This window comes from Battus philenor, unplaced genomic scaffold (assembly GCF_028537555.1).
Source record: "Battus philenor isolate CCGP_79_NKW_IND1 unplaced genomic scaffold, ilBatPhil1.0.hap1 SCAF_24, whole genome shotgun sequence".
In the NCBI taxonomy this organism is placed as follows: domain Eukaryota; kingdom Metazoa; phylum Arthropoda; class Insecta; order Lepidoptera; family Papilionidae; genus Battus; species Battus philenor.
In genome coordinates, this window is record NW_027181687.1 from 4,120,100 (window position 1) to 4,192,188 (window position 72,089).

Consider the following 72,089-nt stretch of genomic DNA (forward strand, 5'->3'; position numbering starts at 1 on the left):
AGCGACGCCCTCCAGGCGACTTTTGAAAGTAATATCGAAATCGTGCGTTACATGATAGTCTCATAATAAAATCGCGTGTAAGTAAATTCGACATTAGACATTGAAGTTTTCTTATTTTATTGAATCATAAATAGATATTACGTTTTTCTTTGAAGTAACACATTGTTAATGTAAATCAGTCACTATTAACATTATAAAAAGGTTTAAAATATCTATTTCTTGTTTCAGATTTCCATCAATTGATTTAAGAAATGGTAAGTAAAGATATATACAATAATAGTTATGTATTTTTACAGTATGTACCGTTGAATTGTTGATTTTTCAAATTAATTTATGTTATTGTTTTTCACCATCATACGCTTGTACGTTTTTTTGGGTTTCGAGGAGTAAATAGTTTGGATGGATAAAACTGAATACCCCGCTCTCTTGGGGAAGGATGAAGGTTATGTGGGATTCCTACTAAAACCTCCTCGGTGACCTTCGTTTCTTGTACGGAACTCGCAGGTACCCCTCAGTAATCTGCCAAGACATATCCTAGTGGGAAGCTGTGACTCCATCAGCATTCTCGCTGAACCGCTACTACGCTAGATAACCTCGCGTTGCTGCCGTTGTAGGGTTTGCCATAAGTGGACTATAAAGGCCCATCAGCGCCTGATGACTTTTAGTAATACAGTCAATAGTAACGTATACTAAACAAATAAACGGCAGTATATTGAGTTCAAAATGTACTCGTCACGTCTATGTTTATTTTTCAAATGGTTTTATTTTTTCCGTTGCATTTTTTTTCTTAGAAATTTAAATTACTTATTATGGTTATACATGTCTTTATTCATAATAATAAGATGAAGTTTGTTATTAGTAAACTTAAAGCCTACTGAAGTTTAAATATTTGTTATTTGTTATTTATCGTTTCCGCTCCTAAAGGCACTCTGTAAGGCATCTTTCAAAGATATCTTTACGTATGCAAAGGACGCTGGTGGTCATTCTCTGGAAATATTCTGAAGCAGATTAATACACAAAGTGTGAATAACATATGCTTGTATCTCGGGAATAGAACCCGAGTCTTAATCCTCTACTTCTGCAGCCCCGAGCAGTATGCAGTATTATTATCATCAGAGTTTCTCCTAATATCTTTAATTAAAAATAAAATTAAAACCGTAGTTGACACAAACAAATATTTTGTGATCGATACGACTCATGACTTTATTACTTCTAGTAGTAAATTTCTTCATATGTGTTAATGTGATAACTGTATATATTTTATCTTTTATAACTACATTTTCTTTCAAATTTTACTCTTATTTTTCTTAATTTTGTGTCATCGTGTTCAATATTTTATTATTAATATTATTTCTATTTTTGAAAGGTGAAGAAAACCAAACCTCCTACGACCACATTAAAAAAAAAATTTATTCTAAACTAATTAGATAAATCATTGGTCTGGCGCAATTATTACGAAGGGGTAAACAAATTCATTACTGAGAAAAAATATTAATTACCATAGTTAATAAATACTCGACATCATTTTTAATTAATTTAAGACTCAAATGATTAAAAGATATTTAATTTCGGGTCTATTTTTCGATAAGACGCAAAAGAGATGTTTTTCGGATCGTAATTCAGGATACCCATCATGAGGGTCAATTATATTTTTATTGAATCATTTTTCTTTACATAATTTCCTAACTCGAGTGCCGGAGTCGAATTAATGAAAGTCACCGCCTCATTAGTTCCCCGGCGTCGTCCCCGATCTAAGCCAGACTCTGTTCACTTATTTGGAGAATCGCCAAGTGAGACGCTTTTCGTACTTAGCGAATATCATTCTATTACATTTGATGAATTTGTAAAATATACAAATTTGTGTATTATTTATTGTATTACAGCCTCCTTGCTTCGCAACAAAAAAATCTGTTCATCGAAAAAAGTAAAAAAAAAATATTCTTTACTTATTCTTTACTTATCATCACTTCATTCATGATCTGTTAAACAGACGTGTAATTACAAAGTAATAAAATGTATGAATAAGTAAACATTCTTCTTCGGGGGCTATGCCGGGGATTTCTCTACGAGATTGAATCAGCACCAATGAAATTAACCTATATAGCCCAGTAGCTTGGCAAGTTAAAGCATTTGGCAGGCTATATAGCTCGCAGAGAAGAATAGCCGCTAAAGCCTTAACGTTCTGGAGTATAGTATGATGTTACCCATAATGTAGACAGACGATGTTACTAAGGTCATCGGAAGATGCTGATTATGGATTGCTTCCAAACAGTTATTTTTTTAATCTACGGAGAAGAAATATTTACATGTTAGGCTGAAAATTATGACAACGATAATTATACAGTAAACTCTTGATTCGCGGCGTACGCGAAAAGGTTTGATTAATCAATTTAAAAAAGCGGTGTTCGCTCATCTTAAAATAATTAGTTTTTGCAATTCCATTTCAAAATCCGAAACTGTTGTGTAAAAGTATAAACACTGTGTTGTTCGGAAAGCAATTTCGTTTTTTTTTGCGTTGAAAATGAAAGACGATCTTTGTATAATGAGTAAATATTTAATTAAATTATATATTGGCCATTCTAATTTAATGACTTTTGCCGTCTTTCTGGTAGTAGCATGATTTCACGTTCTTAAAATTTTTGGTCTTCGCTGGCAAAAAACTGATCCAGGTAGTTTATGCGTGTTCATTTAAGGTAAAAATTTTACCGTCCAATTAATTTTGCATTAACTGGAACAAATAATAATCCGAAGGTCTGGAGAATATAGTAGGTGTGGCAATAAATCTTATCCAAGCTGTAAAAGCTTTTAGAGAGTGACCAAACTCTTTGTGAGGACATGAGGAAACCCTACGTCGAGCTTCGAGGTTAAACCTAAGCCTTTCTGGTGATCATAAACAGTTGAATTCGATAAATATTAACTCTCACCTATCTCTCGTGTTATTATTCGACGGTTTGTATCAACTAATTCCTTTATCGTGTCTTTATCAGCTTCAATCGGCCTTCCAGAACTTGGTGCATCTTCGACTTCAAAATTGCCGGATCTAAATTTTGCAAGCCAGTTCTGTCACTGGCGTATTGTCAACACATCTTCTCCGTACGCATTGGTTAATTTCTTTCTGGCTTGAACAGCATTTTTTTCCTTTTCTTTGGTAAAAAAGTAAAACATGTCGAAAATCCTGCGTATTGCTTTCCATATTTAAAAGGGCACCGACCAAAAACAGCATATCAGCTGTCAAAACATATAATAACAATGCGACTTAAATGTGAAGTTAGCTGCGAAAAAATACAATTAAACCTCTGTCGGGAAAAAAGTAAATTACTTTCCGAACATTCCAATAATTACACATAATAGCGTCGGATTAAAAATAAAATAAGTCTACCTTAAATCGATGTAAATATGTCATATAAAAGCCTGCTTTATGCTATGATTCATGTCGCATGAGGATCAGATACCGTAACGTATGGTACATAAGTCTTTAGTAGCAGACTTTTATAGCTATACGAGAGATAAATAATTTGAAATAACCTTGATTAATGTTACTGCGGGGCAAATAGGTTATGCAATCTCTAATATTTCGTTTTGTAGTTACTGTGACTTGTCTACAAATAACTTCGTATATATCAAGATACAAAACAGTAATTTTTATGCAAGACATTTTCTCAAATAAATTTGTTTCGCTTCAAAATGAAACGAAGTTTTTGTTGGAGAACTATTCGATAGTTATTGTTGTAAAAAGAATAATATTTAATGTTTATTATGAATGGTAATTGGTGCCGAAGAAATGCACACCGTAACTACAGCTGGCTACAGGTGTTGATTCTTGTATCAACAATTCCCAATTACCATTTCGATGTGATTCTTTCGTTTTCACGCAAGTCGCAGCATTTTAATTTTACGTTGCAGTCTAATAAAATTGTATTAGATTATTTTTATAACAAAAATATTCTAAAAATAATCCGGTCGTGTAAAATATTTATTAGTTTGACTTTATATCGATACGAAATCAGGAAAAGAAAAGAACGATAAGAAATTTGTTAAAGGTTTTATCGCAAGGCGTTGTTTTTTTGGTAGTAATTGTAAAAAAATCTTGTGAAAATTAAATAAATATTAAAATACAAAGCGCATACAACATGATAAAATTTACACAGTTAAAATATAAAATATACAAATTTACAATGATAAAGTAAAATGCTGTAATGTCTAAAGACGAAGGTCTTTGGTTAATGTTTGATAATGAGCTTATCTGCGAGATCTAATCTGAAATGTAGTAGTCTGCAGAAGCACCAAAGTCACCTGCGTAGTTCAAAGAATTGGCATTTTTGGAAGTAGCTGTGGGCGACGCACATTGCTAATGCAAACGATGGGCGCTGGGGCAGAAAGATTCTCGAGAGGCTGCGTGAGTTGGCCCCCATTAGCTGGACCATTGTCGTGACCTTTGGGGGAGGGTTTTTTTTTATGGCCCCCGCTATTGGGAGCCTCTTGTACCCCCTATCTTGTGTGGGACAGGGACTATTCAACATTATTTAATTTTTCCACATATTTTTTTTATTTTCATTATCGTCTTTCATAAATCGTATGATCTTTCGTTCTTTTCATTCTTGCCACAATTCTTCTGTCTTTCCCTTTAGCTCTGTAACGCCTTTCATACATCCCTCATTACTCTTTTACATTTTTATTATTTTATTTCTATATAGGATTATTACAATATCACTTGGTTTTACATTATTTTTTTTTTGATTTATGTTGTTTACATTTTTATTAGCTTTTATTTCTATCTATTACTATACTTATTATTTTTCTACAGAGTAGGAGGAACTCTTTTTTGTTTTTTTTTGGGGGAGGGTTACAGTAAGCTTGCTGTAAGTGTCTATCGGCTGAGAAGAAGAAGCAGAAGTTCAGATATAAAATTAGAAATAGTGAGAATGACCTAGCCTTTGGAAGTTTTTTGTTTGTGCTTTGAAATAATAAATAACGAATTTATAAAAAAAAATCTAAATTTTAATTACTACATATTTAGGTTATTAGTGTTTACTATCAATTTTTGCGGACGTTGTGCTGTAATTCTTTAGTGGCACATAAATACATACATAATGTTACATATTTCAGAGTGATCTCTTTAAACAGAATGATTGAAAATAGGTGTTAAAAATTTTACTCCTTTAAAGGTGTCAATCTTTTGTTTCACCTACAATCAATCATCCTATAAATGTTCCAAATCATTTCACCCCGGAAATATAAATAAGAGCCAACTATTACAGAAAGCTGTTCTTGTTCTACTCGTATACAGACGCTTAACTAAGTACTTTGTACAAATGCGCTACTTACAGCAGAGAATGTCTTGATTACTACTGTAGCAAATAATAAAATTTTCCTTGGCTTCGGAACTACAATAAAGAAGTCGCTTTATGTGTATGCGGTGCGGCGAAACGAGCTCAGATATTGTGTTTCCTATACTCGGTTCACGTAAATATATACATACACCAAATCTAAACTTCAAACATTGTTGGACATTTTATGTAAAATAGAGAAATATTCTTAATATGTTAGAGAAGTAAAATATAGATGGCGCCAGCATTCGTATGAATTTATGAGCATAACGTGAACAACTACGTCCGAGAATTTACGAGTATTCATTCATTCATATGAATACTTACCACGTCCTTTTTAAGATATAAATTCGGATTGAACGGAATATGATTCTTGAAATAAATTAAATTTGTAAAGAAGTTTTCTTAGATTTTATTGAGTTTTGAGTTTTGAGAGTTTTGGTTAGGACCTGTGCTTTGATAGAGTAAGAAACTGTCCCGGTCTCCTTAAGTTTAAGTTTTACGTCCTGTCCTTGTTTTTGATCTCAAATATCTTAAACGACACTTATATGATAACAATATTACTTGTTAGTGGATGCAACAGCCAGTACAATAAAACTTATCGAACAAATTATGAATTCGTAATTGTCATTATTTGTTACATATTGCAACGGCAATGGTTACAGCTGTTAAACTAAAGGATCAAAACATAAAATGAAATAGCGGATTTTTTTATTTTATTTGGAAAAGAAAGATGTGCGTACGGTTATCATAAAAGTAAGTATTTTATACTCCGCAACGTTGTCACGAAATACTATTAAAATGCATTGTGAAAATGACGATAAGAAATACAAATCCATTACGTATTTTGGTTCACTATAAAAACATTTAAAATATGTTTATTTAATTCTTTATTTCACAACGCGAATATATATGAATTCGTAAAGTTTGTATGCTTTGGCGTACGGAGGTCCGTATTTATAAGACATGTATTGTACCGAAGAGTGGATAGATGGGCGCCTCATGCTCGAATGCACTTTCGATTTATCCACGTTTGTAAAAATAGAAATATATTTTGATAAAACTTCAAAAATGTGTAAATGTTGGTATCATGATAATGAACGTCGCAAAGAATTTAAAAGAAAGAAAAGCTTACAATTCGATTTGTAAGTATTCTACTCGGACCTTTATCCGTATCTTTCTCTACTTAATATTCTGCAGGGGATTCGTCGGGTGTGCTTATAAAAGTTGTAAGTTTAGTTTCAGCTGATGCCACTTCCGATTCATACCGCTGCCTTCGATTATTGTCTTTGAATCTTTTCCTTTTGTTTTAGGGACAAAGGCGTTTAAACAAATGAACTCTATGGCTCCAAACTCTCGGGGCTGACAAGATGACTCCAGCTGGATTGCTCGTATTCTGTTCCTTGCTAACGAGAACTCTATGCGTGATAGCGCCGCAAATGCCAGGTAATGTTTTATATTATCTTATTACTGTTAGCATAATTTATCAAGGTGACCGAAAAGTAATGACGTATCTGTCCACATATTTTACAGAAAAACCGATTGTTTTGCACCTACGACATTAAAAATTCGTGTACTAGATAGCAAAAGGTTGTTAATAACATATTGTTGTTTAGAAATAAAAAAAACGTTTAAAATGTTATCCGGTGAATTTAATATAAGAAAGAGAAATTAGACTTGTTGGTCCCTGTATAGATTTTAATAAACATTAGCTGTCCATATTGATTTTGTAATCTCTAAAGTTATTGGATTTTCGCAGTCCATTCAAAGACAATAAAAAGCTTTTCAGGGTTATGATTTTATTTATAGATTTATTGACTGAATTATGAATACCAATTATTTTTAAAAAAATAATTTCACATTTCAATAATTACTTTCTTAAATAAGTTTTATATTTCGTAAAGGAAATCAAACAAGAGTTTATTAATAATGTTATTTATTATACTTCCTTTGAAGTACTTTGTGACATTTTTTTAAGTAATCATTACATGTTTTTTACCTTTTAACTAAGTTTGGATGACGTTTTGACGATATTTCTCATTTTTAATTAATTTGAACTTTCATCGTATATTGACGAATATTTTAAAAAGTACAGCTAACAAATTGGATGAGCCATTTTTGAGTTTTGGGCGTCCATTATCTTCATGTATCTATATTTGCAATGTATAGAAATTATTGTGAATGGAGGATTTTTCTTTTTGTGTATTTACCACTGGTGGAAAACCATCGACCTTTGCAGAATTTATAAGTAACCTTCATAACAAAGCCCAGAATAAATTTCTAAGGTTTTGTAAGCAACAAACAGAAAAGCCTTATGCTAATTTTCGGATTTATGTATGTAAATGGCTATAGCAGTATCTCTTATCATATAGATATCACAGCAGTAAACACTGTTGCTTAACCGTTTCAAAGATCAAGTCAAAATATTTTTAGTAATTTTTTTATCATTACAATCATTTTTAATCGTCAGCTTAAAATTAAGTTTACATTAGTTCGTAACGCACCTTACCACAATAACTAAAAACTAACTTAGGTTAGTAATTTTATTTATATCGCTTTAAAAATGTTTTCCTATAAAATTATGAAAAAATATTACCAAAGATCTTTATCGTACACTGAAATATAGTTATGTGTTTTTTGGCAGAGCCTGTACTTAACAAATTTATTGTATTTTAGAGATAAATTTTCACCGTCGTTTGGAAGCTTCTAATAAAATCGTATACATTGACCTACGAACGAGAGAGACACTTTATGGACCCTAATAGCGGGTACAGGAAGTTTATTTTTATTCAATATATAACGTTGCTGGAGATTACTTCGTCTTAAATTTATATTGATTTTATTTTTTTTAAATTGTGTTCAGATGTTAGAGTGTCATGGTTACACACTGGCAATTAATTATACTAAACAGCTATAGCGGAAAGCTACTAAACATTTTCTTGTCCGATATCAGTTAATATCGTAACATAGAATTCTTGTTTCCTATACCATTCATTCTGGACTGCTAATTTACAATATCTATTTTGTTGTCTGTATTTATTCAACATTTTACTATTCATTAATTTATTATTTAATTTTTTTTGTTTATATCTGATATCTATATCATATTTTTGGTACATAATTATTTTATCTCATTTTCCTTTCCTACTAACATTGCGTTTTATTATTTTTGATTACTTTCCCTTTATAACCTTTCGGCAGTATACAGAAAAATCTGGCGGCTTCCCTATTTGTTCACCAATGAGGCGATGTCTTTTCTTTTTTTTTCATTCAGCCGGGACTGGCATTCAACCCTTATAATGTGCCAAATACGGGACAGTCGGTGACTAGGTATGCGCTACGGTTTACTCCGCCGCAGGGTTACAGATGCACGAGGGACACACCTTGAGTTTAAACCTACGCAAGTACTCAGTGAAACCCCGCGCACTGTGCGCACGCGCAAAATTCGGGTCAGAACTGTGTCCAGCTTAATTTATCGGAGCGCGCTATAGGCTGATTCAAGGACCAGGAAAAATATCCTCGTTACTGAAGCAGTTTCACCTTCCACGTAACTTCTGTTCCATTTGTCAAGCGCCTCTCGTCTGAGGTGATGCTTAATGAATGGAACAGGATGACCAATTTATGTTACCAGTTCTGATGAGATCTATGTCTTTACCTCATTATTAATCTCACAGTCACACGTTGAGGTGTGAAAATGGTTTTGGTCATTTCTTTGTGAGATTGAATCAGGAATGAGGAGATCTGTAGACGAATGAATGTAACCGTTGTCCAGCAGTTTAGCAAGTTTAAGTGGCAGTAGGCAGGCTACGTAGCATGCAGAACTGATAGCCGCTGAGGCTTCAAGGTTCTGGAATTACAGAGAAGCGTAAGTTAGTTCACTCACGAGTTCGACAGACGACTTGTTCAAAGTCGTCGGAGACACTGGATGCATGTTACCAGACATTCCGATTGGAAGGTACCAGAAAGGACTGAATCTCAAGTCGGATAGTTAGAGAGAGGTTTGATCGGTTGTTATTATAAACATATACTGAAGTGATGTGCTGCGTAAATTTATTAATTAAAATAAACACAAAAATTATACATAAAATTTAAGTTTTTTTTTTGTTATTGTGACAGACACTGTTTACTTTAGTTGCATTTATAGCTTTATTTATTATTACATTGCTTAATTAAAATCACGTTTATAGTAACTATGTCCTACTGTACATCGGCTAAGGACGTTACGTATTTTTATTTTAAACCAACAGAGAAAATGTGACGATGTTTTTTTTATTTTATATATATTAAATACATACGTTCGTATGTATGTATGATATTCGGAACACGTTGACGATATTTACGGGAGGCCTATGTACACCAGTATAAGTTCTTCACCTGAAGTTATGATAATGCGAATATTATATACGTATTACAAAATTTTAAATTACAAATGTGACCTCGATTTTTTTTTTCGTAACATCCTTACGTTAAATATTAGACAGAGTATGTCGAAAATATTTTTGCTTCTTTTAAACACATGATTCACACGCAGTACTAAATATGTTCTGAAACAAATTGAAATTTCACTAACGGATTGTTAATATCCCAATATTATCGGGTCAAACATATCGTTCGTACATTAATGTAACAAGATGATTAAAATAGAGTTGGTTAGGCTCCAGTAACGCGTTGGTTAGAGGCCAAGCCATCCATAACGATCTGCTTCTCAGTCACTTTATAATTACCTTTCGAGGTTACATAACTGGTCATACCTGAGCTTTCATATAAGGGACGTCTGTTACATAACATTAACTTTTACCTCCGGATTTTCCATGAATTTAGTAACGACATTTGTATAATCCCATAAAACATTTTATAGTGTCTTTTTAAATCTATCTCTACCTTGAGCATGATATATTACAGAATATGTCCTATTTTGGATTTGCAAGTTGAATTGCTAGAAGGAAAGCTACATAACGCGTAAAATAGATTTCGAAGGTTTTGGAGTCAAGCCCGGCAAAGGCAGTGTAGTAATTCTACTCACAAGGTAGACTTACGATCTTGTTAAAGTTAATGGAAAACGCTATATGCAGGTCGATTTATACATACTTTTTGGAATCAAGCGCTTGTCAAGCAATAAATGCCCTACGACTAAAATAATATCGATAATAACGACAATGGCGCAAATGTTGTATTTCTTGAGACTTTATGTTTAGTTTTATTCTTAACCGTGATTTAGTCGCCGTACTGCTTTTTAAATTTCGAACATACGCGAAAGGTAATTCAAAGAAATATAAATAAAGTCCGACCGCCAATGATGCTAATGTTTTTTGTTATCAGCAGTAAACCGCCAGCTTCGGGTGACTCGCACTGATTTTTGTAGATTTCATTACATTATTATTTTATAAGATTTTTTTCTAAAATACCAGTAGCCTTAGTTACTCCGTATATCAGCTACCTGCCAGTATAATTCGCGTCGAAACCAGACCAGCTATTTCAGAGATTAACTGCAACACTGTTTGTTGATAGACAGACGAAAGTTTAAAAAAATGTAATGGTATATGTAACGTATACATATTTATATGCATGTAGAAAATAGCAGATATTTTAACATTACAAACAGATTCTCTAATTTTATTTATTTGTATAGATAATATTAAAATGTTATATAAGGTCTGTAGACATGCCATAGATATTTTCCTATTGCACATATGAAAATGAGACATTTGCTAATTTGAAGAATCCAATATCTCAAAGCAACAATGGAATCTTACGTTCCAAGAGACAGCTATTTGTATGTAACAATATATTTTGTAAGGGGACGGAGATTTTCTATTTAAATGCGAGCCTTTGTTACGAATATTTTGCCAATTTGTTTCTAGCTTTTACTGTAACAAGGATATTAAAGATTAGTGTTTCATCTTAAAACATTTTTATGGATATGTCTGAATAAAATATCAATATATGAAGTTGCTTCTGTCAGTACATTATTTTAATATCAACGTCTGGAAAACTATGTTTCAAATATGAATTAGGGTTATTTAAATATTTACACTATTTTGTAATGTATTGATCCCCAAAAGTTAAAAGACTCAATTCTATTAATAATATTATATGTTTATGTCTAGTATGCATTTAATATATAACGATCAATAAAAAATAAACAGTTGCGTCCTTATAACAGGCTTAAGTTAGAGAATATATTTATGAAATTCCGCAAACCGATTTTAAACTAGAATCTATTAATGAAAAACAGTATTAAAAGATGGTAAATTTTATTGGTAATGGTCAATAGTTTGAAACGCAAACATAAGTCTTAATTACTGTTTGAGCCTTAAGTTTAAAAATTTTATATAATATAGTTATACGACGTGATTGGTTATAAGTACAAAATCTTTAAAAAGGTGAATAAATATTACATTTCAAAGGTTTGCGAAAAAATAAATACCATATAATATTTTGATATAATATTTTGATAGGCACTTTCTAAAATTAATCATTGTTTCTTACCAATCTCTTAAGACTTTGTTTATATTCACGGAACCATCCGCTCCGTGAATTCAGCTCCGATGAAGCTGTAAAAGCCTTCGGGCTAACAGCAAGAACATCAACAGAGAATAAGCAATAATAGATAAGACTTTGTTTTACTAAAAGATATTAGCATGTCGGATTCCAATAGATAATATAAATTACAGTAACATATTTCAAAGATCGCTTTGAACAGCGTAATTGAAAATAAGTATAAAAGGTTTAAATATTTTTGCTGAAAAATATCATATATATACCCCTGAAAACTGTTTTACATGCGTCTTTCAAAATCTTAAATTACTCTCAATCGTGAAATTGTTCAATTTGTAAATAGAATAAAGCGCCAATTTATTACTAACGTTATCGGAAAGCGAACACTGCTTACGTAATTGAATAACTATTACGATTTTGAGAAATGCTTACTTCTCTTTATTGTAATATTTAATTAAAATTACAGTGTTCAAAAATTATTACTGCGTACAGTAAGATTTATATAAATACAATTTTTTTTATATTTAGAAACGAATTAAATCAGCAATTCTATCTCTATTTTGAAAACTAATTTAATAAAGTAACTTTAGAATTTTGTTCAAATGTACCCCATTTTTAACTTAATTTTAAGAAATAGTTAAAGTCGCTGGATGCACGCAGTGCAGGACTGGTAATCGTGCCGATCTTTGGGTGAGGCCTATGCCTTGCAATGGGCGTCCACCGCCTGAAAAGAAGACGATACGTCATTTTATTCAATTACTTTTATCCATTTCCAATTTTCATTATTCCGCTTTCAAACAATTCTTTTTTCTTATCGGTAAAAAACTTTATCACATTATTTTCATTACCATTCTCGTGACCATCGTCATCATTTCGGCTATAAAATGTACACTGCAGAGGATAGATCTTCACCAGAGATTTCCAAAAGGACAACCTGTTAAAAGCGGCTTTCAGTGTCTTCCCGTGACCTTATTTGGTTGGTTTCCATCTTGTGTGAGGCTATCCATTTTATATCATCAATAATGTTTTTGTTCGAAGTATTTTTTTGCGTTAGTTTAATTATTTTAGTAAATTTTTACAAGTATCCTACACAATTGTGGAAACCTCATTCAAAGTTGTGGTAATGGTTAGTATCTGAATATGGTTTGGAAACGGTAAATGTTTGAATGTCTTTCTAAATATTCACCAACGTCCGGGTCTACATTGCGAATAACCCGCGCTATGGGATTATGATCGACAGGATTAGGGTCTTGTTACAAAGCGTGAGAATTTCAGTTTGTATTAGTTCGTACATTATACAACTTCTAACAAAACCGAAATTGCCTATGTGTGAATCCTATTTGGTAACTTTACAAATTAGATAGGTTGTTACACAATTGTAATATTGAATTTGGAATGGTTACGTAAGAACGCTTTGTAATTCTGGCCACTGCGACTAAAATATTAATTGTTTTAAATCATTTTTGAGCGTTTGAATTCGGCCACTGTGTGTGATGTACTTGCTGCCATAGCATTCGGGTAGATTTCGAGGAATAAATACATGTGTGGTAGTTCTCCTCCGTCTGCTAATAGTGTATGCTGGTGATATTGTCTTTATGAAGGTTCAGACACGAGCGCGAGTGGTTATTTACCTCTCGCTAAATGTGTGAATATTTATTGTTACACGTTAAAATTAACATTAATTTATTTGGACAAAAACCAAAATAATAATTGATTTTAAAACTCTTCGTGTGTAAAGTATTTATTAATTTGGGTTTAAGAGATGATAATGTTTGAGATTCATATGATAATTTAACCTTTTATAATACGTAAACATTATAATGTAACGTTTTGTATGTACAAACATAAAAAATGAATACAAAAAACATTTAAGCTGTTTTGGTTCATGTCGACTACAGATTAGATAATTTTATTTATTTCAATATATCAACGGTTTGGCATTTAATTTTCAATTTATTTAGTAGCTTTTAATTTAATTTTTTAATAAAACATGGTGGCAATGAGCATAGCAATTGGTAAATGTGACGTGAAATAATTATTCGTAATTAATGTTACAATAACTGACTGATGTTATTTTTTAAAAATAAAACTAAATGGTTCTCAAATCGAAATTTATATCTTCACTTCGACAGTTTAAAAAATTGCTAGTAGCCAGCCCTGTAAGTGGCTGTCATTTGAAACATGCTTTTGCCGGAGATATTACAGCTCAAATAAGACTGACAGTCTTACGTCTAACGTCTCTAAGTAGAAACGCTGGATGGAAATTCATAATTCTTGTACTTCTCTCATTATTGATTTCACTCAGTACTTAATGGTTCTTTCTGGTCTTGGATTTATTAGTAAAGAAAATATATTGTAAATTATTTCTTTTACAGTTTGTATGTGATGTACATGGATTTGGTGTTCAATAGTATTAATAGTACTTTAATTTTTATATTTGTGTTAGAAATTTTGTCTTATTTTTTTATGATAATTAATTATAATAGCAACCTAAATTAATTATATCTGCGCCCTAAATAGTTAATAGCAGAGAATGCCTATAACTTTAAGACTTTCGACTAAATATTTTGTGTAAGAAGTGTTATTTATAAACTTAATATTCGAGTGTATATTCGCCTGTCGTTATTGCTACGAAATAATAGAGATAGCTTTAATAAATTATATATAAAAGTACTATTTTCGAAGTCTCTCATTTGTATACTTGGATTTTTACAATACAAAGGTGTTTTTAGTGTCAAGCCAACAAATAAAATTTAGTTAAGTATTCTACGGTGAAGGCTTTATGTTTTTATATCCACAAGAAACATCTGATGATGATGTGTTTGATGTTTGAATGATTATTTTTCAGACTTCAAAACTGGTGACAAAAAAATTATCAACGGTCCGTTTTGGCATGAAGTATTTACAGAAGTATACGACGAATCTGAAGAGGAAGCGTCTACTACTACATCCGAACCTCTTCCGTTCTTCGAAGACGACGTATCTACAAACAACGTGACAGCGCAGTTAGGTAGCCGAGTCCATCTGCATTGCAGGGTTCACGATTTAGGAGATAAGACGGTAAGATTAATTTATTTATCTGTTATGATTCCTATTGCTTTATCCTATTAATATAATAAAAGTATTTTTTACTCTGCTAATACTCTGCTAATATGAGATTGTTTCCAGAAAATATAACTAGTTTTTTTCTAAATAAATAGCGGAATAATAAAGAGCTGAACGAAGTTCATGTTTCATTTATTTGTACTTGAAAATTCTGATTTATTGTAATTTTTTATACAAAATAATTACTTTTAATGCATGTGTTAAAAATTATTTAATTAATTATTACTTTGACAACAAATAAAACATTAATGCAAATCTTCTGAGCAGTAGTGACAGTGGTAGTGGACTGAAACTTGCGATCGTGGGTTGCAGGTTCGATTCCCAGGATACAAATATATCAATGTAACTCACACATTGTGCATTAATCATTACCTATAATTTTCGAGACACTACGATCGCCAACTCGCTTGCCAAGCGTGGCGATTACGCTATATTATCCATAGATATTTTTGGGGTAAGCCTATGCCTTACAGTGTGCTTGAATGATTTGAAACAACTAAGACGTCGTGTACGATATACTTATGTAAAATAAAAAAAAAATAAAAAAAAATATCCTTATTGAATCTATTAAGCAAAACAAAATAAATACCGTAAAGGACAAGTCAAATATGTTTAAAATCTGTAATAAACAACAATTGGAACTATATGATAGCCAGGAGAGAAAAAAATATAAATGTAAAAATTTTGAAATTGGAATAAAAAAATTAAATTACTTAAGTGCATTTATTTTATTTATTTATGACATTCCACAATGGGGAGTTACAAATCTATTGAAATCGAATATAAAATATGACAGAAAATCATTATCATCAAAAAAGTAAAATCAGACAGATATTTCAATCGCTTGATATGAACAGCGTCAGATGTGTCATCGTGGTGGTGACGGGACAGTGGGCGTTTATTGGTTAAATAGAAGAAGGGAAGAAAGATATACAATGTTTGTTCATTAAAACAGTAATAAATATCTGAATATTTAAAATATTGAACATAAATTTCAGATTAACATTGACAACTAAAACCAAAAACTGAACCTTTTTATTTCTATAACAGGTTTCGATACGTACAACTTAACGTCCTAAGTTAAAGTTAAAATACGTTACTAAGCTTCTAAGAATAAAATTTTATAAAAGTGTGTCATATTTTAAATCATGCAACTGAAATGATTGTTTCGCTCGTTTCTCTTGAGGATCAACTTATCCAAAAGACTTTGATACTTTCCATACATCCTGTTAAATAACTTTACAAAAGTTATTATTAGATTCTACAGTTTCCTGGTTGTAAGTCATCAATCATTTTGAAATTATACAAAAGTATTTGATACTTCAAAAGTTCAGAAATAGAAATAAGGAACTTGAGAATTGTACTGTATTAACTTATAAATAGATTTCAATTCTGTGTGAAATTAAAATTAAAAATTATTTTTAAATATGGAAATGTAAAGTAAAATCATTACATTTATTCGATACTCTTTATTTTCACATCAGAATGAAAACGTGTGCATAAATAGATATACAGATACATGCTTAAAGTATTTTAAAACATATTACAATGTACATATATGAGCAAATTAGAAGTCCTAGTGTCTCGAGGCAAATCGGTCCGGCTAATAAAAGTTGGCTACGGATATTAACACCGAGATAATCTATCATTGGTTACATCTTCATTAGTTGAAGCATCGTTGAGCCAAGTTGAAGTTAAATAAGTTAGAGTACGTTATGTTTAGGTTTCCACAAGCTATACAGGAAACGGAAGATTATGCTAAGTCTAGTGTCTATTGAATCTACATAAAAGTTTAAGTATATAAAAAATTATAAAATTGTATAACAAATTAAATATTACGTGTCATAAACAACGAAGTATAATAATATCACTTACTTGATAAACTAAAGCTGTCGCGCGTAATCGCTGTCCCAAAGCAGTAAAGGCTATTTATTTATTTGTTTATTCGCCCATTTAAAAAAAATCTAAAAGAGGACTTAATGTCTTGAGGCATTCTCTACCAGACTACCTAAGGTGGTGCAGAGAATTAAGGGGCAGTTAAGAAATTTTATTAAAAATTTGATAGGTTATACAAAAATATGGTATCTATATAAACACTAATACTTATTGGCTGAAGTATAGAAAAAAAAATTGACTAGTACAAAAAACACTAAAAGCAGACAAATTAAAATGTTACAGTTAAGCTTCATAGATTTGTGTAACATTTACAACATTTATGATTAAAAATAGCCAACCAATAAGAAAAGTTGATTAAAAACTAATAATTAACATTTGTTATAATTTTTACGAGCCATTTAAATTTTTAATGCAGAGCCCAAAGCACAAAATCGGTACCCTTTTTGGCTAATCATTTTTTTCATATTTATATAGAGGCATAAGCAAAGATCTCATTAAAATAATTAATAGTAAAAACACTACACTTTTCACTAACAAACTTATAAATTGAAACGTCAAACCAATCCATACCAACAACACAAAATATCCGACATAAACCATTCCTATTTGTCAACGGTATGACGGCATTACAAGTAATGTAATCAATCAATCATATATATCTATTATCTCTGTTATCTAAAGTATATAATAAATGTGACCTGTTTCGTTTCAAAACATTCATAGCGATGTACTAAAGATGGCCATAGCGAATCGACATTCTATACTTAGAAGAAGAAGAAGAAACTATCCATTCAATTTTTTTTATACTTAATACGATAGGTTTGTAATATTTTCTAATAAATTTTAATGTAAAGGTATTCTTCTTATAGATATCATGGGTCCGTCGAAGAGGCGAAGAGATTCATCTTCTGTCTTTCGGTCGTCATACTTACTCAGCTGATTCAAGATACTCCCTTGCATTCGAGCAGCCGAACGACTGGCGTTTACTCATACAGTACGTGAGTGAAAGAGACGAAGGGTTTTATGAATGCCAGATATCAACACACCCGCCTCTGGTGAGAAGGGTTCATCTTTCCGTCGTTGGTGAGTGTTTTATTCCTAAAATATTACTTATATTCATTCATTTAATTTGTTTTAACGTTCTTTTGTAAAAATAATTGTAAATTTACCAACGATTGTAAATACGATTTTCACAAAAAATTCAAGATCGATTGTTTGGGAAGCGCTACGAAATAAATTATTAGGGGGACCGGAAAGTAATGTCGCTTTCTTAAGTTTAATTCACACGTCTACATTTTTAGCAAGTTTTTATTTCTAATCAACAATATATTCACTTTAGTTATCAACAACCTTTTGCCGTCTAGTATTACGTATTTGGAAGACGTTGTGTCTTCTTAATGAGCTTCTAAATGACAATTAAACATCGACTTGCGCAGAAACGGCGTTACTTTCTGGTCCCCCTAAATAAATAATATAATATTGATGTATATAACATCAATATTTTTAATAATTCTAAAAATTACATTAATCTTAAGTTTATGGACAGAAATTAATTATCCTGTAAAGTAAGTACACGATTCATTCACATATTTTTATCCGTCTTTTGAGGAGTTTTGTCCTTACAAAAGAACAATTATTAAATATTTAATAGGAGAGTAAACATGGCTTTATAATGAGTAATTATTCGGTGATAAACAATAATATTTTTTTTTTTGGATCCGGATATCGATTCGCATTTATGTTATAAAACCGGTGATTGGTGTTAAAACTATAAGTTGAAATACAGGTTGTTCCAAAGTATTTATTTATAAGAAAAATAGTTTATATTTTACATATATCTCATGGACGTAGTTGATAAACATGTTCTGTTGTTTTATTATATTTATTTGTAAAATAGCCTCACTGATTTAAAAAAAAAACTGTGATCCAAACAACTCTTGCATCATTATTATTATTTCTGTGACGACAACACACTTCCAACATAAGGTACTATAAAATTTCCTTATATTCGAGCAACAGCGTGCGTTATAACGTCCTCAGATATCAAAGAGACGACACTTTTTTGTGTCGTCATTTATACCTATCTTATCTAACAAGCAACTTGCTACCGACCATACCAGTTTAGCCAACCTCAACAATTGCTTTTTACGATAGGTTTTAAAAAAGGCTCAAAGCCATCCAGAGCAATGGAGAGGGGAATGGAGAAGTTTCACTGCGAGATCAAATCAGGAATTAAAAGATCCGCAAAAACACTACGGTCATCAACGTAAGATTAAAAATTGGTCTTCTGAAGGTCTGAAGGCAGTGATGGGGCCTTACGCTCTTGCAGTATAGGGCCGTTGCGAACACGTGACGCTGGTAGCCCCCCTATCAGGTGGATATAATCAGGGTTGCAGATAGTTGCTGTATGCAGCCATTCTGGAGATATTTAGGAGAGACTAATGCCCTTCAATGGTCGTCTATCGGCTGTCATCGGGTGATTAAAAATATGTAACTTTTTCATTTATTTACGTTATTAATAAAGCTTATTTATTTATTTCGAGAGTATTTTTAATTTTTTTTGTAATCATATGATAATATTGGACATGTAACATCGGGTCTAAGTAAGTTGTATAAGTTACCTTGAGTGTAGTCACTTCTTCGAGCGCCTGTTCAATCAGGAAGTTTTCCCGCTAATTTCCTAAACTTCCAGAACTTATCGAAGCAAAACAGTTGCTCTGTTGAGGTGATACTCGAATCATATCTTCGTGACATAACTGCATCGCATAACTTTGCATCTTTGTGACCCCATTCTACCAATAGATAAGAAGACGTACGTTAATGTTTGTTTATATGAATTTTCAATATATTTATGGCAGGCAATTCGTTTACCTTTTTTTGTAAAGACTAGTACAAAATCCTCAAAATGTTGAGTAAAGCATAAGTAGTTAATATGTAACTAAGTCAATCCATACACTTATGTTAGTAACAGACGATGTAAACAATCCTTTTTTAAAAAGTTGTACATTGGTTTAATTTCAATGATCTATCATTACTTAAAGAGAAAAATACTAAATGCGTTAACTTCACTTCGCACAATAATAAAACTTAAACCATTGTTCAACTCAATAATAAAATAATTAGCATAGTCATTACTGCAGTTTTTCTTGGGTTAGCCTTTGACACAAAACTGCATTGACTTTTGTAATTAATGAAAATATAAATTCATTGACAGATAACTAAGGCGTGGTTTAGCGGTTTCGGAAGCCCTTTTATTTTCCTTCTCAGCCTGTAGACACCCACTTCAATGCGTAAGCCTCTCCCAAAAATCGCCACGATGGTCAGTATTGCGTTGCCTTCATTCAACTAAATGTCTCTGGTCAATATGAAATAAATGTAAAACAAAAAGAATGTAAATAAGCAGAAATAAAATGATAAAATGCTAATGTGTAACGAAAGAGGAAAGAAAGGTCATAGAGCGAAAGAAAATGAAAGAAGAAATGTGCAATGAACACCGAATTAAAGATCATAAGATGCATAAATGAAGAGTAAGAAAATAAAAAAAAGATTGTGAAAAATTAAATAAATGTGAACAAAAAGTCCCTGTCTCACACCAGATAGGGGGTACGAGAGGCTCCCAATAGCGGGGGCCATAAAATAAAAAAATGTCTCTGGTCTACCTAGTGGGGTGCCTACTCCCGTCACATCTACCTACTAGCGCTTGTCACAAGACAACATTTCGGCTTCAACCGCCATCGGTTACACGAGTGATATGCCCCGCCTACTGCCACTCCAGACAAGCAATCCCTCAAGCTACTTTAGTGACCTTGATTCTTCTTCGATCTCGCAGCGAAATACGTGTTAAACTTCACTAGTTAGTTCAGTGTTCCCCAAACTTTTTTGTGTCGTAGACCCCTTGAATGTTTTACCATTTTGGGTAGACCCCCTACTTACCTGATATTGATTTCCTGTAAATTTCTAACTGTAGTGAAGTTTAGTGTTAAAAACTTAAAGTAAAAACACATGTTAATTTATACATTTATTAATTGAATTTAAATTAAAACTACTCCAAATAAAATTTTGTATCTGTAAAATATACGTAACATTATATATAATAATGTAAATGTTTTGATATTATAAGATAGTATGATGTAAGTAAATAGGTACTATCAGTGTATGTGTAGAGATCCACTATCGTGGACCCCCATTTTCATTTTATGAACTCCCAAATTTTTTTTCGCTGACGTGGACCCCTTGCAGGTTGTCATAGACCCCTAGGGGTCGATATAGACCACTTTGGGAATCACTGAGTTAGTTTGTTACTATTTTAACGTGTATAATTCGATTTATTTTTCTACCTAAAATCAACGTTTTTTTATATCACAGGACACCACTTATGTATAATGTATTGCAATTTTTTTTTCAGAATAAGCAAAGTAGTAAGTAAGTAACTTGAATACGTAAAATTTCTATCACCTATAAAGCATTTACGTACTTTATAGCTCGCACGTGCTATCATACACTGTTGAGTTATATTCAATGATTGTTATTGATGACTGTTGGCTCCGCAATTCTGCGCTGCACTAATGAATCATCTCTATCGGCAATATTTTGACCGAGTCCACAGATCTACGTGAAATGAATACATTAACATTTTAAGGGGTGAAAGTTCATATTTGCGCGCATGTGCTTTGGTGTGAATAAATTATTATGTTACTACATTAACATAAAATACAAACACGTATCTTTGCAAAAATTAATTGGTGTATTAATTAAAGCTAAAAATCCTCTAAATAAACTATTTTTAAACAATAATGTATAATTATCACGATGCTAAATCACCTGGTCAAAGGATCTTTGGTACATTGCTATGAAAGTTTCGAAAACAAGCGTTCACACACTTGCTGGATTAAATTAAATAACGATTTTATATTTCATTTGTTTCTTAATATGAAGTGTGTGCGCAAATTACACGTATAATTTGGATTTATAACTGTTTTTTTTAAACACTCACGGACTTATAAAATAATGGAAGATCAAATAATGTTTATCAGGTTAAATAAAATTATTCATTTTGAATTTTATAAATACACGAGGTTACTCAGTTCAGATGTAAAAATTTTAGAAGAGTGAATGTATTGTACAACCGAATATTATTGGCTTGAGGATTTCTAACTTTGATGACAGAGATTTCAGAGAATCATTTTCAGAAAAATGCTTGACTTAAATAACAAAATATATGTCCATTACAAACTCTTAACCGCTCTTAGGCCGCTTTTAGACGGTGTTCTAAAGAGTAACTTGACTTGTTTCAACTCTCATTCCGATTCGAGAATTGTTCTCGAAATGGCCAAGAATCGTGTCGATCGGTTGCTGTTATATGATAGATATTTCGAGGTCAATACGCTTAGGTTTCATCATCGTTATCATGACCAACAGACGCGCGCTGCAAGACACAGGCCTATCCCAGAGATTACTACAATGTCCGATATAGTTCAGTACAAGACAGTAGCTAAAACAAATATATTAACTTTTTTAGAGACTATTCTGAAAATTATTGTACAAAATACTTTATCTATGCAAAAATATACTTTATATGTATATGCATAAGTTACCTTTTGTACTGTTATTATTGCAGCTATATATTACTGTTGGTGTTTAGGTGCCGATAGTCTAGAGGTAAAGCAAACTTCAACACTCATCCAACTGGTGACATTTGCAATTCAACGTAGATTAGTTTTGAGCTTGTTGTCAAGGATTGTTACGAATGGTTCAGAATATTTTATGAGACTAGTGACTAAATGCTTTCTCGTATAACCAAAATATATGTGTGACATATATTCATACAAAAAATGTCATTATCTTGCTTTTAAGACCTTATAAATTTCATTGTCGTGTAAGGATATATTTTAATAACGTATTATTTTTATTGGTTCATTATGTTACTGCTGCAGACATTTTTAACAATATATAATAAGTGATAAATCGAAGAGTATTGGAGTCTATGATTCCGGCTTTTGGTTAGGGAGTGAAGACCTCTAGTAGTTTTTTTTTAAACCGTAACTAAAATATGTCTTAAATTACTAACATATTTTAAAATAAAAATTTAATATCAAAATTATATTACGCCATGTATTATTTCGTAAAAATATTCAAATAAAAAAAACTTTGTCATATGATGGCTTACATTACATTTCTTATTGACCCCTAGTTTGATCTATCACCAGTTCGAATAATTAATGCTTCATACCTGAGAATAAACAGACGAATTTTACTCTGGGGTGTATATCCTTTTTAATTATAAAATTACATATATTTACTAAACTTTGAATATGTCCCGAAACTAACACATCATACACAAGGTATACTATGTTCTATGAAGTTATTAACAGTGTAGTACTATCATTTACACTTAGCACTTAAACGATTTTTAATTTTTTTCCTTAAATCTGGCAGTAGAAGCTTTCTGAACATTATCTAAGATACTATTGTAAAAGCATATACATCGTTCATACAAAGATTTGCAAAACCCATGAAGTGAAGTTTTAGTTACCTAAAATTAGTTTTTGCTTCTATTATTTCAAATACAGAATCAAAATTATCTCTATTCGTGTAGACATTACGATGCTTTGATCATTTGTCTCTTTCATTATATCTCCATTGACCAGCGACTCTGGAAACCCGGTAAGGTTCCGAAACTCTTAACAACTAGACCGCCATCCCTACATGTACTTCAATGTAAATTTACTGCTGATTCTAATCCTAACCTGTCAGAGCAGAATCCAACAAGAAATTCCGTAGGTGTTATTTTTATTTTACATTTACATATTATATTAAGTCATACACAAGATGATTAGATCGTCGAAAAGATTTAAAGGAGTGAATTTATCTTTACTTTTTATTGTATTATATATTTATTTTTACTTTATTATAGGCCAAAAGCTTTAAAGCTTTTACATCTATTTCCAAACACCCTGTGTATTGTGATAATCTTTAAATATATTAAATTAACTTACTTTTCATTTTTGAATTTGTCCGGCCAATAATTATTGTTTGTACAAATCTTGTAAAATTAAGTATTGTTTACTACCTGTATAGTAAACAATACTTAATTTTGATATGAAGTAATCCATAAATTATACTATTTCTACGTTGTACGTACATCAGTGCATTAGTACTTTGTTTATTATTTTTTAAACATTGATTTTTAGATAGTGTGTACCATACATTAATTGTTAAGGTAATGAGATACACATTTCATTATTTTTAAAATTTAATCCTATACAAAATCAGTCCGTTTATGTAAAAATTTCAAATTGAAATGAAATTTTATTAAACGTGACATAAATTTTTTGATCTATCATTTTTTTAATTCCGCGAGTACTTCAAATTCACAGTACTTTATCCAAATATAATTTCACAACGGATTACAATGTGCCAGAAACTTGTACATAAACAATATGACAAGGGTCACTCTTTTGTTTTCGTAAAATGTTTGTTCAAGAAGAGGATTTAACTTAAACTCCGCGGGTTTTCGCCGGAACGAGTGTAAACAGACTAAATGAATGTAAATAATATAGTGATGTTAGTTATACTCGCAATTTATACGAAAGTTCGTCTTTACTGCCCTTTTTGTTTAACGTGGTCTTTGATAGATATCATTGTATACTATACCTAAATTCATAGAGAAGTGATTAATTATTTAATTTGAATTTGACTGGTTTATAAATGAGAGTGCTATGGTCGACATTATTTAACGAAATCAAACCAGGAATGACGAGATTCATAGACGAATGAAACTAACAGAATTATCTCAGCCGGTTGTTGATTTGAAGTGGCAGGAGGCAGTACAAATAGTGCGCAAAACAGATGCCCATTGTCCAACAGATGTGTAAACCACGGATAGGCACAAAGTAGAACGTACGCCCATGAATATTGCCATTTCCAACCGGATCTATTGGAAATCAATAAGGGTGATCTATGTCCAGTAGTGGACATGATTATGGATAAACAACGAGTGCTGCCAAGAGAATATTCCAAACTCTAAAGCACAACCAAAGCCCGTATAAGTTCAAACTGAACCTACAAGAGACGTTATGTAAATGATGGAATTTTTATTTCAAGTAATTATTATAAAGCTTTTAAATTAAAACCCGACTCAGCCCGAAACACAAAACGATTCCTATTTGGCTAGTAATTTTTTCATATTTTTTTAAGGTATAAAGAAGGTTGTTATTGAAAGAAGCAATGTGAAAAATTACTTAAAAATTAGTATGAATATTTCACTTTTCACAAACAAAGATATAAAAGCACCATCCCTAGCTTTTATGAATTTGACTACATTACAATTATTATAATCATATAATTATAGAAATCTCACACGGTTCGGTAATGAACATTTATTTTTGTAAGTAGTAATTGTTTATTGTTAACACATTTAATCACTTACTGAACGATTGCTCTAATGTTTATAAAATTTTTATACCTGGCCAGTAATTTTTAACAGTAAGACCTCCACGGAGAAAGCTTTTTCAAAATTAGGCGTAATTACATTGAGTAAATTGCGCCAAAATTCAAAACACAAAGCGTACTGCTCTTTCAAACAGTGACAACGTTTAAATAAATAATAAAGAAAAATTTATTTAATAGTAGATGTATGGTTAGGTAAGTAAATACGTCCGTATTTCGTTAGGAAAGGTATTCATTTACCGTCACTTTTGTGGTATCCCCAGTCTTATAATATAATTATAGAGATACAAAGTAAATAGCTTTAGTTTATTTTTGCCTATGTTTGCTCACCCGGAAAGGTAACTGAGCAATAAATTTAATTTCGTTTTGGTTTCGACAAATATTGTTCTACGAAAGTTATTTACGAATAATTTTAATGATATACGAGTCAAGAAGGTTTATAAGGTTTCGTGCTTTTATTTCACATAAGCTAATAATATATATTCAAGTATCTCGTAACGGTTCGAAGAGCTTTTATTAATATATATAATATTTGGTTACCTAATATTACATGGAAATATTTTTCGTGTTTTAATATTACTATTATTATGGTAGTTTTTTAAAAGATTATGCCTGACACTATCGTCCTGGCGCCTGGCTACCGCCCAGTTAAGCTAACTAACTTAACATCAAGATAAAGGTGCTTAAACTAATTAGGATGCAATTAATCTTAACTCATTGATTTTACCGAGCCAATAGTAAGTTTCATCACTGCAATGTTCATAGAAGTGTTCACTGATCAATTAAAGAGATGAGTTTAATTTGCCGGAAACGCATCAAAATGAGTAATATTTAATGACATTAGTCGATCTAAAATAACACACACTAATCTCAGATGAGCTCAATACCAATCTAATTGAATTTTTTTGTGATCATTTTAAAAAACGTCAAATATTTTATTTTACCTTTTTTTAAAATGATTACAAAAAAATTATTTTAAAAAATAATTTATTTAGATTTTATTATCGTTTAAGAAATTCTCTACACTGTAAAAAGATATATAACTAATTTTAGATTGAAAAAAGTACGGTAAAAATAATTAAAAACAACTTTTTTTTAAAAAATTTAATTTCAATGTAGACCACCGCTATAAATATCGATTATTTGTTAATTTTTTTTTGTTAACTAAGAAAAAGATAATGAAACCCGAGATAGAGTATCGCGTTTTATTGGTAGAATCAGGCACGAATCGCCCAATAAAATCCGAGTTATGTCGTAAATCTTCCCCGAGGGAAAGTAGCAGGCCTATAAAATTTCACAAGATGTTGATAAATTTTTTTCAGTTGCCGTTAAGAGACTGATAGGACGATATCTTAGGTACCGGTAAAATTTTGAACATTTTTTATACGAAGGATATTTCTTACTACTTGCCGAACCTACTCTAGGATTTGCTACGAATTCGGAACTAATACATTTTATAAACAACACTTAGGCACATTGGTTGTTAATTAACTAGTAATTATATTTATTCAGTTTTGTTTCTCATGATCCTTCCTGAATGCCAATTTAGATCAGCTTGGCGTGGCTGGACTCACCCCTTACTATGACCACACCCGCTCGCAATTGTGTGCTCAAATCCTGCGATCTCACTTATACACTTATTTTTATTACCATCAACGCCTTCATAATTTCAGCGATAGTACGCCAACTTATGGACATAGAAGAACTATGAAGCTTTCCAATAAACACCGGTAGAAATCAGTCAGCATCTAGCGACTCATCTAGCGATGACATTGACACGGTCGTCTATCGATCTTGTGGTCGGGTGTTACTCCAGAGACTTGAGGATTCAGCGGCAATATGTTTTTGTACTGTAATAGAATTTTTACTACACTGTTACACTGTAATTGTCCGTCTACAGCTGGTCGTAGACATCCGACATAGATTTCAAATAAGACCGGTAGGAAGCGGCTTGCATCCAGCGTTTTCGGACAAACATGTACACATGCACACTTATTATATTTTTAATTTGTATATATACCAACACACATATTTAATGATTTAATATTATATTCAATAATATATATATATATTCTACTATATAATCAAAAAATTTTTCATTTATGTAATATATTTAACTACCTAAAATAAGGTGGGCCAACGACATCGTTGAGCGCAAGATCGCCGTAGCGATCTGACTGCCGCCTGATTTGATGATGACGATGGTGATGAAAATAATTCTAGCAGTAATAAAAGAAAGTCGAAATATGGATGGAATAATTGATGTAATTATATTTGCTTTAATTGCAAATAATATAGCAGTCGTATTCGTATGTGTGTTTGTTAGTAATTAATTAATATTTATTTATTTAGTTTGTACGCTGTATCACTCTAGTATGACTGGTAGATGTTGTTTGTTGATTACAATGCATACATTGCCACTGCAATACAAACATATACATATTTCGTTCATATTGTAAAATTAAATAGAAAATTTATATAAATAAAATGATAAAACACACAAGTTTAATGACTATAGCCTCATACAATATTGCACGTATTCGACACAATCTAAATCAAAGCTTGTCTTATTAAAAAACAGTAAACAGAAAATAGAGACGTATATTTTAAATGAAAGAACAATTTTGAAAAAAGAAAACTTGACAATATAGTTTCACACGAAACCGTAAATCGCAGCTTGATTCGCCGAGAAAAGCGTATAAACCGCAGCAATTTATTTTACGTGCAGTTGTAAAAGGAGAAATGAGTCGAGTATTTATAGCCGAACCAGATCGAGACCAGATAGATAGGGTTTACAGTTCGAGACGTATATTGGAACGTGGACAAATTCGAAGATATCTCACATTTTGATTTCGATCGTTCGCGCAGGTTAGACGTGATTTTTTTTATATTATGGCTTTCAAGTCACTTTTAACTGCTTTTTATTTACTATATAAATTATTTAATTAATTTTTAAACATATAAGACATTATTGACATAATAAAAACATATTTACTACTAAATTACTTAAATTTTGTGATCTTCGGTGTTGTTAACTTTTGTTGATGGAAAAGTTTCACGTATTTATTTATATATTTAACATAAAATATAAAGTAAGGTAGCTTATATTTAGACTCAGGAAAAAAATACTGAATATATATTCAAAAGCCAAACGCAGCCTTATCGCAAACGGCGATTTTTCCGAGACAAAACTAATATTTATACCGTCTTATATGTTATTTTGATTTAGTAAAAACATAGGTAAATAACAAGTCGCTTCTGCCTACAGTACACTTAGAAAAGCCAATTGCTTGTTTCTACGAGTAATCTGTTTTGCGTAATTCATCATTTTAACACTATTTTATTGGAGATAAACAGTAATAAAAGGCAGTAAGGAAGTACTAACTTAGAAATCTAAAATTAGTTACAAGCTGTTATTAATAGTCTAATGTAAAGTATAGGTTTTCCACAAAGATCGCCACAATGACCGAATAGCTTTGGTATCGCCAAACCTGAACAAAGTAAGGCTTACTTTTACCTCTTTATACGGCTTCTAGTTAAGCCTTTCATTGAATTTTCCACTTCCCGACTTTCGCTAAAACTGACCTCCGTTACGATCTTCGGTAAAGGCCTCCGCCTTGTAGAGAGCAATATAATGATGATGGTGATGTTTTTGCTGACAAATCAACTACGCCCCCCCCCCCTTCATAGCTTTTGTACTCTTTTTAATCGTATTTTTTGTATCAGTCGATATCAAAAAGTTGTCTGTAAAAATTACGTAACGTGATATTATGTATTATTATATATAGATGTATAATAAATAAGATAGACGGTCTAGTAAATAAGTTAGAACGTTAAGGGATGGATGAGAGCCGAGGCGATGGTAAGTTATTTAAAAATCAATCTAGGGCCGGAGAGACGCAAGTAGAATTAGCCACAGTGAACGGAAAGTCATTAATATTCTAAATCGACGGCATGTCGCTGGTTAGTCTTAAAATATATAGTTTAAATTATTTAAATACTACCTAAAATAATTATGTGTGTGTATTAAGAAAGTTTGATTTTTTATATGCTTTTAATATGAATTAATTGCTTAAACATTTCTCTGTAGAGTTCACGTTCCATATTGCTGGCCACAATACGTTTGTGCCAAAACATTCTTGAGCGTTCGAAATTAAAACATCGATTTTAATTAGGTTTCCATTAGTGACGTGGTCACTTTCCTTGCGATAGGGTCGTGTAAATTGTAAATTATCGTTCTAAATATGTGAATACACTTTCTTACCGTTTAGCTTATAACTACAGGCTCTCATTTTCCTCGCCACCGTGTTTGGGTGGTAATAGACCTCCGCATATTGCGTATTACCTATCCTCATAGTTACGTTAGTACAAAATCGTGAAAATTTTTAATTCAATATGGATTGCGTATCTTTGCTTGTTATTATTTAAAAAGTCATTTAACACTGTTTTCTGTTTTATTCGTTTCTTAACGTTTATAAAAAAATAAATTAAATGCTAGCATAAGTATGCCGAAAGCTGTGTAGGCATTCTTTAGTTAAACATGTTTAATGTTTTATCAAATGTTTATTCTTTATGTCTCTATTTATAATAAATAATACTGTTATATTCAATTAATCTACTGAATCTAAAAATAAAAAAATTATAGAACTAAACATAATAAAATAACCTATAGGTTTCAGTGTATAGGATTTTAGTCGTCGTCGTCATTACAGTCAATCGACGCCTGCTGCAAGATATAGGCCTCCCCCAAAGATATCTATGGGGGGATATACTATAATCGCCAGGCTTCGCGTGCAGATTGGCGATCACATTGTACTATTGTAGTACACAGCGGTGTATTGTCCACGCTGCTGCCCATCCTATGAAAATTTGTTTGTAAGCAGTGACAATTCTATATAATTAATGCAATAAGCGTGAATTATAAAAGATTGTGTTTAGGGAATCGAACCCGCGAACTACGATTGCAAGTTCTAGTCTTCTAGCGATGGGCTACCACTGAGTACCCATTTTAGAACGGTTTACTTAATACGTAAAGAATTATAGAACATTGAAATGTGTAGTATTAATAGAACTTACTGTTCATCAGGAGGTAATATAAATATATTTGAAGACCATAGAAGTAAGGTGAACTACACTAGTGAAGCACTAGATATACAGATAAGTTTGTTATTGTTTGTCTTTGGGCTTTATAAATTTAGTTACGCCTTTTGGGGCTACTACTATGTACGGTATTAGAATACAATCCCATGTTTGTTAAACAATTGTTCGTAAAGATACTATTTTATTGTGAAGGATCTTTAAAGTCATGACTTAGCTTAGAAGTGAATTGCTTTACTTCTATTGTAATACGGATATTTTAAATTTTTGGTCTTCTCAAATCAAAGGATGCGTTTGGAATCCACGTGGCTTTAGATTGAAGGGTGCCATTATGGGAAAACTTAATCTGAATCTAGATTTTATTTAATTATACCATTCTGGCCATTATATAAACCATTACACATATATATACATATAACACACACATGTAAACATACAAAATTGTAAATTATTCTAATTGAATAAAAATTTACGATAAAATATATCTCGTAATGTAATCTGCGAAATAAAAGTCACGTTTTTTTACAACTTCTTGTCTGAATTTGAACAAACTCAGAACCAAACTTGATTCACGCAATATTGATTTAGTCACGCTATAACTTGGAAACAACTCAACTGATTTTATTTGATTTTATAATACTTCGCAGAATGATTTATTGAAAAAAAAAAAAATACAATCTACACTATAGCTTGCACTTGCAATGTTGATAAATAAATTGTAAACGTGTCGTCAAGATAAGGTAGCGTCAATTTTTAAAATACGTGTTATTCACACAGTCAATTATACATCACCTGTTCACCAGTAAAAATAACTATCAATGTTTTATAACAATGCATGTAAATTAATGATTTGTACAAAATCACTTATTTTTCCTTTATCCCTTTCAGGACCATAAGGTTACGGTACCTTATTTAATCAATTTAGCTAGATGTAATGAATTAATAGGCATCCTAAAAACATAATTTATACTAAAGATTCAAAAAAGTTTTACATTTTCTTTGGAAATTTATGGGACAAATATGTCCCTATGGTCGCTAAGGGTTACTTTCTACTTAAACTCTAAATTTTGGTTTACTTATTGGTAAGTCTGTTTTGTTGTAAATAATGTACATTTGTTACTTAGTGTACTTTTTTTTACTTATTTATGAATAATATAAATATAATAGGGCAAGTTATTTGTGGTACTCGGCGAAACAATTCCTGTTGTTAGATGATTGGTTAATGATTAGATGGATTGTTTTTTTGAGACATTGGAGGTTCAGGTGATTCTTGCCGTTGAAGAGTCGTCGTTTCTTCAACCTCGACATCAAATACCCCTTGGTCATCATTCTGTACTAGAAGTCTTTGGTCTTCGTCATCAAGCACTAAGTCATCTTCCTCATCGCTATTGTCACCCACAAAAATTTGAAGAATTTTATTTTTTCGAAGTTCAAAAACTCCACGTCCCTTGCGAAACATATTCTGAGAAAAATGTGAATAAGAAAATGATAGTATTTTGGTATATCACCAGGCCAAAAGTTAAAAAATTCCATATAAAAAGTATCCCTTTACGCCGACAGGGACATCCGTGTCCCATAATCTTTATAACGATTTATCACAGAATACAACATAAATACATTACTACTGAATATTTAGAATAACAATTTACTTGCCAGGTAATGATAATTTGACACTGTAAAAACTTGAAAAGCACTTTTACTATATCAATTATTTAATCCAAACAGCAGATCATTCGCGCCAAAAGAACTCTAACGTTCCGACGACGATAAACAATAAACGGTGTTAGTTATCCTATATTGCCAGTAAAAAATAATAAAAAGGTACTTTCCGAAATATTAAAACAAAAAAATAATTTACAATGGTTACGTAAATATTTAATTAATCCATGATTTTTGCTTGGGACACCGGCGTCCCCGTGGTCGTGAAAGGGTTATTGGGGTTCGAATTGATTATTCATAGCTAAAAAAAGGACAAGAGCTACCGGGTCAGTAAATAATTATTAAAATAATTGCTAAAAATCAATTAAAATCAACTTTATAGAAACGCAAACTGAGACCTTTTAAATTCATAATAATATACAGGTGATTGGATTTAGGTGTAACAACTTTAAATGAGTTAATGCATAGGTAAAATAGTTTCTCAGCAAAAAGTTCCAAAGCTTTACACTTTTTTTTTAATTACACTGTTTATAGTGATCACTCTGAAATATGCTATATTAATTTTCTATAAACAAAAAACTTTTGATATAAAGTCTGCAGCGGCAGATTTTTAACAATTTTTTTTTTTAGGTATACGTTTTAATGCTTATACGTTATTTATTATTTCAGAAACCATACGTAAGCTGACAACAAATGAGTTGTATATTCATTCCTTACAAACTTTTACACCTATAATCATTCTGTATATATTATGAATTAAAAAAGACTTAGTAATGTCGCAAGTTTTATGAAGTCATCAGTTATTAACAGCTTACAAAAGAACGTCGCTTATGTTTCAAACATAAGCCATATTCCACTGGCATCACATTTGTTATTCTCGCTCTATGATTATATTTATGGTTTTATTTATTCCGTCAGTACTTTTTGTTTAGACACAATTCAATGTACCGACTATTAAAATTATTGTACACGACACAAATGTAAATGTTATAAACTTTGTTTTGAATACATACTACACTGTATGGTTATTTAAATCATAAAATATAATACGAGTACATACGAGTAGAATGAGAAACGCACTGCTGTTTTTAATCCTTTTTACTTTGAAAGCTCGCCAGTAACACAGAAGATAATTGTTATAATTTTAAAGATATACAAGTGAATTGCTTATAGATGTACAAGCTTTAAAGTAGTGAATGTATAGAGCTCTTTGGCGGACAATTATTGTATGGTATATTCTCTACAAAAATCAATATTATCGTTTTAGTAACGTAACAGTAATAAATTACTTTCCCAAAATTTGTATCACTACATATTAAAATCAATTTTTCTTGCAGACTTTGTACTCACAAAGGAGTTTCATAGTGATCATTTTGTATATGATTATTCTAAATAAGTTTAAATCTTTGAAGCTTTTTAGATAAATGAGCTGTATATTATATTTTAAGGCTTGTACACGTGTAACCAATGATGCTGTATATTATATCAAAGTTGTAATTTATAATAAAGGAATAACTGTTACGTGAGTCGAAAACTCATGTTGTACCATTCGAATCGTTTCTACTTGAGATATTAAATTCTTGGGAGGATGAAACAAAACACTATTTCCCCGTTTGTAATCTTGACGGTAATTGTGTAAAATTAGAATAGAAAAGGGAGCCCATGTGGTACTGCCTTTCAATAGTTCAATATATTCATAGAACCAGGAGTTCTACTTTTATTTTAGTGTAATTTATGTAGTGTATATGTTAATATAAACAAACGCGAGATTTGACTGCTAATTTTAAACTTTTACGTGCATATGTTAAAGTTATTTGATAAACTCTTCCAGAAATATAGCAAACAGAAAATTTAAAAATTTACATTGAAATAAGTTAGTCTATAACCAGTCCGGTAATTTTATGAAAAACCTCTACAAATCTAGAAGGTCCAAATTATTAACACTGTTATTTATTCAGAAGATCGGTAGACGAAGGAAAGTAGCCCAGTGGATCGGCAAGAGACAATGCGCTGGTCACATAGCGCGCAGAACACGCCTCTGGGGCCTTAAGTTTCTGGAGTAGAAACCACGGATTGTCGAGCCTAGTTTAGTATGTCCACTAATAAGGTGGACAGATAACCTTGTTAAAATAATCGGAATACGCTGGATGCGGGTTGGACAAAACCAGTATGGGAAATTTATGGGGCAGACCTATGTCCACCTGTGGGCGTTCAACGACTGAAACGACGATGATGGTTATTTAAGAAAATATGATCATAGCTATTCTATCAATTTATTTAAGACGAAGTTTATAACTCTATACACCTACATCAATACTTCTTCTAGTACTATTAAAAGAGTGAAAGATATATCAGCAAAAGACATGTTGAAATTCACATTACTCTCATGACTAAAGAAGGGCATTTTATTTCTTAAATGTGGAGTGGTTTTATGGTATTATTATTTAAGAGTTCGCATTATATTACTTGAAAATCGGGACTAAATATTCGCGTAGCCTGTTTATGGTGTCCTCTGTGAAATGAATTTGCGAATATTACATAATAACTCTTCTCCCTACCTAAACAAATTTGAAATTATTCTTCTAAAACTGCTTTGAAAATCCATACAAAAAATAAGCTGATGTTTGTTCTAGATACATCTAAATCCTTCAGTAGAATATAAAGATATTTAGCTGTCTTACCTGTCTGTCGCCCATACCTCCGAAGCATACAAATACGATTTCTTTATTTTTTATTTAATATTATTTATTGTACAAAATGGGATACATTTAAATAGTTTCATACTGATAAACAAAAAAGTACAATGGGCGCTCTTATCACACGAGGCAATCTCTTACAGACATTCACAGTACAGAAACAGTAGAAGCATAAATAATGGGTAGTAAACGTGTACTAAACATACATATATACAAATATACATTAATTATACATATAATAATTAAGGTATAATACATATTATAAATATAATTCAATAATAAATAAAAACATCATAATGATTTTATCACACTTACCTCAGAAAGAATAAAGAAACAGAGAAAGAAAATCATAGATCTAGTGAGTAGTTCTTAACCATTTTCTTAAAAGTAGGTACTGACTTAGCACGTCTTGTATTCAGCGGTAACTCATTCCACAATCGAACGGCCTGTGTGGTGAAAGATTTGCCATAAACAAAAAAGAATACGCGAGCCTTTTTAATTTCTGATTCTTTGATAATCTCAAACACCTTTCATGTGTACCATGAAGAAATTGAAACCTTGATTTGAGATAAGAGGAAGTGAATGGATTTAAAATAATATTATAAAGTAGATATAATTCTCACTATATGTAATAACACTGCATATTTCACTTAAAAGATTACTCCCCAAGAAGGTGGTAAATAAAAATGATATTCTTAATTCCTTTTTAATGCTAATTTCTAAAGGCAATCATTATTACCCACAGCACTGCTCTAAGTAGGAGAGTATTCAATTTGAATTTCAAACTGTTCAATTTTAAATGAGCTTTTTCTCTTTTATACTGACGTACAAACCTAATGAACTTAAGAATTATTTGTATTGTAAAACAATATCAACGATATTCATTTTCTGTACTAAATATAAAAATTTAGCATAGAGATACAAAAACTGGTGGTAATGGTTTAGGATTGCTACAAATATTTTAGGTATTGAGTTCGATTTTCAAGTGGAATTACATATAAAGAGTAATTTAACCAAAGAGGTCTTCTGACTGCTGATGACACAACTTATTGCATTATTTTAATGTTTACACATACTATTAACTTGTCATATGTCTTTAAGTAATATAAAAAAATTAAGTATTTATAAGATTCTTAACTTGACTATATTTTAGTCGTATAATTATTACATTGACGTTCAAAGCTACATAACTATTTCTTGAAATACCTCTAAGTTATTTTAGTTATGAGATGCATCCTGTTTGGTTGTGGCTGGTTTTCGGCCCTCTTTGAACTGTGCGTTATTGTCTGCAAAAGAATTTGTTTTGAAAAACAATTAAACATGCTTGTTTGAGTGTGAAAAAAATATTTAAATTCATTGAATTTAGTTTCTCTATCGTTCTCAGCTGAATTCATTGCTTAACCGACCGCGCAATTGTTTCTACGTGTTTCTTATAGATATAGTGTCCGGTTGCGGAATTTAGCAATAAATTAATTCTTTTTTATAAATACCACGTCGCAGAGCAAACATTGGACAGTGTTATTTTTATTATTTGTGTGGGTTTCACAATAATTATGTCGCAACGAATAAAAGAATAACACGCATCCGCATTTAAAGATAGTTTAAAAGCCAATGATTTGTGTACAATTGCATGTCGACTTTTTTATTTCTCGGTATCCTTACTTATCTTTTTAATTTCATTATTTTCGGTACTTATCAAACACTTTTTCAATACAATCAATTGTTGTGTGAAATATGCTCCACCTTTACATTAGGATGAACAATCTCTGCGCATTCAAAGCGAAGGTGTGAATGTCTGTTACATAACAAATTGACGGAATTATCACAATAATTGGGCATTATTATGTTTCATGTATTTTCTCATTCTCTTTTATCGTTTTTGTTTAGTATTGCTTAAGCACGAATATTATGCTTAGTATAAATAGAATACTATGTTATTTATTTTAAGGATAGATAAGTTATTTTTTATTGTAAAATAAAATCTATTATTTGTTTAACCGTCCAATTGTATAACAGCGGTAGAGTACTGAGACTTACGAACGGAGATGGGCGGTTCGATTCTGAACATACAATCTAATATAATTAATGCTTCTTGCAATAATTTTATAGGATTGCCATTGCTCACAAAGAAGTTTTCAGAGGATAGGCAGCAGCGTTCTCTGTGTAACATAATACCACACTGCGATCGCTAACCCGCCTGCCAAGCGTGGTGATTATGTAATACATAGCAAGCATAGCCTTCCCCAAAGTTATCTTTGGGGGAGGCCTAACCTTTGCATAGTTACCACCTTGTTTAGTAGCACCTTGTTTAATAGCACCTTGTTTAATAGATGAAAATACTATTTATTATTGTTTCTTTTAACACCTCATTAAAGATAAACCAGTAGGGTGGTTAAGGCATCGAATACGCCTCAGTACGTATTAAAATAAGTCTAAAAATAAAATAAATAATCAATTATAAATAGAGAGAAAAATACGTAAGTAAAAACGAATTTAAAATTATGTATTATAAATTTTATTTCTAGGTAATAAATATTTTCGAGTATCGCATAACTTGATTTCAACCCAAAATATTTTCGCCATTTCGTTGTTACAGGCCTACATACTGAGGTCCCTGTGAGAGGTAGCGTAGGTAGTTAAAGTTTTAATGCCGCTGGCATTGTTTCGGAGATATTTCCTTATATTAATTCGATTACACTTACACGTTTATATAAGTTAAGATTCTTATAAGTAATTCTATTTCCTCTCGCGAAAACAATACTTCTTTTCTCTTTCGAAAAGTATTCATTTCGGAAACATATCGAATCCGAACAGATGCGGTAGATGAGTTTTACGATTTATTGAACTTCCGTTGAATATTTCACAGACGTCATCTAGACTTACATGACATGTATTATATGTTATATGAAAAGCGAGGATTTTTGTATTAGATTTGAGTTTTGTATGATATGTTTATATATTGTTACCAATCAAAGTTTTTTCATTTAGTTAGAAACAGTTGTAGTTATTAGAAATATCAAACAACCCTTTTCTCCCAACAGAGATTGCTCTTGTGAAGATTTTCCACGAAAATAAGAAAAAAAATATTACAAATAATTGTTAGAAAGTATATTATAAAAAGAATGGTGTTTATAAGACTTTCAATTATTTATTTTAATTTAATACTATTTACTGTACATTTAATAGCAGAAAGAAAAACAATGATTTATAAAAACATTAAAAAGTCAATGAGCAGTCTCATCACTCGAGGCAATTTCTTATTAGTATGAGAGCACACGAATAACAAATAGCATATTACGAGAGAAAGTTATAATATGATAAATACATTTTATATTAAAAAATATAAATTTCGTTTCATTCATATGTATACGTAAATGCATTTATATGCAGTAATGATAAATACATCAATATATATGATTGTAAAAACAACTATAAGAAGAAAAAACGCCGCTTATCAATTTGTATGAAGTTCACACTTGCATGACAGATAAAAGAAGATAAAAATACATAATAAATAAGTTAATTAAAATTCTGAATATCTCTATTCAAGTAGGAATTTACAAGTGCCTTGAGAAAGAGAGATAGTTTACTTGGTTGGTTAGATAGTTGTAAATGAATTGTAACTATTTATAATGTACACAACATTATAATAACAATCATGTAAATGAGTCAACGAACCAAGCTACAATCGTTTTAATGAACTAAAAACTCTTGAACTCTGTTTAAAATAAAAAAGGAAGGTCTAAAATAACTTGTGGTACATTATTGTGTACACTTGTGGTACACTCAGACCTTTTAAAGATTTGTTATCGGTTTGAAAACCAAATTTAGGCGTTACGAGTTTATTTTTATTTCTTGTATTTATCACGTGCGTGAGGCTATTTTTAGTGTAAAATTATAAACTTTGGCGTAGAAATAATGTGTTATTAAAAATGTAGTGCGAAGCAACCGTTATTTATTTATTTAATATTCTTTTTTGTACACGATACCGTTAGAATATCAATTTCATTAATTAATTATCTAAAAAATACTCCTTAACAATTGGCGTAATATTTGGTAGCGATTTAACATTCCATAACAGAACGGCTTGTGTGGAAAAAGATTTGGCCAAGGACGATTTAGAATGTTCCAGAATTTTTAATCGTTATTAAAATAAGATATTTACTAAAAGATATCAAACGCTATACTTTTTATTCTAGATCGTAATTAATTCAGTGCCTCGTTGAGATAGAATCAAACAAGAACTAACGTTCAGATTGAATTTGTAGGATTACAGCTCATTAGTGTAATGAGTTGGGATTCCTAGATTGGTTTCCCTAGAGAAGCGTTGTTGGAAATGCCTGAAAGAGAATTTTTTTACGTCTTTATGGAACCTGACTAGAATACCTGTATTAAATCAGTTGTAGATTTCTTTTCTTAGAATACCATATAATTATCAGTGTTTTAAAAATATTAGAATCCACTGGAAGATCTATGTCTAGCAGCGGATGTTCTATGGCTGAAATGAAATTTGAATTTCAATTGAGTTAATAACACGACTCGGTTAGTATCCAGTTTCAAAAGACAAAGAGGCTGACAGTGCATTTTAATACAGTAAGTTTAAACTCTTGGTTTCGAACTTTTTAGGCACTACTCTCCCATTCCCAAGCTACCTATTTTAAAAAAAGAATTGATTACACCACTTACTTTGCGCCTCTCTAAGATGTATTAGTGTTCACAAAGAGTGTCTTAATGAATTGGCAACCCTGTGTGTGTGACAACAAGCATACTGACCTAAGAGGTAGGTAATTCAAATAATCACTGTGGATAGGTAGGTGGCCGTAGGACGTTCACGCACAAGACAAATGATCTTGTTAAGGTTGTCGGAAAAACTGGAAGCGGGACGCTACCAACCGACCTTTTTGTAAATTGACAAAGGAGTCTTTGTCCAACAGTGGAAAACACGGATGAAATGATAACGATACCCAGAATAAATAATACTATAGTGAAAAAACAATTTTATTTTGGTAAATTTGTTTCTTCACATATTCATCATGTTTTAGTAGCTATCCTATTGAAACCACGTATCAGTTAGTGTCTGTTAAAAAAAAGGTCATGTTTATCACGTAACACTTGAAGCAATGTTTTAATCAACGTATTCAAGCCGGGACTTTTGTCTTTCTGTCAACGGGCGACGTTCACAGTCAGTCGGCAACTTTAAACAAAAAGAAACGGTCAAAATAATAAAAGAGTAGCCTAGAGGGAACGAAGAACAAAAGTTTATTTTGAAGACAATTTTAAGATACTCTTTACGAGATTTAAAAATTATTCTTTCTTTTTTATTTATTTATCACTATAAATAATAACAATATTTTCATTTTAACTATTAGCTAAACATTATTAATCGTTTTTATATTTAAAATAAAATACTTGCCAAATAGGAACCGATTTCGTGATATGCGCTCAATATTTAAATATAAAAGGGTTATAACAATCATATAGGGCGTTGTTAAACACCTTAATAGGTAGACCGATGACATAATTAAGTTCGCAGGAAGTCGTTGGATGCAGTCAGAGGAAGACCGATCATGGCGACCTTCGGGACAGGCCTGTTCCCTGCATTGGGCGACCATCAGCTCAAAAGAAGAAGAATAATCATACGACTCGTGAAAATTATAACATTTATGTGCTTGTCACTGGTGGGCTCAGTTCGATTTAATACCGGCTTTATTTGTTGTTTGGAGTCGAGTACCCACTCCTGGAGATGAAGCATTCATTTTTTAATCACCATCGTTATGTCAGTCGATGGACGCCCCCTGCAAGGCGCAAACCTCAAAGATTATCATGACCTATCTTTCGCTGCCCGCATCGAGCACCTTTTGGCTGCCTTGACTATGTCATCGCGGAGCCTACCGACGCCGCGTCTACCAGCTGCTGGTCGCCACTTATGAAACCCTTCGGTCAAACGGCCATCGATTGTACTAGCGACTTGTCTTTTGCACTGCCATTTCAGATGAGCAATTATTCGAGCTATGTCGATGGCCTTGGTTTTTTTTTTCGAATCTCCTCATTTCGGATTCGATCTCACAGCGAAGCTCGAAGCGTAGCCACTTACGTTACAACCTTATTAATATAAAGTGATAATAATCAAAGTTATATAACTTAAAAATAATATGAAATAGTGATATGTTTAAAGCTAAGATGGAGTTGTTTTTATTTTACCGTTTATATGAGATATAACAATGCAGACGGTAATTTAAAAAATCAATAATATATAATAGTTATACCGCGTGTTGGCCGTTAGTGGTATGATTTAATTTAATTAATATTAGTATAATCTTTATATGAAAAGTGGTATTAATCGAAAATAAAATTTTTAACATTATAATTTCTATTATTTATTCTCAGGTTGACTAGTTATATATGTCAAGGCTTAGATGGAATGGATACATACCTCATTTGTCAGCAGAAGGGCTTGGACCTTTTTATAACCATTTTCCAATCATCTTCAATGAAATGATCACTCTGAACATAATTATATTATTTTATTTTATATTTTAATGCTACAGACCTTAATATTCTTACTGCAAAATATGTGGTTATTGTAATATTGAAACTAGAATTTAAAAACGTTTTACTTGCTGTATTATTATTGCGTGAATTATTATTTTTGGTTAGGGTTTAACACCAATAATCAAAACAAATGAATGCAAAAAATTTGTCCACTTCGCTTAGTACCACTTTGTTACGTTTTTATTTGGACTGTTTTTGGAATAAAATTCCGAAAATATAAAACTCCACTTTTCTTGTTAATTAATGCCCGTTTAATTACATTTGAACTTGTTACGGGGGATTACGAGCGGGTTCGTAATTTTTGTTTCGTCCAGTAATTAGATTTTTATTGGCAAGGGACAATGCTTCGTCGCTCGTTCTTCTTTCAACTTGTTGCGGTTATATTCAAATGAAAGTCGAGGAATATTTCTTTTTCTAATTAACCAGTCGAGACTTGATATTGCTGAAACTTTCATTAATGGAGAAATACGGTGACCATTAGATAGGCTCCCCATTAGGAGATGGTTCAGATCGTGAGAAGTCGCTGAACGTTGGCAGCGTAAGACAACTCATCGTGGTGATCTTTAAGGGAGGTATATGCCTTGCAGTCGGAGTCTATCTACTGATTTTATAATAAAGTCTCTAACTAATTTCTTTATCTTTTGCAACAAGTATAATTGCAAACTTAATATAGGTACTTAGTATAGGCATTCTCTCCCAGTAAGCAAAGGTATAAACGTCATAGAAAAATTGTTTGAGATTATAATGCTATATGCTATATACAAGATGATTAGTCAAGCCAGTCAAGATTTTTATAGGCGAAAGTTCAGCTGAAAGTCAGCCAAAATTTTTAATGTTTTACACCTACTTTCAATCCTTTTGTATAAAATGGTTTTCTTGAAATATAGTAAATTAAATGCGCTAGACCCAATAACTCCTGGAAATATAGTCTGCATAGACAGACACCGACGAATAATTAATTTTAATATCGTATACGTTATCTAATATTTCAGAAAACATTTTTGTTTATGGTGTAACTTATATATGTTGACTCTTATAAAACTTTTACCGTTATATAAAGTGACAGTGTTAATATGCAATAAAATTATAAACTAAATGTTTTAATATAATATTTATAAAATTATTCTTATAATTTTTGCGTATAAAATAAAAATATCATTGTATCATATGTATGTGTGTTGTCTGTGATTTTTATTGTTTTGCTAAAGACAATCGATAAAGTACACGTGAAAATACGTTTCGATTTATCTTCTCGTTATCTTTTCGTACAGAAAATGAGTGTGAAATTCCCCAAGGGGTTATAAATACCTAATCTTTCTTTTATTCTATTCATATATGGAAGTATTTTGTATAATATTTCGTAGGGGTTAATTTTATGTTATATCGCTGCTATTATAGATACAAATACTGTTATACTAATAGAGAGATGTTAATGCAATTAACTTATAATATGAGATCTAGAGAACAGTTTAAGTAGAAAATATTATGACAGTGTATATATTTTTTAATATATATAGATGCTTATAAACATATTATAAATATATTTATAAACATATATGGATGCTCAAGTAACTTTGATTTGACCACCCAATTGTTTTAAGTATAAGTTAAGAAATGGTCAGCTCGTCTCTTGTAGATTGCAAGTTTTAAGACATCTTATAAAACACTCAACATGGTATTAGGTGCTATTTTCATCTCCCGAGATAAAACATTTTGCTTTCGACCAGGATTTCTTCAAAAATATTTTCCTTACTGCATGATATCACTTTGATACGAACACTACGTGGATGGTCAATCTATCGCAGAGGAGGTTTCATTGTACCTATCAATTTCCCGGTACACAAATATTTAACTAATATAAAGCCTGTGTAGGATTTATAAATTGTATTTGGAACTCTACACAGGTGGTTCTCTTTATCACCCCACTCTGTTTTAATATTACAAAATATTTATTAATATTTTGTTTATAATTAATTATAACAGTATTTATGACCACACTATATGTGAAATATTGACCATATATGAAATTATGATCACACAAATAGCATAAGGATATTAATAAATATCAAAAATAGTGACTTAAGGTTAGAACAGGGATTATTATATCTTCGTAGATAAGATTGTTATTTTGATATTTAACAAGAAAGATGCCTACGGCTGTAACCTATTAATAAGTGCAACTGCCAACGACATATTATACATATCGTAATTAATAATAAATAAATAAATATATTTGATCCTAGGCCTCATAGTAACTATTTTTAGGTTACTCTGTACGGTATTATAAAACAATCACATGTATTGTCTGCCAGTTATGGCATAATAAAATTAAGAAATACATTAAGGAAAAACTTGCAAAACTCTGAAAAATTTTAAAAGCTTTTTTAATTGATAATAAAACGTGGAAATTATTTACTACTATATTGAACTATATAGGGAAGCTCGATGTATGTGTGTAGCTTATTTCTATTAATTCAAGATTTTTTGTTATTGTTATGGTGTAAACAAGAGGTAAGTGTAAAAAATCCTATGTGAATAACAAACAAAAATACATGTTTTTTAAAAAAGAAGCTATTCACAAGTTGTAAATTTTACTACAAAGACAGTATACAGAGGTAGTTAATATTCGTGGTCGGGTAGTTAACGACAGTTCCGTTTTTACGGTCCTAATACGATGGAGTGTGTAAGCCTTTAAGTCCCTTTTCCGAGTTAGACACGGTCAACTGGACCATGATTTACAGAAATGTCAGCACGTTGGGACTTATGGAGCTATTAATAGCATCTGCTACTTCGAGTATGTTTTTCCTCAGCTAATATTTTTTTGTTTTAATTCTATTTTTTGGCGAGTAATTGAACAATGTGTGACATTATGTTTTATCAGTAACTTCACTCTTTTTTTAGGGACTTTTATGAAAAAATTAATAAAACTAATTAACGAAAAAAGAAGGTATATATTTTAAATTTTACTCGTGTGATAATAATTTGTATATGACAAGAATACCTAAAGAGAAAATGGAGATAATAATTTTAACAAAATAAGAGTCAAATAAGTTGTTTTTGTCTCGTAAACATGATCATTTCAGCAGTATATAACAGAACAGTGGTACTCCAGCGGTAGAGGTACAATCTTATGTAATTCACACTTTGTGCGTTGTTTATATAGGATTTTCTCTGCCTAAATAACAAGTTTTCGGAGGATGTGCAGAAATATCCTCTGCGTACCATAATACAACTCTGCGATCGCCAACCCGCCTGCCAAGCGTAGCGATAATGGAATACCGCCCCATAAATCATTTGGGGAGGCCTTGTAGTTTGTGTCTATGGACTAAAATGAGGCAGTGTATTCCAGTTTTATTTTTATTTAAATTGTATATGGCATAGTTAATTATATACAAGTATTACAATTTTCATGGTCGTGTTTTTATTTTTTAATTTGCTATGATTAATTTTATCTGCTATAAATGTTAACTGGTATAAAATGCTTTTATAATTAAATTCTCCGTTGTATTTATTATAGTTTAAGAAGTGTATGAATTGTAAAAAAAAATGTCCTAGTAAAATCATTCTAAAATAGTGAGAGTGTTAACAAAATAAAATGTGAGATTATATACAAAAAAGGATTAATTTATTTGTAACATACCGTCTACCATTACACAATATTGGTATGTGTATATACTTAGCCTTGCCATAGATATTGTTATAAAGAAAAACACCTTTTTTATTGTACGTAACATTGATTAATATTAAAGTATGTTAACATAATACACAATCTCTTTCAACTGTTTCTAGTTTTTCATTTTAAAACAGCGTCATATCAATTAACCGCAATCGGAAATTTATAGCAAAAGATATTTCAATTTTATTTCTACAAAGATTAATGACAATAAGTAAATAGTCGTATGACAGACAATTTATCGCATATACAGGATGATTAATATGATTAACTTAACAATCAAACTGTACATTAATAATGAAATAAGTACAAAGATCCAGAGTATATTTTTTTTCTCTGTCAGAAAATAAGTTTGGTAACATATTCTTTGATTAAGCAGACAAAATATGCGTAAACTGACAAACGTATACTATTGAAAAACAAGTCAACAGTGGGAAATAATGTATAAGTATATCGGATTATATTTTATTTATTTTTATAATTATTATCATATATTATCCACATTGGATCACTTACAGTGACCACTTTTGAAAGTCCCGAAAAGAATGCTATAAGAACCCAATTTGATACTATGGTATGCTTTAACTTAAAGCTATGAGGGTTCCAAACGAGCCCTGGTCAGATAAGAGCCCACGATAATCTCAGATGATTTTTTATAGTCACTTTATTAATATTCTCAACTCAGTTGTAGAGTCACGAGTAAATTCATTCTCAAGCTTTATTATTACAGTTAAAATTCCTACGTATTTATCAGGATTATTGGCGAGATTTAGTTTAATAATCTTCTTAACTCTATTATATGATTATTGAGACATTACATGAGTGTATATTGTTATATAATACCGTGCACAGTGGCGTGTAATAAATTACTGTTTTAATCGGTGTTTTGAATTTGCTATTATGTAACATCGTTGGATTTTTGCCACATCTTGCTTTGCTCAAATTAAAGTTTAAATATGACGGCTGAAGGATTATTATATGTTATACATTATTAGAACTAATGGTCGAAATATATGACCATTCCTTTTTCGAATCCTGGATTAAACATGATAGATCATTTGTATGTGAGATAACTTCCAAACACACCATTTTTGTTATTCATTAACGTCAGACGTTTGTATGGTATGGTTTGTATGGGATAAGAAAAGTACTGTTTTTACTACTTTTCTTCGAAATTTTCCGCTGGTTTTGTTTCATGTTGTGTAACATTCCTCATCCTTTGAAGAAAATGTGAACAAAAATGTCAGCTGTTCTCGAGTTATGTGGTTAGCATTTGGTGATTTATTTTCATTTATATATGATCACCTTATCAGCCGATAGATGCCTACAGTGTTGGTCCTGTGCTGCCCGCATTCAACGACTTCCTTAACCTGATGCCGTCGGTCCAGCCATTGGGATCTGCCCATTTATCGTTATTAATTATTGGTAAACATGTTTTTTACTTATTTACTATTTGTCATCAGTTCCAAAGGTGGAGATCGTCGACGAGCGGGGCCGACCGCTGCAAGATAAATTCTACAAGGAAGGTTCGATAATAGAGCTCCGTTGTGTGATTAGCGAAGTACCACAGCCATCGCGACAGGTGAACTGGAAGCATGGATCCCGGTTATTAAACTATGATACGAAACGTGGTGGAGTGAGGTAAGTATTAATACTAAATCACTATTATTAGCCACGTTTTATTAAGCACATAATTTCGATGCCAAATAATGTTTTTTTTTATTTAATGGATTCAGGCGTTACATTGCGGAAGTCCATCCTAAATAAGAAAGGACCAATATCTAGCCACCTCCGCACATGCAGTGGTAGTCGTGCAACAAAGTGCACCGCTCGCCAGCCCGCTAATAAATGCGTATGCGGTAAACAATTCAAATCACACAACTGCCACCGCCAAATCACTCAACACGTGTTTCACCCCTCCACGGAGCATCTTCAGGAGTTATGTTACACCGATTAGTGCCAAACACAGAGTCAAAGTTACTTGGACTTCTCCACAGAGTTCCAATAAAACCAGTTGAAAGCAAACAGCCTGCGTTTTGCTTAATAAGGTCATCCGTTCATCTCGAGATTGGACGTCTTACGCTACGTGTGCCGATATTTGGTCTTTATGCTTTGTAGTCTATCCATTGCCACTTCAACATACTCGTACCAATACGACGAACAATGTCGGTTATTTTCACTCGTGTACTAATCTCCACAATCCAGAATCGGTCTCAAAGAAACCTCAAGGGAAGTCCGCCCCGCGGGTCGGTTATCGACAGTGAGCTTGATAATAAGGTTTACTCAAAGTCAAAGAAGTCTAAGCTAAATAAAATTTCTTTATCAAGGTTTTTATACACGACAATTATTTTTTAATAACCAGAATATGCAATATATGGTTTTCTAATAATTTTCAATATTTAATATGAATATATAAAATAGATTGGTTGTTTATAAGTAATGTCAGATAGTATTGCATATAGATATCTTGATATCTTGTCAGCGTATAATTCTTTTTTATATAATAGCAGTGCGGCAGTGTCTAATTTTCTATAGAAATGTCTAGAAACTTCTGAACGAAATAGAAGTTATAAAGCAGGTCGAATTATTTTAAAAGAGTACTGAAGATAAATAGTTTAGTAATATGATACGGTTTAACTATTAATAAAAACATGCCAGTGAAAATATTTTTTTTTACTAAATTAACCCTAGTAAAATAAAGTACAGTTTTTTTAATTTAAGACGGATTTAATACGGAGTATTTTTTGATTGCGATTTGTCGTTTCATGTGTTTATAATATACTATGTTTATAAAAGCAATTATTTTATGGCACATATTTTAACTTATCACATTTTTAGAATTTAAAATTAATTTGTATCGCCTCTGTGTTACAATTTTCAATTTTAATGTCAACTTAATACAAAACAAATTCTTACATCGTCGCTTAAATTAAGATTCAAATTTATTAATCGTTATAGGTAATAGCTGTGGTACACCGCAGCTCTACCGATCTGTTATAAAGTGATATATTGAGCGGGTACAAGGTCTCCCTATAATGAATTTTGATCAACATGGTATGTAAACCATGTTGACTAATATTGATTCTGGTAGTGTAGAATAATAAAATCTGGTACAGAGTATCTCTAAATTAATAATATATTGGAGGGTCATATTAGCCGTATAACCTTCATTACCGGGACTAAAGCCTCTCTACTGAGTTTCAATAAGACCGGTTTGAAGCGGTCTACATCCAGCGTCTTTCCGCCTTGTGGGTGAATAGTCTGCGATGTGCTGTGTGTGTGTCGGTCCGTCCAACCAGGACTTACTTTGCTGCGTTTTGCGTTTTTGCTGTACAATTTTGAAATTTATGGCTTAATTTTAAACATTTATACACAATTTTGTTTGCTATTTATAAAACAGAAGTATTTGTTTTTAATCTTACTTACGATTATATTTTCTTTTTCGTTAAGAATATTTTATTTCCTTTAATATATTTTCATACTAAATAGCCATTTTCTTTTGCGTTCTTTTATGTGTATCCAGTATCTTTATATAAATTTAAGTACGCGAGACTTGTTTAACCGAAGAGTAGATATTTCATGACGACGACATGAAGCAATAAATAAAGAAAAAAAAGAAATGTCGGTGTCATGAATTTTGGATTCGAGGTAAATCTAAAAAGTTCAAGAAGATGAAATCCTTATACATAAAATCAGTGCTGCATGCCTAATCTGCGCTAATTCTCTAAGAGATTCTTTTGCTAGTGCAAATTTCTAGTGCAAATTTAATTGTTTTGGTAGCGTTTCATATTCATGTATAAAAGAAATGTGTTCTTTGGTTTCACTCTATAAAATGAATGAAAATATTTATTTTTTAGGATACTTTGTTTCTTTATCATTCAATATTTTAATAAAAAAACTGTTAGCCGTATTATATCTTTTTTGTATTTTTCTGCCTTCATAGCCGATATTTTGTTTCAAAATAATGCTATGTATATAGCAGTGTTATAAGTAGTTCAGCAAACAAGTCGCGCCTTTTTACGTATCACAGCGACGTGCATAAAAACCGCGGCGATTATGTGTTTTAAAACTCTGAGCTGCGTGTTGTAATGGGTACTTAACTCAGTCGAATATACAGCCTCTCTTGTCACTTTATGCTTTAATTAAAAATTAAAATCACTATTAAGGTGCTACTGGGTCATCGTTAATAGCTTATTTGTTGGTAAAAATTTCAACTCCAACAAGCTCAGCGTATGACACCCACCTACAAAATAAACAGATGACCTTGTTAAAGTTGTCCTAAAACGCTGGAAGCTAGACAAGCAGTCTTATTAGAAATCAACGGTTTAAATAAAGAGAATGTCAACGAACATTATACTATACAATTCTTACGCTTTGAATTCTATTGACGAGCTTCGAGAGTCCCTTCTCGGATCGCTTTTTTGTTTACGATTTCTATAAATCATTTGTAGTTCTGGCTGCGTATTTGACTGTAGGCTTTTTTATACGGTTTTGCCACATAGGCTTCTCAAAGTTACCTTCACATAGTTGGTCCTATGAATCGTAAATTGTAAGGAATACGTAATAATTTGTAGTTATCTGGACTTCGAGAATGTTGACAAATGCTTCTTTATTGTTTTGTGTGTCTGTCTCCAATCTCTGGTAGCTTCAGAAAAAGATAAATCTAGAACAGCGACATCATCATCATTAACGTCCACTATTGGACGTATAACTGCCCTAAAATTTACAATAAGACCGCGTGGACGCGGCTTATATCCACCCTTTTTCGGCGGCAGTAACAAGGTTATCTGACCAACTTCAACCCGCACTGAACTTTGCCACTACTTTTATAATCCGAACAGCCATGGACTAGAACAATCTACCCGCGTCGTTGTTTCCAGTTAGCTATAATTTGGGAGTTTTCAAATAAATGGTGAATAGGTAACTTCTAGCTAAACATGTACCATCGTAGACTTGGTCATCGCTTAACATTAGACTAGTCAGAGGTCAATTGCTTTGCCTATAACCAATAAAAAAGCATGTGGTCGTACCTCCGACGCTGAGCGTGGTGTCCATTCGTGAAGTCATTTGTACTGTTAGCCATGTAGCTTGCTCAGTGCAATTTCAACATGTCAACCTATGGTAACAACATGATCTACCTATTGTTGGGATAAAATCCTCATGGTCTTTTAATAAAAAAACATACCCAGATTTATTAGAATGTAATAAATTATTAACTTTTTTTAACTTGTTCACATTAAATTAACTAATTAACACTATACTAACATTAAACTTAATTCAAATTGAAGCCAGACGTGAGTCAATATCGTCATATAACACTGTCGACGTAAACGAAAGAACTTAAAATTCCGCACCAGAGTTGTCGCAAAGTTAATTACACCGGGCCCTTACAAATCTTTTCAGAGATTTCGACAAATAAGCGTTGTTAACACCCCATGAATTTTATGCGCGCAATTTGTTTGTATAAATTAAAGCGAAACGACCGGGGAAGATGTTTTACCAACGAGAATCTGGACTAACTGTATAAAGCGTATTGTCGCCGATTTATTTATTTAAAAGTAAAATAAGACACCTTTTTAATTGGTATACATGTTGCTTTAATTCGTATGATGGTTACAGTGGTTGAAGCTTTAAAGAGTAAATTGGTAGTCATATGCTTATATCTATAAAATCAACTTCCTTCCATTTACTGCCAACCATCTTTAATTAAATTTGAAAATCGAATGTTTTTTTTTTAAGTTGAACCATTTCTTATGACTGGTCGTCTCTTTCAACGGTGTAGGTTCAGTTCAGATCGAATCTAGTCATGATCTTTTTATGCGGAATACATTCTCGTGTTCAATCAAAGGCCTTGTCGATAAGTTCTTATGACACTCCAATCTTTATTTATATGCCTTACAAGATTTTTCACCCCTTTAAAATTTATGGACCTCTGTATTTTTTATAAATCACAGCTAACTAAACTAACTAACTATGGTTTTCAGGGTGTTGTTTTGAAAGCCTTCAAAAATTTAAATGTTGGAGTGGCTTGCTGGCCGCCAGAATTCTATGCCGTATGCCTATACCGGCTTGATTCTTATCAAATTAAATGAAATATTTTTCTTTCGTCAGTGCGCATTTATTTTTCCAATATGCGAATGATTGTGTCTTATGATTGAAATGTCATGTCACGTTGCGTCGCATCATTTCATATCACGCAATATGTTAAGTTTGAAGTACACCGAAATTCGGGAAATTACGGTGAATTAAATAAAATAATTATTACTATCAAGTTATTTAATACTACTATATTTATACATGTCTACACAGGACTAACCGAATCGATTGCTGTCTTAATACTCTGAGGGGTGGTCGTTGGTACGGGACCCTCGTCCCGTAATAGATAATTCGATGTAAAGAAAAACACTTGCCGGATAGTTAAACTTATAATATCACAGAAAAATAAATCTCAATCTGAGTTACAAGTATTTCCTTTGTTGAACAGCGGTTGAAGCGACACGTCCGCTTGGTAGCGCGGCGCGTCAGAGAGAGAGCGAGTTGTACCGAGTGGAAGAAGGGGCATGCAAAAACAGATGCGTTCATAGATAATAAATTTGGGTGCGTTCTAATCAACGCCACAACTCAAAATAAGTAAGGCGATTACTGAAATTGACTAACTATTCTACTAAAATGTGGTTGAATTTTTGTTATAAAAGAATCGACTTTTATGTGCGTTATTGTGATGGACATCCGATATACATAAATAAGAAACTGTTTTTTTTTATTCAAGTTATAACCTTTCTATTTCATTAAAAATAAAAGTTCTTGATGAAAGGTTTATTTATTTATTTACTTTATTGGAGATAGACAGTAACAAAAGGCAGTAAGAAAGTACAAACTTAGAAGCTTAGAAATATAAAATTAATTACAGTTGTTACCTTATAACTATCTCACTGAGAACATATAATGATTTATAGTCAAACAGTGAATAAACAAATAAAAGGTCTCTTTTATAGCATAAGTCTAGCATCGTTACAGTTAGATTTCGAAGACGTAATTTAACAGACTAATCAAACGAATGAGTTAAATGCGATACCTAGTTGGATTATCGCTTTTGACGAGGGTAAGCAATCGGGGGTGAAAGCGCTGAGCGGAAAATGGTCCGGAAGAGATCGGAACGTTTATTAGACACTTGCCCGAAGTCAGGACCCAAGAACTAACGGAATGTTGTTAATTACTAGAACTTTTTAGTGTAAATTTAATAATAATTATTTTAGTCGAATATTAATTTATATTAACGCTAATTGTTTCAGTTTAAATTTAAATATAAGAAAATATTTGCACAGAATGTTTTATTAATTTTTATATTACTTCATATCTAAGATATTTAGCATAGTGAAATGGTATTGGGTTGGCTAAATAACGTAAACGGAGGTAAAGCGACCTACAGGTTTTGAACTGGACACCAGGGACCGGCTAGCAAAGTGTCAAAAGTCCAATGTAGATATAAGGCTTTGTTAAGATCGTTGAAAGATGCTGAATAAAGCCTGCTTCCAACCGATTCTATAAGAAATCTATGGTGGAAGCCTGTTTCTAGCAGTGAACGTCTTAGGACCAAAATGATGAAGAAAACGACAAAGTCTTTAAAATGAAATCCCGCGGAATCGGAATTTTGATACTTGACTTAATGAACAATAAAGTGTATTATTAATATTTAATGTATAAAATTTTAGTTATTTATTAGTTTTGTCATCATTTTAGTATTACATAACATAGATTTGACTTAAGTTTAATTTGATGTACTGACCCGTGAGAGATAAAATTTTAAAGGAATTTTATTGTTTTATTTTTGTCCTAATCGTTAGAGATAGCAACCCATTTTTTGTGAGCATATATATATATATATATATAAAATATATATATATATATGTATATGTATATATATATATATATATGTATATGTATATATGTATATATATATATATCTGCTCTTTAGAGATAGATATATATTATCTAAAAAGTGTTTTCGTTCCCAGCGTGAAGACAGAAACAACATCGAACGGTGCATTGTCACGTCTTTACATTGCGAATGCAAACAGAAAAGACTCCGGGAACTACTCGTGTTCACTGGCAGATTTTGCAGCTACAGCAGTCTCCGTGCATGTATTGAGAGGTAAGAAAATAAACATGTACGACAAAATAACAAAATGAAGTAAAAAATAGTGTCAGGAACTACTCTAATTTATAAAGAAGGGAAGAAAATAAACGACTTACCTTCCAGAACTAGGATATCACTGATGCGTTAGCCAGGTGCATGTAAAACTTTGCAAAATATTACATGATTCCTTTAAATTTCTTACAATCATAAGGGATTGTTTCTACATATATGCTCGATTTTCTAAATCTCACAAAATAGTACATTTTTTTAACCCTCAGCTTTTGTAAAAAAAAAAAACAGTTGAGAGTTTGAGATTAAGCTAGAATTGAAGATGCTGCCTCTTTTTGTTAAGATAATACTTATAGTGACATATAGTGCACTAGGCAACCAGAATTATTAGATAAAGCTAAGTTACAAACAGACACCTAAAAGGCCAAACAGTTTTATCCAAAAATAATTCTCATAACGCCAACGAAGCCGCTTGGCAACTGGCTAATTCTAGGCTACCGGAAAGAGATCAAAATACCAGTTAAAACTAAATGTAACTGGTTGTAACCAGTAATAACTGCTTCTTGAACAAGACGCAACTTAATTCATTATAACAGCTCCAATTTCATCTTAAAGTTACGAATTTTATATTGTACACTCTTTATTAAATTTTACATTTCCTAGTATTAACTTAAAATCTTACAATTCTTAAAAAATATAAGTTTAATAGAAGATAGTTAAAATACAAATATTTAATTAAATTTCGTGTTTGTGACTTAATTATCTTGATAAATATAAAGATATAAATCTCTCGCATCCAAATTCAATATTCATGTATGTACTACGTTGATCAAATATTCAATGAACTCGATCTTGTGTATTGTCAGATTATTCAGATCCTCGTCCCCTTACAGGCGAAAATCCCCTTGCAATGCAACGCGGCGGTGTCGCTGGTATATCTCATCCAATGTGGGCTTTCCTCTGTGCATACATTAGCTGACACATAGCCGGCGCGTATTGGACGCGCAACATTTTGTAATAATACAGTTATCTATAAGTTTCGTGTTGAAAATTCGCTAGACCGTATACTCTTTGTAATACGCAGACGAATTTTTTTGTTGAAAATTACGAAGTTATTACAATATTCATTTTTATAATACACTTCAATTAAAAAAGTTCGTCTGAGTACTGATAATATTCAGTATTATAATATAGAATTAAGTCTAGAATGGTATAATCATAAAATTGTTAATAATATAACATTAAAACTTACCCACAAATTTCCCACGTGCATTAAAATTATACGTATTATTCATATCGAAAACATATGCATAATTTTCTTATCTATATTATTTTTTATTTAAACATAGATTTACCAGCTCTTTTTGAACGACTCTAAATTTACTTTTAAAATAAACATTTTCTTTTACCACAGGAAAAAGAATAAGCTCTATCCATGTCATTTATTTATCGTAAAAAACATTTGATTTTCCTTACATTTAAGATGTTACTTTTGATTCATTAGAATTAAAAATCGTTACAATTTTTTTAAAGACAACAAACAAAAGATAAGGTTCACTAGTTTTTTTCAACGGTTCACCCAAAGTTAAGTGTCTTGGTTCACTGACGTCTAGTATTCTGTAAAGATAATCATAAGTTATATATATTATGCACGAAATTGAGTTTTCGCTGTTTTTTCCATAAAAAAAATTATAAGTGAAATACACTTGCATATATTATTTAAATTATTGCCTATGACTAACTACATATCTTTAATTTCTTTGTGGAATACATCCAACACCGTTACGATAAAATGGTTCGTCTTATGAGGGTATCTGATAGGATAACTGCTGATAAGCAAGAGACAAGGTGCCGACATGAAAAAGTAAACTTTCACGCGGACTTTCTTTTAAATCTAAATCACTGTATTTAAAGCTACGCAGCTAATCGTTATACGTAATTTAACTAAGTCCTGCATTTTAATTTACCTTTTTTTAGTCGCGATGCGCTTTACCTGCTTTTAATTTTGCAACTTGAATGAAAAAGGAGAAGTAGCACTTAAATGAGAATTGTTTGGTACAAAATCTGAAGCTTCTGCATAACAAGAAGCGTAAGGCGCCACCATGAAATCACCAACGTATTAGTGCAATTCCATAGATTTAAACTTAATACTTAGGTGGATAAGTAAACGACATAGCATAGTGTGTTGGCAAGTTAAGAGAGTATGTCACATAGCGGGTTGGATGACTGGGGCCTGAAAGTGTGGAGACCACTTATCGACAAGCGCAGTGTAGGATGTATTTTCACAAGATGGACATACGTTCACAAAGTCTTAGGAAGGCACTAAATACAGGATGCTTTCAATCAGTCCTATTGGAAATCAATGGGAGGTCTATATCTGAATATAGACCTCTCATTGATTTCCGTTCAGTGGACGTTCTTCAGCTGAAATGACGAATATTTACTGCGTTCTAAATAATGCGATTTTGGGGATTTAACTAACAAATAACATACATTGCTACATATGATATATCTTATTTGTAGCGCGCCTTATATTTAATGCAAGCGCTAATACAGTTTTTGATGTCAGTGAATCAAAACACTGCTTTAGGAATCGTACTTTGTTATACTATTTAGACCATTCTGTATTTTACAAATAGTTTAATCAATACATACTCAGAATAAATTGTTAGATTATGGTTCTTTTTCCTTTTTTTTTCTTCGGTTTTGCTGACAGTGTTTTATCTAAAATGACATAAGCAAATTTAAATCCACTTATAATTTTTTTCGTAATGAACTATCATCGCATAAGAAATAATATAATTATAAAAATAAAGCACTTACGGCATTTGTATATAATTCAATAATATAGATAAATTTAAATTTACATATAATATTATTACGTTCCATGAAAACTGAGTGAAATGTAAATAAATTATATACGTAGTTAACGATACTAGATTAAATGAAACAGAGTTTAATCGAGCACACTAAAATAAGAAAATGAACATGAGATACACTGCATCTATAATAAATATTTGTTTCATAATTTCATTTTTAAAAACATTAAAAATATTTTCATTCATATTAATTATTGTTAGTCAATATAAATCGTTTCCAAGAGTATATTTATGTTAATATTGAGGTTGAAACAGTAAATTAGATTTATTTAATTTGAATATTTATTGAACTGAAGCGAGAACGAAGGCTTTACTTTATAAAAGTAATACCTTGCTTCACACGAAAATTCAAATTTTTTGATCTAATAAAAAAATTTAAGTAAAATGCAATGTGGAATTTTTTTTACGAATTTTGTCATAAAATAAATGGCTTTCAATTTTTTCAGTATTTATTATTTTAATTCAGTTCTTTCTAATATTTTCTATTTATACAAATAAATTACTTTCAAGTGTCAAGTTTTAGTTACTTTTATTTATTTATTACATTATTATTTACATAGAATTTACAGTAACCACACATGTACGCTATGAGAAGAATGTCCTATTTGATAGAAACTAGAATCATATGATTATAATGACATCATTCAGCTGGAAACTTCTAAATACGCCTTGATCTGAGAAAGCCCATCAAGTGTTTCGTATTCAGGACATGGACTTTTTCAGTTTTTCTTTTCTTATCACTCACCTTTTCCGTTCTTCATAATCTCTATTACTTTTATTCCATTCTTGCCTTTTTTTATACTCTTACCACTTATTTACATTCTATTCACACCTCACCACTCTTCCTTTGCCACACTCTTTTAGTATATCACAGTGGAGTTTCAAGTCAGAAGAGTTTTGTTTAATTTCAGGGCTCTTACACTTTTGCTATATTATTTCTGTATTTTCTTTATTCTAATTTACATTTTGTTATCTTGTTTTTATTCTTACCTACGTTACAATTTTATTTATTACCTCCTTTATATTTTTTCGGCTATGTCTAAAAAATATGTGGCAACACTCATTGTTACCCATTGGGGAGGTGACGGTGCTGGTAAGGCAGTTAAGGTAGCTGTTAAGATGCTGCATTCAGGCTGCTTCCAACTGGTACTATCTGCTATAATGTGAAAGGCCTTTGTCCAGCTGTAGACAGGACGTCCTATTGCTATAATGATGATCAATAATGATATATACTTTTAAATTACCTGACCATTCAAATTTACTTCCCAGTAGTAAAATTTGTTTTAAATTTTTTGCATAATGAACACCAAATACATTAATTATGCTCTTTAAAGACTTATTATTTATAATTTAAAGATTATTGCAACTACATGTATTTTATTTTATTTTGCTAGGCTAGTAAAAACATTTTTTAGAAAAAGCGAGTAAGTAGAAAATCCTTTTTATATCACATATTTCAGTCGTGAAATATGTGATATCATAGTTAAAATACGTACGCATTTTAAATTAATAAATAGCTCATGCATGCATTATTTTACAAAAACCAACACTGCGCCTCCGGTAAACCCATTGGTAAAGATTATGTAGAATAAAATTTCTACACTTACATCCGTACCGTCGTTAACCTTTATTGTTTTCATGTGCCAGATCCGAAACTGAACTAAAAGTCACCTGGGATCTAAAATTCTTATAATCATTGTTAATTGTTTTTGTATTGCCATTAAACAAAAGGAAACACCGTTATGCTTATATCATGTATTAATGCTACGTGTACTTATTTATTACCATTAAAAATTTTTGATAAATCAATTTTAATACAGTAATCTCTTATAACACGACACTTTTATAACGCATTTATTCCATATACGCTATTTTATACAGTTTATATTCAATTTCGCATTGTGCCAGTCACGTTTTTATAGTTATACACGAAAAAGTTTTTTTTTTTTAAATACAGCTATAAATACGTAACTTTTAATTAAACTGTTATACTTAGTTTAATTTTAATAAAACGCATAAATTTATTCCTTTATTTTCAAATTATCAATCTCAAGTTTAAATGAAAAATATAAACGTGAATCGGTAGTAAATGTCGTGCTATATGAGGTCCAATGAATGCGTTATACAAGAAAGCGAAGTAAAGATATACACTAAAGTAAAAGGCGTTTTCCTATAACGCTGAACAATTCATAGTGTTATAATGCGATTACTGTACTTAAAATAATAAATTTGTTATCATTATCACTCTAATTAATGTATTAATATTATCATATTCATTTTGCAACATTCTCAATGTATTTTTAATTTTTTTTAAAAAAGTAATCTGTTTGGATGAATTGTTTTAAGATGTCTCATTAATGTTTTGTAATATTTTTATAATATGTCAATAAACAAAATTGAATATCGTTTTGGAAAATCGGAATATTCTATGTCGTATTTCAATTGAGTATTGAATGTTTAAAATGTTTAATCTGTGTTATTAATTGATCCAACTCTAGATGTAATCATATTACTACTGTACGTATTTGATTTAATCAATCTTGTAATGATGGAACGGTCTAATATAAGATGTAAGACGGACTGTAAAAAGTATTGTTCATGGTATGATAAAATAAACGTTTAAATCATAAAAGCATTTTATTTATCTTAAATTTCCTTAAATGTCACTTATATTTAATTAAATCTGGATCAAATTGTCAAACTAGATATGTCCAACTTGAAAGAACTGAATCGTTACTTTTTACTACGAAACATCACCTCGTTCACTGTCCTCCAGTGTCTTAAGATATTAGTCGACCAATTACGAGTTATACCAATTTATTGTGCTCTCTCACTTCGAACTTAATTGGCAAGATTATGGTCGTAACCTATAGAGAGAGCTATGCTGGATATTTCTCTACAACATCGATTTAGCGATGAAGAGATTCATATACGAACTAAAATATCTGAATTATTCCAGCTTATAGACTAGTTAAAATTATAGTAGATACGGCACGTAGCACGCCGGATAGACGGCTGCTGGGACCTTAAGGTTTTGGAATAGAGATCACTCATCAGCAAAACGCTGTGTTTCACGTCTACCCAAGATGTGTGATCATAAGTATTCCTCAGGTCGCGGGAAGAAGCTGAATGACGCTTCCTACCTGTCTCACTGGATATCTTTAAAAAAGATTTGTGTTCAGTAGCAGATGTTCTAAATTTGAAATGATAATTCTGTTGTTGTAACATGTTAAAATTTATAGATTATTTTTGTTACTTAATTGCGTCCAAAAATCTGCTTATTCTTGTTTTAGTTTTGCTAAAAATCCCAAGCTATACCCTCTCCATGGCTTACTGAGCAACTGTGAGCTTGTCAATCTAGAATGAAACCTCGTTTGTATGACATAAGTCATTACTGGTAACATATTAGTCATTGCTCTTCAACTTAAGGTACTAAGAGATATGTCCTATGGCTGAATAAATTGTAACCATAAAATATCATTATAATTAAAAAAGTAAGCTTGAGATGGTATAATCACAAGATCTTATATAATATGAAATTAATAAAATAAGAAAAATGTTTGCAATATTTCCTTTTGAAAACCTGTCTAATATGTTCGGCTTCTTTTTCTTCATAATTCCTTTTTTATTCAAACACAGATTTGACAATTTCGTTATAATATGTTGTTTTAATTTTAAAATAATGTCTTCTATCACTTAAACACACGTAAAATTTATTTAAACTAAAAAAAATGTTTGAGCTTCTTTTGAAAATAAATTTACAGTTTCTGAGTCACGAGATAACAACAACTAGGCAAAAGTCTGACCCGAGATCTCTATGAGTGACTTTACGAGTCCACTTATAAGATAGGTAGGCAAGCTGATTAGCAATAGTACCTATGTAACCAACTTATGTAGAGATTTTTACATCAAATTACGTCGAAATTTACATAGTTTATAAAAGTCATTATTCGGGTAATATGTAACCGATAATAATATCGAAAGAGTACTATAATTATTAACCTTCCTATCGAATAACCATTTTTAACTTACTCTACCTGTCTTATTTATATATGACAGGGCTTATTCTCATTACCTATTAGACTTTCGTACGTAAATAATATAATTATTTTACAATAAAACTTTCATATAGGACAAAGTAATCTCTCCAAAATTTTACGCTCGCGTGATTCACGTATAACTTCGAGGATTTGGTGAGATTTGAGAATAATTCACTTGTTGTAAAGTTACATTTACCTTAAAGTCGTAAAATTTATCAATGAAATACCAGACTAAACTAACTAATGCCTTAAATATAATAAGGATTTAAAGTCTTAATTCTCAGCATATTTGTTAAATTCAAGGATTTTCGGGACATGAATTCATGTTGAATATTATTTTGTATTGTAAAGGTACTGGTGGTTTTTGAAAATATAAATTAATGTAAAAATTTTTATAAGTCTTTTCTTTATTTAAACAATACTTTACGGTTCAGTGTTGAAACGGCAATGAAAATTAATAGACGTGAACTTTCGTACGAAGTTCAGAGCAAACTGTCAAATACGCAATTTCAATTTAATTTACTTTCAAAATGATTTAAATTGTCAAGGGTTTTCCACTAATGCATCGTTCGATCAGTTTGCCGACTCTGTGAAATATTGAAGGAATTTAAAAATATATGACTGTCTAGCTGTATACTACCCCGCATATATAAATAATATGTTATTTGTACGCACATCGTCAAGGGTAGAATTATTCGAGGCGCACATCAGACGAATATAATAAGATATTACGTAATCCTTTATGAATGTTTAATTTACAAGCGACCGCGGAGCCCGACCTGACATGGATCCGATCCCCGAATTATCTCCTCTTATTAAATTCCACACATTTAATTTGTTCGCTTATCGTTAATTACGTCTGATATGTTACGAAACTGAAGTTTTAACCGCACGTCAATTATTACAGTTTAAAATTCGACATTAACATTTTTTTTGCACGTAAAGTAAAAAAAAAATTTTTTACTCGCTACAAAATTACAAAATTCTAAAATTTATTTCATGAAGATATTCAATGATCGTAATTAATAAACCAATATAAGCTTTAACATTGAAGCTATAATATCTTCTGTTGATAATCTTTGTTAAGAATAAGGAATATTCCTTTTAGACGCCGCTGTGTTTTAACAAGTTTAAATTTTCTGTGTACAGCCTTTTAATATAAAAATCTAAAAATTGTTTTATATTTAAACTAACTATGGTTATCAAAAATGTTACAATGACCTCATTTTTCTAGTCATTTTTAACTGTTATAAAAATTAGTAATGCATTCGTAGTCCACGTGACTTCAGTGTAAACATTTCAATTTCGTAATATGAATCACCACGTCATATATACCAAAAAGTTTTTATATTTTACATCGGACTTTTTATGCAAGTAACGTGATTTCAACTTTCACTACAGCGAATCCTATGTAACTATGTATTATCCTTTATATTGCTTAATATTGATGTGGATGTCTATGGTAGAACGCTATGCTTTGTGTACCGACTTTGTTTATTAAATTGAAACGAGAATCAGTTGTAACGTATGTTTTAAGGTTATCGCCTATATAAATTCATCGTTCGTTACGTCTGTTTAAATTTTCCAAAGTTTCGTTTGCTAGAAAAAAAAATTCTAAATAGAATTAGGTACGGTAAGTAAATGTCCCCCGCCCGCTTGACGAAGTTAATAAGTAATCGAGCTCTTTACGGGCAGAATTTCGTAAATTCCGTTAATAGCTGATCTGTTCCCTGCACAAAAATAATCCTCTCAAATTTTAAGTGCCTATACTTCATGGAAGATATCTTAATGAATCTGTTACCTAGGTGGAATTATATACCTATAAATAAATATATATATAATAAAATATTTTATATTAAAATAGTATAAGACATTATTACACAGATTAAATATTCCCGAAAAACGAAAGATATTTACACTTATTCCGATTATTAATATTAATACTAAATTTGTAAAACGTCACAACAGTTTTCGGGCTAATACAAACACACAGAGTTATGCACCTTACATTACACTCAAGTGTTTATGACTTCATCAATTATATATGTGTGTGTACTCATTAAATCTAGCAATAAGATTATTAAACGTGGTTTCTTATTATCGCGGCAACGTATTGTAAATTATTTAGCGTCATTAAAATAGAATAAGGCGAAGAGTAAAGAGAACCGAATCGCTGTGGTTGCATTGCACAAGGTAGGTATGATGCCAGATACAATTTTTAAAATTCGCGGAAAGAAAATATCAATTTATATCTTGTTTTTTGTTCAAGAATTTTCAAGTAGCATTAGTGGAATCTTTTTTAATTTTGCTTTGGAGCGAAAGGATTCATATTATTGAAGGAGAATGCTAATGCAAATAGTCCTTTAAAACTTGCTGAGAAGTTCGTCAGCCCCGCAAACCGTATCAAGCACGATGAACTCGGCTTCACGAACCGTTGAAAAGTTACGTTATTCTTCCATAATAAATGAAAATAATTTCAAAATATTTTTTTCGTCGTATAATACCGATAAACGAGTCTTGGTTATAAATCAGGCTTCCACGGCTGACACCGCGCGACTGCCTCATATAACCGTTGTTTATTCGACAAGTTTTAACATATAGCCTTACTTTGGACAAAAACAGCTGCACGCACTATACGATGTCTATCTTACTTCGCACGCCATTCAATTTATGGATGTAAACATCTGTAGTAAAGCTTTCTGTCGAGTTTATTTTATATATTTTTGATATAATAATCATAAACTCGTTTGACGAAAGTAACGATTAAATGTATTTGACAAAAATTGTGTATATGCAATACCGCCAAAGTGTACATACTATTAGCGCTCTTATAAACTTTTATTATTAGAACCAGATAAAATTTATGTGTTACATTATCATTCAATTATATTATAAATAAAAGTTTTAATTTGTTTTCACTCAAATTTTGTAAGAAAAAAGTGTCTTTTAGTTTAGTTACTTTGTTGTATCGAGTTTAAGCGCTAAAGTGATTGGTAACATTTGGAATGTATTTTTGTTATATATTTATTAAATTATAAATTTCATTGTATTATGTAATATCAAAAATTTTACAGAGGCAAAAGTAAAGAATTTTCTTCTTTGTCGTTTAATTCTATTGCTGAAAGTCGCGCTTTTCCTGGAAAGCTTTTGTTTAGGATTCGGCGAGTTAGCTCCATAGATCTCTGTGACCTGCTTATCTGAGTGCTTCCGTTATTGTGAGATCTGTCACCACCAGCACAGAATTCGCCCGTGGGGTTGGTGCTCCTCAAGGTTGTTTTCCTTCTACTTTTTCAAGACATCCAGCTTATAAAAACTCTCTTGTAGCTTCCGAGCTGGGTGGCCGAAGTAGCCCAGAATACGCCTGTAGCAAAAAAGCTTAAAAAATGTTTTAAGGATTTATGTAACATTGCACAATGAGAAATATTTTTACCTATTATAGGCATACAGACACTCTGGCCATACGCTAGCCACAGCCTTAATTAAAGTAATTAAAATAAATTAAATTAAGTCATTAATAAAATGGATTTCTTTACAATAAAATGGGCTATAATTAAACGAAACTGAATCAATTCGACGGCCGTTACGGTCGATGGGTTCTCAAACTGCGACATACCGTTAGGTAAACCTACAACATTTTAAAGTCATAGTAAGTCGCTGAATGTAGACAATGTAAGACTGATATTGATGGTGATATTAGGATGATAGATTACAAGCTATCGTTTACCGGTAGACATAAGATAATGATGCAATAATTCTAAACACGATTAAAGAAGGCATTATTTTTCTCGCTTGTTTTTATATTAAGCAGCTTTCTGTTTCGTGATAAGCTGTTTTATACTAATACGTAACACTTTAACTCTCTTAGCTCTCCTTTACAAGTTTTAATCCGATCAAGCCTCTTTTAGGAATTCTAAAGTCGAAATGCTAAGCGCGATTTGAGCGACTCCCTAGACCTGAGGTCGGGGGCCTTTACGTTTACCTACTCCATTAAGAGTTAGCATAAGAGGACAGCAAATATTCAGTAAAATAAATCAGGCCATTGAGGTATGTAGACGGTAAAATAAGATTTCGTCCGTAAAATATGCGGTTATCAATACCAAAAAATAAATTAACAATCTGTAAAATGAAATTCGGTATAGCATAAATTCCGAAGACACTTAAACATTTAACTTAAATAGGTTAGTAATAAAATAAATATTAAAGTGTCTGTAATAATTGAAGAGCGAATGGCAACAAACAAAAGGGAAAATTGGTATGAAATAAAACGGTAGAGGAATTGCAGAACCTGTAATTAATTGTAATGAATTGTACCTGGAATCGTAAGAAGAAGAAACGTAAGATCTTAAGAGGAATAATAGAAGAACGCAAAAATAAAAATTATGTAAAATATTTAATAAAAAATAACTAATAACCCCTGCCCCAAAAATCAGATAGAGGTACGAGAAGTCTCCAATAGGCTTTAAAAGAACATTAATTCGGCTTTCATAAAAATGGAGGAGTTATAATATTTAAAAGTAGTTAAATTAGCACAAGGGCATTTATTTAATTAAATATTTCGTGCAATGAAAATTTGAAATATTTTTTCCTGTGTACTGGAATAATATTATTTATTCGATTAACCGTTAATAAAATTAATAATGTGTTACGTTTGATATTAGCGTTGTTTTTTCGTGAATAATTTATTCAAAAAATTTCATGTTAAAATCGTCAAAATATTTAAATTACACGCAGAAACATTGTTTTAAAAATATTGTATATAGAGGTGTTTAATGATCCTGTTGAGCTATTGATTCGACAGCCTAGTTGGTACTACAAAAGTTTGGATTTTTTTACGCTAGCTAAATCATCATGATCTACTGATCATGATTGGTTTTGCACTGCTCGCATCTAGTGACTTCCCGTGAATTTAATTATGTCGTTGGTCCATCAAATAGGAAGTATACCCACGCGACATCTACCGCCTCGTGGTCGTCACCAAAGAACCTTTCGGCTCCATCTGCCTTCAGTTGCACAATCAATGCTCCCTACCTACCATCACTTAAGACGAGAAATTATCTGATATGTCGTTGAACTTGGTTCTTCTTCGGATCTCCTCATTTGTAATTCGATCTCGCAATTTCTATGAGCTTGAGCTTTCTTATAAGTTCCACAGTAAGCGACCACGTCTCGGATCCACAGGGAATTACCGTTAACACACAAAAAGACCTTTGGCTTCAGGTATTGTAGTATTTTTGGCAAGAAGATGTTTCGGAGCTTCCTAAACGTTGCCCTTCCGTATTGCCACTTAATTCTATGTACTATTGCGCTGTTATGTACAAAAAACAGATGGTCAATGATTATCGATGTAGAAATTAAATTTAGCTTTGGATCATCTTGTCTAAACAACTTCGTAAAATGTTATTTCGTATTGCATATTTCTTTGTTTTTAAAATATGGAACCACTTTTTGAAATATATAAATTTAATTGTATGCATCGATATCCTGAGAAATTTTAGTCCTTACTGAAACAAGGCAGATTCAAATTATATTGCAACACATGTCTAAGATATACATCACACATAGATTCTTCTTCGGTTGTGTTATTTGATTCTTAATATTACTTTCATAGAGAACAATTTTAGACTCAATTTAGATGCAAATTCATTCGAGACGCGGTGATATCCCTTGCATCTGTTTTACATATAAACATCAGACTTTTCCAATTTAAAGACGTGTAAGATTTTTTGTTGAATAATAAAATCATATTATTTTGTTGGATGTGAAACTACTATTATATATAAGCGACGTCTCTTAAACAAATAGTGACTCTGGGTGTGTCTTCGACTAGATCGTTGCTTTCTTACAGGTGAGTCAAAGACAAATTAGTATTCGATAAACAAAATTAAAAAGCCAACCAAAGAAAATTCTTATATGATATAGTAATATTATGAAACTGAAAAAACGAGATTATTATATTTTAAGTAAATAAAATTAGACGCAAATAAATTACAATTGGAGAATTTTTTTTAATAATCGCAAGCTGTTCCGACATATTCTGTACTTTCAGAAAGTCCTGGCCTCTCGCTTTCTAATACAAATTAACATATTTCAGAATAATCACTTTAATGATTAAGAGTGAAATAAATTTAGTTATTCTTTATTCTTTCTGAGGCATGTGGCACCCAAATCAGTTTGATGATTTTATTTATTATAGTATGATGTTTATAATATGTATTATACTTTATATACCATAAGTAAATATGATTTATACATATATATAGAAAAGGGCTAATATTTAGCCACTTCCGCACATGCAGTGGTAGTCGTGCAACAAAGTGCACCGCCCACCTGCCCCCTGATAAATGCGCATGCGGCAAACAATGCAAATTACACAACTGCCACCGTTAAATCTCTCAAAACGTTTTTCACCCCTCCACGGGGCATCTTCAGGAGTTATGTTACACTGATTAATGCCAAGCACAGAGTCTTCTTATATACGTATGTTTGTGTAAGTGTATATATAATTAACTCTCACGACAGGCGTAATATTGTTAAAAGTTAAAAGTCTAACGCAATAAATATTTGTTGTTTTAATTTATACAAATAAATAAAACTTGAGTGTTTGTTAGTAATATTAAAATAACTGCTCTTTTTAAATACCAAAATTATTTTTTTTATTTTTCTCCGACTGTCTCGTCGGTTAGTTCTGACTAATCTTCGAAATATCTGGATAGATTTTAACGGAACTTATACTGGCAGGTAGCAGATTTAACCCTTAATAGCCTAGAGTTTCAATTTTGATACCAATCTTTTAAACCGAATGTTTACATTACTATTAGTTTTTTTACAGCAATTTTACTGTTGTATAATATTCTTTCTAACGAAATTAAAAAAAAATCTATTTTTCCCTTCATCTAGACCCTCAAGCAAACACAGTAATTATAAAATAAAATCACTTTCTTAAATCAGGTTATTAAGGGTTAATAAGGAGTTACTTAAGCTACTTATAAATATTTTAGATAAATTCTTCAACAAAAAAAAAAAGTTTTTTTAAATTTCCACTTGGTCGAAGTCGAGGGCACAGCTAGTGTCTTAATTATAATTTAGCTAAAAAAATACTTTTTAAAAATACTTAAATTGGTGATTTATTTTTATTTTTATATCATCATCGTCGTATCAGCCACTAGACGCCCACTGCAAGGCATAGGCCACCCCTGGCCTTATTTTGCCCGTTTCGATCTACTTGCCGTGACCTTCACTGTGTCGGCTCGAACGTATAAAATATATATTTTATATTATATATATGCTCTGTCCTAAAGACGTCCTTACAGATCCTATCGCAGGGTTCCCACAATCCACTCACCACACACCGCACACTTCAGACACTCACTACACTGCAAGCGATAACTCACCAACTATAGCAACCACTCCACTGGCGACCGCTCACCGCACTAAAAAACCCAGGTGATGCTCAAAAATCATTCACCACACTTCGTACCGACCGTTACGTAAACGGCGTCAGCCTTCCGACGCCGCCGCCGCGAACAGCGTGGGCGATCCGAGGTACGATCAGTATCCTTCCTTAGATTTCCGAGTGGTCCACGCTGCCTTCCACACTTACCTCTTCATTCAGTACACTATCAGTAACCCTGGCTAGACAGACGTACTTGCATATGCGCGCTAGCCGTGAGTTCTGTCGGCCGACTGGGTCGCGCTGGGTTTATGTCCTCGAGGGCTGGCTGGGTGAGCCCCGCTGCTACTATCTCGCGGCCACTACCTATGTGACTTCCTCGTCTCCCGCCGAGTACTCATACGGGTTTGGAAACTCGAATCCTGTAATTTTATATAGTTCACGGACCCCTCCGTTCCGTGAACTCGTTTCCGATGAAGCTGTAAAAGCCGCAAGGCTAACAGCAAAAACTTCACATGGGACTATAGACAATAGATATGTTTTGTACTTCGTGTTTTTATTTATATTAAGTTATGATCGAAATTGTAACTGTTTATAGTTTATTGATGTACAATTTTCCAATGCAACAAATTGTATGAATACAGAGAGGTGAAAATGCCACAAATTATTGAAAATTAAGTCCAGTCCTGTCTTATTCCGGGCACGCCGTTCGGCATTTTGTGGTTCCCTTTTCATTCATTCATTAAACGGGGATTATTCTGAACGCTGTAAATTGCAGTCCCGCCTCAATTTAACAGTTTATGCGGCGAAATTTTCAATCTATCGAAAAACGTATAAACCAATTTGCACTAGAACCACACTAATTTCATCTGCTAACATATTTAACAAATTCACGCTTCAGTTTATCGCTATTTCTATTCACGTATTTTGTGGTTTTCGGTTTTTCACATCAAGTGGTTTACAAACTAACAGCCGATTCTTATACATTTGTACAGCTCGAGGTGACAACTTTCAGGGGAATGAAAATGTTTCCAACCGATATTGAAGTTAAAAAACTTCCAAATTCCTTTTTAAATAATACAGGCTGATTAGTTAGATGTAAAAGCTTTAAAGGGATATATATAACTTATTTTGTCATCTATTAATCTATAGTCTCAAAAACAATATATAGTTTAATGATATTGAAGTATTAGAGAGGGTCTGAATAATTCGGATTACTATTTATTAAAATTGAGCATTTTTCAGCATTGAGTCTGGTGGTAGATGACTGAAACTTGTGATCATAGGTCGCAGGTTCGAACCCGGCATACAAATTTATGTAATTCACACTTTGTGCATTAATTATGTAGAATTGCCACTGTTTACAAACAAATTTCCAGAGGGTAGCAGCGTGCTCTTAGTAACAAAATACCACACTGCGATCGCCAACCCACTTGCCATGCATGTCGATTATGGTATATCCCTCATAGATATTTTTGGGAGAAGCCTTTTCCTTGCAGTAAGCGGCTATAGGTTGAAACGATGAAACGATAAAACAATGCCAGTATTGGCATCAAGCATTCCAATCGAAATAAGTTTTATTAATACAATATATTCCAGATATGTTGTTTAAAATTAGAATTGGAAAAAATAATATAAATGTAAATAAAGTATATTCTCATTTAAAAGAATATATTCTCAATTTATAGATCGATGTGACTCCATTGTAAAATTATTTGTTTATATATTAAGTCATTATTAATTATTGTATCGTTACACATATTTCTGCGCCGCGTGGTGAAGTAATCTGTTTGTTAAAAAATATCACGTGGGTTTACGCCTGTTTATAATATACATATACGAAATTTGACGAACTATAAATGTACGATATGTATATGTTTGTTATATAGTATTATAAGGGAAGTGTTAGTATTAATTAATAAGTGCAATGGGTATCCTACATTATATACTATACGAACAACCAGACAAAGGTACACATTGATTGAGACAGATGAGATAATATCCTACATAATATAGCAATTGTATTGAGCCTACCACATTATAATTTTAGTCGAAAGAGTTCCACAGCAGAACATACATTTAAGAGGACTGGTTGTAAGCATATTGCAAGACGGATAGCTCAACGAATACAAAAAAGGATTTATCTTTAAATAGTTATTTATGAAAATTAACAAAGATATTACGTATTTAAGCAAACGGCTCGAAATCCTTTTCGGAAACTCAATACGACCATTTTATAACTATCGGTTTCTCGCAAATTATTTGATTAAAGAGCTCATCAAAATAAGACGTTAAATTATGAAAGAATTTCGAATTTCACATTGTGAGACCACATAAGGAAATACGAACGGTCGGACGTGGAAATAATTCGGTCCAAAACAACCACACCTATTTCAAATTAAGGCCAGTAATTGCATTATGTGCATGGACAAAGCCAAAAACCCTCTGAGTGCGCTCTTTGAAATTAAACATCGTTTTGTCTTTTATATCAATGCTGAAATAAGCCTTATGTTAAGCAATGTAAGGTCAACATCCTCATCATCATAAAATTTCTGACATAGCCTGAAGAGGACCATCATTGAGCAGCTGTGAGCTAACTAGGAGGCCAGAAATGATAGACAACGTTTCGGTATACAGTCATCACTGGTAACACATTGGTTGGAGACTTTGATCTTTAAGTACTAAGAAAAATAGGAAGTCTGATAAGATAGATAAGATTTTTAAATTTCTAGAACACTCTCCACCTGAGACGTAATGTGTCGCATATAAGTTACATTTACGAGAACTGGTCTAACATATACGTGAAATAAATCACCATTATTTTGTTCCTTATAAATTTCTCGCGGATATAAAGCTCGAAAATATTTCTATACTCGTATTAGCCGCAAAACTCAACAAAGTCATCGACCCATCGGAGCGCTTTCTGATGATTGCGGAGAATTCGTTGCTTCTCGCCGCGTTTAAAGCTGAATTTAAACAAATTCTCGTCATTATTCAACGCTACGATACTTACCTCATATCAGACTCCTGTCAGGCGTGATGCCTAGCCCGCGTTTAAAGCTAGAGTGGTCAGAATCGGCATGCGTCGTTCCCGACCGCCGATAGTCCTCGCTTCGCAAAACTTATACTACACTACATTTACAACATTATATACCTGTATGGGTCCGTTGCCACTCCTCGTTTAAAGGAATCATTATATACGATTTGTTAAAGTAAAACTTTAAGCTCGTTAATCTCCTGTTTCCGAGAGCTCTATTTCGATGAAGCTGCATATAGCCAAAATAGCTATTGGCGTAACTCATATGACATATTAATAAATCTATCTTATCAGACTTTGATATTCAAACAGAATATTCATGGTAGCGAAAACCGGTGTAATTGGCGAGGATTTAAAAACATATATCGAAAGCCCGTGTTCAGTAAACATATACAAATTTGGAATAGTTTTGTGCCAGGCTCTTAAAAAATAAACTTCATTTGAGAAGTCCTGTTTCGGGTGTAAAATATATAAAATTAATTAGATATCTGTGAATATATTACAAAAATGTGATTCTATAACAGGAGTGGTTATGGAAATGTCTCTCCAATAAGGAATCCACGCCACCTTATGTATATTTATTTTTGTAGAGTACAAACGTATTGTAACGGACGGCAGTGATGGCATTTCAAATTTCTTGTCGAGGACTAAATATTGTATATAGGTATACATACACGAGCATTTAAAACGACAAGCTATGTCGAACTTTACGTGTAAAGAATTAATCAATTGTTAGTGATACGAAGACAACATTTTGTAAAAGAGGTACAACCAACGACAATAGGCAACTATTGCTATTGTCTATTACTATTTAAGGCAACGACAAAAGAACTCTGCTAATATATTTTAAAAGTGAATAAACAGTTTGAACACTCTGAATACGTCTTTGAATTGACACCCTATATAACCCATTGCATCATTTCCAGTCGCCAATCTACGTACATATATAACAATATTTAGTGAACACCTTTTTCATAAAAATTAATTAATGACGATTGACGAATATAAGCAAGTTTCTTGTTGGTCGGTATAAAAACGCTCCTACACTATTAGAGAAAACTTGAAAAGCCAGAGTGCTTCTTCCTGATTAGTTAATCTCAAGACGAAAATAAGATTCTTCAAAATTTTATTGTATTGAAAATGTGTTGTAATTACTAAAATTATGTAAGTAATAACGCAGGTGCTAACATCACTCTTTTTAAAACAATGTTGAAGCTATCTGACATAATAAGCGACATAATAATAAAAATATAAAATTTTTATTAAAACAAACGTAAAAGTTCTAAGAGGTTCTCAAATTAGTCTGCCTGTGTCTCAGGTTAACATTACATTAATAAAATAATTATAGGTTGTGAAATATTTCGTGGCAACTAACAGGATTTGAAATAAACTATGTATGTGCAAGTGTAAATATACAAACATACTATTACGATTAAACATACATACTCAAATTAGAAGGAAAGTATTAAAATATTGCATGCATGTGGATGTAACGTGAATGAAGAATAAAATATTAAAATTTCACATTTTCAGGTTCATATTTTTCAGCTATGAAATCTACCTTATCGTGAAAGCAGATAGTATCTTATATATCAGATATTTACAACTTATTACTACCAGTTTTAAAGTATATGAATAACATTCGC

The 72,089-nt window shown here is 31.6% G+C and overlaps 1 protein-coding gene across 1 annotated transcript; it reads left to right on the forward strand.

Moving 5' to 3' along the window:
* The first annotated feature begins 6,697 nt into the window (after positions 1–6,697).
* Positions 6,698–54,076, forward strand: LOC137924740 (opioid-binding protein/cell adhesion molecule-like). Its single transcript, XM_068768158.1, has 6 exons — positions 6,698–6,773; positions 14,674–14,885; positions 17,696–17,909; positions 46,415–46,592; positions 52,967–53,103; positions 53,991–54,076. Exons 1-6 carry the CDS (start codon positions 6,698–6,700, stop codon positions 54,074–54,076), a joined length of 903 nt encoding a protein of 300 aa, XP_068624259.1.
* Positions 54,077–72,089: the final 18,013 nt, after the last annotated feature.

Coding starts and splice junctions, on each gene's coding strand:
- LOC137924740 (XM_068768158.1), top strand. CDS start 6,698: ATGACTCCAGCTGGATTGCTCGTATTCTGTTCCTTGCTAACGAGAACT. Junction 14,886..17,695: donor ACGATTTAGGAGATAAGACG/GTAAGATTAATT, acceptor TTCTTCTTATAG/ATATCATGGGTCCGTCGAAG. Junction 17,910..46,414: donor GGTTCATCTTTCCGTCGTTG/GTGAGTGTTTTA, acceptor ATTTGTCATCAG/TTCCAAAGGTGGAGATCGTC.